General features: G+C 37.3%; 7 protein-coding genes and 1 long non-coding RNA gene across 15 annotated transcripts in view; 4 read left to right on the forward strand and 4 right to left on the reverse strand.

The window, feature by feature from the left end:
- Positions 1 to 2,452: 2,452 nt before the first annotated feature.
- LOC148995710 (galactose-specific lectin nattectin-like) lies at positions 2,453 to 12,835 on the forward strand. Of its 4 annotated transcripts, none has more exons than XM_089121676.1 (6): positions 2,453 to 2,596; positions 2,702 to 2,769; positions 2,957 to 3,084; positions 12,063 to 12,188; positions 12,301 to 12,409; positions 12,596 to 12,835. In XM_089121676.1, the coding sequence occupies exons 2-6, from the start codon at positions 2,709 to 2,711 to the stop codon at positions 12,691 to 12,693; spliced, it is 522 nt and encodes a 173-aa protein (XP_088977802.1). In that variant the 5' UTR covers positions 2,453 to 2,596; positions 2,702 to 2,708; the 3' UTR covers positions 12,694 to 12,835. The 4 variants fall into 4 exon arrangements, with proteins under 4 accessions (XP_088977802.1, XP_088977804.1, XP_088977801.1 ...); XM_089121678.1 differs by having other exon boundaries at positions 3,002 to 3,084; XM_089121675.1 differs by having other exon boundaries at positions 2,453 to 2,576.
- LOC120469224 (uncharacterized) lies at positions 4,344 to 9,729 on the reverse strand. The gene is made up of 2 exons (XM_089120545.1): positions 4,863 to 9,729; positions 4,344 to 4,432 (listed from the first exon to the last, which is right to left on the reverse strand). Exon 1 carries the CDS (start codon positions 9,727 to 9,729, stop codon positions 5,170 to 5,172), a length of 4,560 nt encoding a protein of 1,519 aa, XP_088976671.1. The 3' UTR covers positions 4,344 to 4,432; positions 4,863 to 5,169.
- A 2,295-nt stretch (positions 12,836 to 15,130) lies between the features above and the next one.
- On the reverse strand, positions 15,131 to 17,828 carry LOC120486624 (uncharacterized). Its single transcript, XM_089121722.1, has 4 exons — positions 17,620 to 17,828; positions 16,555 to 16,872; positions 15,896 to 16,183; positions 15,131 to 15,680 (listed from the first exon to the last, which is right to left on the reverse strand). The coding sequence occupies exons 1-4, from the start codon at positions 17,687 to 17,689 to the stop codon at positions 15,562 to 15,564; spliced, it is 795 nt and encodes a 264-aa protein (XP_088977848.1). The 5' UTR covers positions 17,690 to 17,828; the 3' UTR covers positions 15,131 to 15,561.
- An 8,202-nt stretch (positions 17,829 to 26,030) lies between these two features.
- LOC148995711 (ladderlectin-like) lies at positions 26,031 to 32,217 on the forward strand. Of its 5 annotated transcripts, none has more exons than XM_089121693.1 (5): positions 26,031 to 26,316; positions 26,544 to 26,648; positions 31,425 to 31,550; positions 31,705 to 31,816; positions 31,999 to 32,217. In XM_089121693.1, exons 1-5 carry the CDS (start codon positions 26,236 to 26,238, stop codon positions 32,064 to 32,066), a joined length of 492 nt encoding a protein of 163 aa, XP_088977819.1. In that variant the 5' UTR covers positions 26,031 to 26,235; the 3' UTR covers positions 32,067 to 32,217. The 5 variants fall into 5 exon arrangements, with proteins under 5 accessions (XP_088977819.1, XP_088977821.1, XP_088977823.1 ...); XM_089121695.1 differs by having other exon boundaries at positions 26,031 to 26,305; positions 26,551 to 26,648; XM_089121697.1 differs by having other exon boundaries at positions 26,031 to 26,301; positions 26,571 to 26,648.
- Positions 27,908 to 30,582, forward strand: LOC148995712 (uncharacterized). Its single transcript, XR_016147015.1, has 2 exons — positions 27,908 to 28,365; positions 29,714 to 30,582. It is a non-coding gene; the product is annotated as an uncharacterized LOC148995712 (long non-coding RNA).
- A 1,389-nt stretch (positions 32,218 to 33,606) lies between the features above and the next one.
- Positions 33,607 to 35,509, reverse strand: LOC148995713 (uncharacterized). The gene is made up of 4 exons (XM_089121557.1): positions 35,425 to 35,509; positions 34,760 to 35,077; positions 34,099 to 34,386; positions 33,607 to 33,886 (listed from the first exon to the last, which is right to left on the reverse strand). Exons 1-4 carry the CDS (start codon positions 35,492 to 35,494, stop codon positions 33,768 to 33,770), a joined length of 795 nt encoding a protein of 264 aa, XP_088977683.1. The 5' UTR covers positions 35,495 to 35,509; the 3' UTR covers positions 33,607 to 33,767.
- A 13,457-nt stretch (positions 35,510 to 48,966) lies between these two features.
- LOC120486759 (ladderlectin-like) lies at positions 48,967 to 51,161 on the forward strand. Its single transcript, XM_089121752.1, has 5 exons — positions 48,967 to 49,029; positions 49,202 to 49,320; positions 50,357 to 50,482; positions 50,639 to 50,750; positions 50,940 to 51,161. Exons 1-5 carry the CDS (start codon positions 48,969 to 48,971, stop codon positions 51,005 to 51,007), a joined length of 486 nt encoding a protein of 161 aa, XP_088977878.1. The 5' UTR covers positions 48,967 to 48,968; the 3' UTR covers positions 51,008 to 51,161.
- Positions 51,162 to 53,946: 2,785 nt separating this feature from the next.
- LOC148995714 (uncharacterized) overlaps positions 53,947 to 54,642 on the reverse strand; it is a 1,634-nt gene continuing 938 nt past the window's right edge. Inside the window, exons 3-4 of the mRNA XM_089121721.1 lie at positions 54,406 to 54,642; positions 53,947 to 54,195 (exon numbers count right to left, since the gene is read on the reverse strand). The exon at positions 54,406 to 54,642 is cut by the window's right edge and continues 51 nt beyond it. Of these exons, the coding sequence (XP_088977847.1) occupies positions 54,077 to 54,195; positions 54,406 to 54,642 (356 nt within the window). The 3' untranslated portion in view covers positions 53,947 to 54,076. The remainder of the gene's footprint in view (positions 54,196 to 54,405) is intronic.

Below are 54,642 nucleotides of genomic sequence, written 5' to 3' on the forward strand. Positions count from 1 at the left end.
GGCGCCAGCAACCCAAATCTGTGACCTGGAAGGTCATGACGTGCCTCATCGATGGAGATATGTTTCGTCTATCTGTATATGTGTGGAAATTTACTGTGTATCTATATCTTAGCCAATGAGAATCATTCAACGTGTAAGCAATGATGTAGATTAGACCTTGAAAATGGTATAACTGCTGTGATTGTTGTAACTGGAAGAGGGCGGCCTACGAACTCCTGAGTCTTGAAGCTGACTTCTGCTGATGAAATGGCAAACTATGTTTAGTAAAACTTTCTTTACTTTTTTATAATTCTGACTCCGGGTCTTCATTCTACATATCTGGTTCTGGGTCCTTTAACTGTTAACCCCTAACACTATGTTCTGATAAATTGGTAATTTTCACTGTCACTGTTGTGTACAAAGTATTGGAGTCTACGTGTTCGGGTACCTCATTATATTGTTTAGATATGTAGACTTACGTAGTCTAACAAAATCTACTGTTTTTTACTTACATATTTTAAAGAAACCATGCGCTTTAAAAGCATGGCTTGTTTCAGTGCTACGTTGTTTGAATAAAATATATAAACAAAGAGAGAGTCTTGCAAAGTAAACTTCAAATCTCAAATCAAGTAGAATTTACTCCACAAACTATAATTGGCCAAGTTAAATTCTTTGTTAATTTGACCTAACTTGGTTAATTTCATACATGTGAGAGTGCAAAAATTTGACAAAAAGAAGTAGATTTTTTTTCAGTGAAGAACTAGGCCTTGAACACTAGTACATTCGCACGTAAACTGGGACTCAAGACACACACATACATTTGAACACTTGAGCTCTCTTAATTGTTGCTATAAATCTAACTGACATGCCAGAAATGGTTTGATCTTTCTCCAGGACACCCGGATATTATGTGTATAAATATGGCCCACCTTCATTCAACAGAAATGATAATCTTATGGTGTAACACCAGCTCTCTTCACCAAATCTTCCTCTGATATTCTGAAGGTAAGGATTTAAAAACCAAAGTGAGTTCTTGATCTCTGTAAATGTTTGAGAGGCAAATGCAGTGACCATCGTTATTGTATTTTTTGTTTGTCAGTTATTTGACTTGTTTGGTTTACCGCCATTGGGTTAGCATTGGCTTTACTTTTGTAATCCTGTGGAAATAAACCCCTAAACGTTTGCAGTAGCCGTGTTCTTTTATCTTTTAGGGTCACATCTATCACTATAAGCTTAGGCTTTGAGAATGTTGAGAGAGCTTTCGAGATCTCCAGAGCTGCAAGACTTGTGAGAGTTGAAGCTATACCGTACCTTTTGTGTGTTGGGTTTGATTTGTTTTCCTTTTGCTATGATTTGATCTTAGTTCTGTCTGACATTTCAACATCGCTTGTCAGACAGAAATGGTATTAGTGTTGAAATTGTTTTATTCTTTTATGTTAATAAATGCACTGACAACCAGACTATGTCCTCCACTTATTGAGCCGGTCGTGACAATGTTGTCTTTGCGCTTGGCCCCGATCATGGCAAATGACCCATTTAACTTAAAAACTCTGTAATTTTCACTGTCACTGTTGTTCACAAAGTACACTGTAAAAAAATATTTTTTGGTTAAGTAAATACTAGTGAAAAAACATTTACTTGAAAAAGTTAGTTCAGGCAAGAATTAAAAAAACTAAGTAAATTCCATATCAGTACTTATTTCAAGCGAGTATAAATGAAAGTGTAATATCAACTCAATAAAATTAAGTAAAAATTACTCAACTTTTCTGATACTGATGTTCCCATCATGCACTGGACCTTGAATAATTAATGAGGTTAATTTTTCACTGGTTTCCAGCTGTATTTACACTGTTTTATCATTGATTTTGGTTTTCAGTATTAGTAAATTGCCATTTTGTGACATTTCGAGTAAATTTTTTGCTTAAAACGACACATTCAAACACAAAAACGATCCATCAAATGTTACCACCATTGTGTATTGTCTACCAAGCATTGAGGTGTTTACATTCACTTAAGGCTTAAAGTCTGACATGATGTATATATAAATTACTTAGATGATCTAAGTAAAGAACATACTATAAATGACTAATAAAATTCAAGATAATTGTTTTAGTGAAATGTAATACAAAGGCAAAGGAAATCGATATTAATCAACCTTTTACAAGCCGAGTTAAAATTACTTATTTTTTGTAAAGTTTACTTAATTCCACATTCCAAGTAAATTTAACTTAAAGATTTCTAATTAAAGCTACTGATAAATATGTTTAGGTTTTTACTTGGCAAATCTTTGTAAATTTACTAGCATTTTCTGAGTGAGATCGTTTAGCAAGGTTTTTTCAAGTAAATCCTACTCCAAATTGTTTTACAGTGTACTGGAGTCTACATTTGACCTCTCATTAATTGTTGACCTCTCTTATTTGTTGCTATAAATCTAACTAATATGCCAGAAATGGTTTGATCTTTCTCCAGGATACCCGGGTGTTATTGCCGGATACTATGTGTATAAATATGGCCCACCTTCATTCAACAGATATGATAATCTTATGGTGTAACACCGGCTCTGGTTCTTCACCAAATCTTCCTCTGAGACTCTGAAGGTAAGGATTTAAAAACCAAAGTGAGTTCTGCATTGATGTTGTTCCTGAAGTGTTTTTGTGTTTAAATGCATTGAGGATCTCAGTGTGCAGGCAGACATTTAACTTTTCCTGCTTATTCATTTCAGGTTCATCATGGCAATGCTAATAAGCTGTCTGCTTCTCTTCATGATCTTCTCCATGGGGAATACAGAAGGTAACCAACACATTTATTTGTAAAAACCCTTTCTATTTAAAAACATCTTGAAAATGTAGAATATTCCAGTGACTAATATTTGCATGATTAATGAGGGGTTTACCGTGTATATAAAGTACATTTTCAGCACATAATCATAAAAACATAAAATAAGCTGCATAAATAAAAAGTAAAACATTATTTGCAGTGAATGTTACAAGAAATGATAATAGACTGGGTGCAATTGATTTAGACAGATGCCCCGCCACATGGACGCAATATGGACTCCGATGCTATAAGTTCATTTCTCATCCGACTAACTGGATCACAGCACAGGTAATGTGTTACAAAACGATTTAGTCACACTTTAAATTAGGTGTCTTTAACTAACATCTATAATCTATGAACACAATAGATGTATTGTCAAGTAATTCATTTAAAAATGATTGTCTGGTGAAGTAAATACTACAGAATAAAACTCATGTAATTTAGTAATTAACATTTAGAAAAAATGTAAAGTAAATTATATATTATTCAAGCATGTAAATATCAAGAATATAAAATTAAGTAAAACCCACTCAACTTTTATAATCCTTGTTCCAATAATAAATAAGGTTGATTTTTCACTGTTTTCCACTGCTTTTGTTAGATTTAGTAATGATTTGTTTTCAAAATAACACAATCACTCAAAAACGATCTATTGAATGTTAAAGTCATTGTGTATTGTGTAGTTTTGACGTGTTCAGGTGCTATACTTTTATTATATAGATACAGTATGTAATCCATTCAATATCTATTGTATTATTTATTTAGATGTTTCTAAGCATACATTTTAAACGTGCGTTTTAATTCGGTGTTATATCGTCTTAAAAATTTAATTTGTGGTTAGTCAAGTAGATGTTACTTAATTACTTGTATTTAATATATGTGAAATTAAATAAGTTAAATATTATGAAGTAATGTTTAATTAATTACTTCAATGTCAAACAAATTTTAAGTGCAATAGTGAGTAGAGTTTACTTGATAATAACAGGTTAGTTGTACAGAGCAGTCTCAGAAAAAGTTACTTAAAATGTGTTAGTGCAAATTGTTACGAGGATTTTATCAAGACAAGCCATTGTTTTCAGTGATATTACACTGTAAAAAAATTATTTTCAAGATTTGTTACCACAACATATTTTCTTTTGTCAAATCAACTTTATAATCATTTATTTAGTTGAGATGACTTATTATTTTGAGTTTCTGATGGTTAAATTAATCTCCTTCATTGTATTAACTCACTTTTTCCAGTTCAATGAACTTAAAATTAAGGCAACCAGGTTACAACTTTAAGTTATACAAACAATATTTTTTTACAGTGCAGTAATCACAACATTTTTTCTTTTGTCATATCAACTTAAATAATTTATTTAGTTCAGATAACATATAATTTTGAGTTTCTGGTGATTAAATCATTCTCCTTCACCGTATTAACTCACTTTTTCCAGTTCAATCAACTTAAAATTAAGGCAACCAGGTTTGTATTGAAGGTGGACTGGTTCTTAGGTATACTTGGCCATCGCCATGGTGTGTCGGTAAGGACACGGAGACAGAAATCCATTTAAATTACTTTAATGTCCATCAAGTTCACTGGTTACATTGGATTGAGTGGTAACTTAGGTGCTTGCGTTTATATTTGTGTGGTCTAAACAAAGGAAAGAAGAAATAACTTGCGTAAATCACATGAGTCTAGAATAACATAACATATGTAAAGCACAAAGCACTATAATACAATAAACATAGATAGTGTGCATCATTATACTTATTAGATTCATGAACCTAGCTATACATGCCTCTGCATAGATCAATATACATTGAGTGTACATTTGACAGATTCATCATGCACATAATAATCTAACATTTCTATTGGGCCATATGCCACAATGGCCTGAACAGGTTAACATTACACTATTCAAAATAAATGTATTCGGTTTAGGCACTTCTGTTTCTACGAAAGTTCGATTGGGCAGAGCCGCGGGTCTTACGTGATTCATTTTATCATATAAACAACTCAGAGGCTAGTCTTGATCAGCAGCAACAACAGCGATATATATATAAGATAAATAAACACTTACTTCTAGTCATTAACGCACACGACTCAAGCAGGAATTAGGAAGGAAACAACACGCGAACCATCTCTTAATGATGAAGCAAAACGAAACTAAAAGTTCTGCACACGGTCACCTGACCAATGCTGTGGTTTGATTGGCTGCCCGTCAGCATGATCGGGGCATGACAACGTGATCGGAGCATGATCACTATGTCGCTTGTTGGTGTATTTGCTGAATGGATAATAAAGCCTTCCAGCAGATGGCGCCACTAACCTCCTCTTCTACAGCCGCCCCTACATTTGCTTGGCAAATGTACTTTCCATTTCCTTTGTTAGTCTGGTTTAGGGTCATCATCTGGGATAGCAGGTAGTGTGATGAGACGAGACACTGGTCGATGGTAGTGCTTGTTCTTTACCTTGATCTCCGCAGAACGGACCCGGCCATCCGATCCGGGATATGTGGTTATTACCTCGCCGACAGGCCACATAGCACGAGGAAGTTGGTGGTCTACTACCATAACGACAGTCCCAGGTGTGAGGTTGCTGCATTCACTCATCCATTTTTGACGTGTTTGCAGCGTGGGTAAGTAATTCTTGATAAAGCTTGTCCAAAACTGATCTGCCAATATTTGTGAGTGCCGCCATCTTCTCCGACTAAGAATTTCGGATTCTGGGTAAATCACCTGTGGTAACGAGGCATCTGGCCGCCCCATCAACAGGTAGTTCGGGGTCACCGGATCTGGATCCGCTACATCGGAAGAGACATACCCCAGTGGTTTTGCATTGAGTATACCCTCAACTTCAATAAGGAATGTTCGGAGGACTTCCTCTATAAGGATCTGAGATCCTACTACGGTATGTAGGGCAGTTTTAACTGAACGGATCTCGCGCTCCCACATACCTCCGAAATGTGGGGCGTTTGGGGGGTTATACCGGAACTGTATCCTTTGCTTCGCTAATTGGGTTTGGAGATGTGGGCTCATGGACTTGAAACTTGACTGTAGCTCTTTATCACCTCCTCGAAAATTAGTGCCTTGATCCGCTAGGATTTCGGAGGGAGTTCCACGTCGAGCAACCATGCGCCTAAGAGCCATCAAAAAGGAGTCTGTATCCATGTTACTAAGTAGATCTAAGTGGACACAGCGGGTGGTCATGCACTTAAAAATGATTCCCCACCTCTTTTCATTGCTCCTTCCTCGTTTTACCTGAAATGGGCCAAAACAATCTACCCCTGTAGAAAAGAAGGCCGGTTTCAGCAGGCGGACTCTGGCGGGAGGAAGTTCTGCCATCTTTGGAATATTAGGTTTGGCTCTCCATCTTTGGCATTCAACGCAGGAATGTTGATGGCGCTTTATTGCTTCTCTCCCTCTGAGGATCCAGTAATATCTTCGCATTTCTGCAAATACCCTTTCTGGACCGGGATGACAGAGTTTGGTGTCGAATTGCTTAATGAGGAGGCGAGTTATAGGATGTTTTGGGTCCAAGACTATGGGATGTACAGTATTGTAACTTAAGTGGGTAACTTGACGTAGTCGTCCTCCTACCCGGATGAGTGCAGTCGTTTCGTCTAACTCTGGTGACAATGTGAGCAAACGACTAGATGAAGGGATTGGCTTACCAGTTGTAAGAGCTTGATATTCTGTTGGGAAACTGTCTAATTGGGCTCTCCTTAATAGGTTTGTTTCGGCTTGCTGGTACTCCGATGTTCCTGGGTCACCTGTTTTTCCCGCCGCCTCATGCATGGATCTAGAGGTAGCTTCCAGGAGTTCCTCAAAGGTTGAGAACTGAGTCGCATCTGGCAGTGGTGTTACAGGATCGTCGCAGGTTGCAGTGAGGCCACAAAACTTTGCTTTACGAAGCTCAGAAGAGTCCTCATTCAGTCCAATGGCAGGACTTTCTGGCCATGATTCAGGTGGTTGGTAAAGGAAGTCTGGCCCCTTACACCATCGATTGGGTTGGGTTAGTTCAAGCAAGGTTCTGCCACGTGTAATGTCATCTGCAGCATTCCTTTCTGAATCCACATACCGCCAACAGTGACCTTCAGTAAGTTCCTGTATCTCCGTTACTCTGGTTCCTACAAAAACTTTGAATCTGCAGGACTCCGATTTCAGCCAGGTGAGTACTGTTGTTGAGTCACTCCACAAGAATGTGCTCCCGATTTCCAGTGAGAGCTCATTATGAAGTAGCTTGGCCAGCTGTGCTCCAGTAAGGGCGGCGCATAGTTCAAGCCTAGGTATGGATTGTTGCCTTTTTGGAGATACTCTGGATCTGGCATGGACGAATGCCAGCTCAACTTGACCTTGGTGTTCAGTACGGAGGTATGCTACTGACCCATAGGCTGCCTCAGAGGCGTCACAGAAGATGTGAAGTTCTCGTTCCACCTCTGGGACATCTAGTGTGGCTGACACATAACACCGGGGTATAATGATGAGTGGTAGGTGTTCCAGTTCTGCTTCCCATTTTTGCCAGGCCTGCAGCAGCTCAGAAGGAAGGAGGGGGTCATCCCATTCTCGTTCTTTCTCCCACAATTGTCTTACTAGAATTTTGGCTCTAGTTGTGAAAGGTATCATGTAACCCAAGGGGTCGTACTGGCTGGCGAGGACCCGGTATATGTTTCTCATCGTTACCTCATGGTAGGATAAAGGACGATGGCGGTAATGTAGGGTGTCTGGTACGCAATGCCAGTTTAATCCCAGGGTCATTTCTTGAGGGTCTGATTGACTGCGGGAAATCCACAACTCTGTGTTTTCTGATCTAGCCTCTTTGGGGAGATGGTTAATCACTGAGGCCTCATTGCTTGCCCATTGGCGGATTTCAAACCCACCTGAAGCCAGTAGGGACCTTAGTCCATCGATTATCTCACGGGCTTCAACTGAGGATGCGGTGCTCTGTAAACAGTTGTCAACATAAAAGCAGCGTTCAACTGATTGTCGTATTTTATCACCCTGCTGGCAATGGGTGAAAACGTGTCGCTGCACTGCAAATGTCGCACAACAGGGGCTACAGGTTGTTCCAAATGGAAGGACCTGCCACTCGTACACATCCGGTGGGATCCCAGGCTTTAGGTCCCGCCACAAGAACCTTAGAAGGGGTTTGTCTTTGGGGAGCAAGCGAATCTGGTGGAACATCCCCTTTATGTCTCCACTGATTGCTACTCGATGTTCTCTAAAGCGGATTAACACTCCAAGAAGAGAGGGGCCCAGTGTAGGTCCGGGTAATAACTGCTTGTTTAAATTGTCCCCATTGAAGGTGTACGAGCAGTTGAATACCACTCTATGTTTCCCATTGTGGGTCACAATATGGTGTGGCAGATACCATGATTCGGTTGACTGGGCTGCCTTTTGAGGTGGTATTTTAGTGGCGTAGCCAGCTTTCTCCAGTCTTTGGATCTCTTCTTGATACTTGTTAGCTAATGTCAGGTCCTTGGCTAACCGACGTTCAGTGTTACGGAGGTGGCCCATCACAGCATCCTTTGGAGCATGTAACAGAGGCATTGTTTTAACTCTCAAAAGTGGAGTGGCGTATCGTTCAATTCCATCTACTTCCACTCGCACTGTTTGTGTCTCCAGCATGTTCAGTGCTTCTTGGTCTTGTTGTGACCTGATCACCGTCTTTTCACTGCGATAAGGAAGGGTGTCCATCTGCCATAACCTTTCAACTTGATGAAACAATTCTGCAGAAGGTGAACAATTAGACGTGAACAGACACTGCGAGACTGGGAGTTGATCCTGAAGATGTTTGGAGGGGCCCTGCAAGGTCCAGCCGAGACGGGTTCTGACAGCGGCTGGGCCACCAGGTGGGCCCAATCGCACTGGCTCAATTGGGGTTATGAGCTCAGTATGATCTGAACCGATAAGCAGTAGGGGACAAGCTTTGACCAGAGGTGGTATTGGTATGCCTCTGAGGTGTCTGTACCTATCCTGCAGGGTATTCACGGGGTAGTTGTATTCTGCTAGCCCAAATTCATCTGCTGTAAAGGCCCCTTCAATGTTGAACTTTTCTCTTGGGTTATTCGGGGTGGATAAACTAAAGTTCACCGAAGTACCATGCAATGTCCTGATGTCTTGATGCACTGTCCGTAAATTCAATTGCTCTGGTCTACCCTTTAAGCCGAGGTGTTGTGCAGCTGTGGCGAGCAAAATGGTGCGCTCTGATCCATCATCAAGCACAGCAAATGTTTCTAAAGTTTTGTGCTGGTGATGGATGGTAACTTTCACTACTTTCAGAAACACTTTCCCGCCACATCGAGGTTGGTCCAAGAATAAAGTTTCTGTGGTGGAGTTGTACAGGCTATTGCTCTCACTGGTAACCTCATCCTTCCTTTGGTTAATGTTGTGGAGTATGGAGAGGTGTTTGGCTTGGCAAAGGTGGCAAGGCCTCTTCAGGTCACAATCTTTGGCCATGTGGGAGCGTGCACATTTCCAGCACCGTTTATTGTCTTTGATCCAGCCAACCATTTGCTCTTTGGTTAATGCTGTGAATGTGGTACATTGGCTAAGGTAATGTTCTGCACTACAGTACGGACAGATGGCTTTGGGCTTGGTGGGTACTTTGGGATGAACTGCCTTGGGTTTGGTTACTGTTTCTGTAACTTGTCTTTGTTCCCCGCCATGAAGTATGGTGGTATGTTTGTTTTGTCCCCGAATTACTACCCGTTGATCTCGTTTTGTGGTTCTTATCTCATCAGTTGGGTCAAATTCCATACAGTTAGCTTCTAGCTGCAGCCAATCTGCAAACTCGAGGAGGGAGAACTTAGACTTATCTGGATTTCTCTTAAGGTGATGCCTCCTGAATTGAGTTTGTTGTGAACGAGGAAGACGATTCAGAAGACGTTTCACATTTGACCCACTGTGCAGTTCTTCAATCCCGTCCTCCTTTAGGGCTTTGAGCATGCCGACTATTGCTTGAACTCTGAGGGAAAAGTCGTCGAATGCCTGCTCTCATCACCAGCACGGATAGGTGGCAGGCTCTCTAAAGTCTCTATTTCCTTCAGTACGAACTGGTAGGGACGACCATACCTTCTGTCAAGGGCTTGCAGGGCGTTAGTGTAAGGCGTGACTGACTCTGCATGTGCTAACACTAACCTGTGACCATTCGGCACCTTCACATGCTTAAGAAGGATTGAGTACTTATAATGCTCTGATAATTGTGGATGAAGCAGGTTGTCCAGAGCAATTCTAAGTTCCACGTACTGGGCTCGGTCTTCTTTAATGAAATCTGGGAAGGTTGGGCCTTCTACTGTTGGAACCCAGTATGATGATAAGGGATGGGGGGTGTAGGGTACAGCCTCAGCTCTAAGCTGAGATGTTGTAGCTGGGTACACAGTTTTTGGCATTGGCTCAGACTCTGAAGCAAACTGACTATGTACTGGAAAGGTCTCTGGGGCTGATACTTGATAAAATGGAAGCTGGGTTGTCCGACTCAGTCTCTGTTCAGGGTGAGGAGGCAATGGTTTCATCCAGGGCTCTTCTCTGTTGTACACTCGGGTTCTGGTTGGGTCTGACCGAGAACTGCAATATGGCGAGGCGTACTGGTGTGCCGAAAGGGTACTCTCTCTGCTCACAGGAGGTGGTGACTGGAAATGAGTGTCCCTGATTTGTGTTTTCCTCAATACTTGTGAAAGCTCCTCAAAGAAAGGGGTTTGGGGTTTGGCAGGCTGTGGCCAAGAATGACGGTTTGAGCAGACATCATCAGGGCTAACATCGGATTTCAACTGTCCCTTCTCCACTGATTTCAGGATCTGGGCTCTAGGTGTCTGATGTCGGGATGATGCTTGTGAGGAGTGAGTAGATGCTTGAGGAGTGCTGTGTAGCAGGACTTTCTCCAAGAGTTCTGTTTGACGCCTAGCTGTCTCGCTCTGTTGTCTGTTAATTTCCATTATTTGCAGCATAAAATCCTCAGAAGATCCAGCTATTCCAAATGGGTGGTGAGATGAGATGGGAGTTGAAGTCACCATTACCTTCTCTTTAGGTCTAACAGCCTGTCCTGACGGGTTCTCAGCATAGTCAACCACATAGTCATCTAGGTAGACAGGCCTCTGAATTGCTCTTTTTGGACGTCGGGATGAGGCAGGGGCAGACTTTGACATCGCCGACTCTGGGGTTGCCATGGTAATGACCCGGCTCCGGCTCGAAGGACCAATTTTGTATTGAAGGTGGACTGGTTCTTAGGTATACTTGGCCATCGCCATGGTGTGTCGGTAAGGACACGGAGACAGAAATCCATTTAAATTACTTTAATGTCCATCAAGTTCACTGGTTACATTGGATTGAGTGGTAACTTAGGTGCTTGCGTTTATATTTGTGTGGTCTAAACAAAGGAAAGAAGAAATAACTTGCGTAAATCACATGAGTCTAGAATAACATAACATATGTAAAGCACAAAGCACTATAATACAATAAACATAGATAGTGTGCATCATTATACTTATTAGATTCATGAACCTAGCTATACATGCCTCTGCATAGATCAATATACATTGAGTGTACATTTGACAGATTCATCATGCACATAATAATCTAACATTTCTATTGGGCCATATGCCACAATGGCCTGAACAGGTTAACATTACACTATTCAAAATAAATGTATTCGGTTTAGGCACTTCTGTTTCTACGAAAGTTCGATTGGGCAGAGCCGCGGGTCTTACGTGATTCATTTTATCATATAAACAACTCAGAGGCTAGTCTTGATCAGCAGCAACAACAGCGATATATATATAAGATAAATAAACACTTACTTCTAGTCATTAACGCACACGACTCAAGCAGGAATTAGGAAGGAAACAACACGCGAACCATCTCTTAATGATGAAGCAAAACGAAACTAAAAGTTCTGCACACGGTCACCTGACCAATGCTGTGGTTTGATTGGCTGCCCGTCAGCATGATCGGGGCATGACAACGTGATCGGAGCATGATCACTATGTCGCTTGTTGGTGTATTTGCTGAATGGATAATAAAGCCTTCCAGCAGATGGCGCCACTAACCTCCTCTTCTACAAGGTTACTTACTTTAAGTTACACCAACAATATTTTTTACACTGTATTTAAAGACACTATAAAGTGGGAATGCAATTTTTTTCTGCAATTAAATAGTACAGAAAACTGAGCAAACAATGTTACTGAGCAAAAGACCATGTTTGCAAATGTCTAAAATGTCGTCACTTTTGCTTTATGTTAAAAAAAAATGATTTTGTGTTGAAAATAAAAATTCTGTCTCTTTAGAGAAACTGTCAGAGTCTTGGTGCGAATCTCGCATCTGTGCATAATAAACTGGAAAATAAATTCCTGCTGAGTCTGTTGCCTTCTCCTTCCACACGTACTTGGATTGGTGCAAATGATGCTGTACAAGTAAGTTCAATTGTGTTTTTAAACTACTATTTCTGCTTTAAACAGTAAAGGCAAAGTTTCTAATGAAGTTTTCAAATAGTGCACTCTTTTATTCCCTCTCTTCACTCTTTAGGTAGGACACTGGTTGTGGAGTGATGGATCTGTGTTTTTGTATACCCACTGGTGCTCTGGAGAACCCAGCATTCAGCGTCCCGAGAACTGTTTGGAGATCAACTTTACCTGTAAGACTGCAGTCTGATTTTTTAAATACTTTTAGTTATAATTTACAATCCTACAATTTTACATCATAAAGTAACACGAAATGACTCAATTTAGATTTCACAAAGTGCTTCAAGTTAAATATTAAATTTTATTTTGATTCTAACAACACTATAATCATCAAAATAACTTGTTTCATTATTCCACAGCTGACCGTTGCTGGAACAATGAGCCCTGTTCACACTCATTATCCTATATCTGTGTTAAGGACCTGTCAGACTGTCTTGCTGATCCACAGTTACTTTGATTGAACTATCTTTCTTATATTATCTTTAAAAAAAATGTTATTCTGAAATCAAATCTCTTCTAAACTTTAATCTGTTTTCAATATCTTGTCTGAAACACTCCTCAAATTAATAAAAGCATTGAAAAAAGCTAATTGTCAATCAAATTCATGTATGTAAAAATATAAGTTTAATGTGTAGCAAAGGTTTGAATCTGGTTATTATGGTTATTAGAGGAACATGCAGGTTGGACACCCCTATATAGCATAGTGTATGTTGATGATAAAACAACTAGAACTGGAGTAATATATTTAGCCATTAATAATGTCGCTTCTATGAAGCACTAACCGGAAGTGACGATCGGCGAGGGAGTCTGTTCAAGTTCAGGCTCAGGTTACTGGATGCGAACGACGAAACCGAGTTCTCCGATGTTGACGAACATGCTTACGATGGCCCACGGGCATATAATTATGAGCCTCCTAGATTATGGGGCGCCGTTTGTGAAGCGGCTCACGCTGAAAATAACAACAACATTTTGTCACATTTAGCTCCAAACTATGTTTAAAGTCCCCGTGAAATCAAAATTGAACCTATTTACTTTGTTAGCGCATATTACTAGTCTTGTGGTGAACAATTAATCCGTGCAAGTAAATATATATTTAAAAAATGTTTTACCTTAGTAATCTTTAATCAAAATCTGAAAAGTTACTTCCGGTCTGGAACGTTTTCTTTTTCTGATGACGTAGGTTTCACAGTTTGGGTGGGGAAACGCTTAACCACTCCCCTCAAACCGTTAGTTTGCTATGAGCGAGAGATGGAGAGGAGGAGCGCTAGAGTAAAACCCTGCCCTCTGTTCAATATTCCGTTTCACTTGGAAATACGTCACAGCACTTGAGAAAAATCGTTTGCAACTTCCGGTTCACGGGGACTTTAAAAAACTGCCCAGATAGCAAACTGACATTGAATCAACGTGGAAATATGACATCGAAACAACGTTGATCTGACATTATTTTGCTCATCGAATTAACGTTGAACCAACGTCAGACGCGTCATTCTTTCAAAACTAACGGAAAATCAACTTGAAATCAACGCGTTGTTTCAACGTTATGAAAGCAAACCAATTTTTGATTTTCATTTAGCTTTGAAGAATGACGCGTCTGACGTTGGTTCAACGTTAATTCGATGAGCAAAATCAACGTCGTTTCAATGTCATGAGAGACGTTGTTTCCACGTTGATTCAATGTCAGTTTGCTGTCTGGGTGGTATGAATTTTTGACGGTCACTTTTTAGCACATTTACATCCATATTTGTCAACTTAGAGATATTTTAAATAGTTAAATCTAAATATTAAATCTAAATCTAAATGTTAAATATAAATACAAATATTAAATCTAAATGTAAATGTTAAATCTAAATATAAGTGTTAAATATAAATGCTAAATCTAAATATAAATGTTAAATCTAAATATAAATGTTTAACCTAAAACCTAAGTCATTTCGATCTATGACATAGAACACACAGTTATAACCTGCTTATGTTTTTTAAACTTTATTGTGTCTGAATGTGTTTTTTAAATCTTTATATAGGCTTCAAAATGTATAAATTTTGAATTAACTTGTAAAGATTATCTTGCTAGACAAAACGTGTTTTTTGCGATTTTCCAAAAGTCTATGGGGAAAATGCATTGCTTTTCGATCGAGGGAACCCATGCGCCGCTAGCTTCCGAGTTGTCCTACAAAGTGACGTCATCGCTTCGGCACTCTATTGTGCTTCACAAGTATGAGTAGACATTTCGTATGTGGTAACTCTTGGTTCCTAAACTACATAGAAACTATTAATAGATTACACACATTTGCACATCTGAAATCAACTGAGTAACAAATCAAAATGTATAGGCCTAACACCAAAGAGAAAATATAGGCTACATAACCAGAATTCAATGAAACATATCAACACAATCACTTTAACTAAACAAACCAGAAGAGGAACTTACATGTTCAACCACGCAACAATTCCACACAAAGCACGCATGAATGAATGAATGAATGGGAAGACGGTTACAAACAGGCTGAGACTGAAGCGAGATTAGCTAGCTAGTGACAACAGGTGATCTCATCAAGACTAAAACAAGTGGAAATATAGCTACAACATGCAACTTTTCCAACTTATGCTTCTGTATCTTAAACATAGGTTCATCAGCGACTTCATTACCTTTCTCTGCGTCGTGTACTGGAAGTGGAAGGCAAACAAAGCAGATGATGAAAAACTATAAACAAATGAAACTGTAACAGCAGCATTTGACCACTAGAGGGATGAGTACGCACCATGTAATTGTATTCTACTAAGCGCCACCTAGTGTCCTACTCAGGAAATTACATTTTTCCAGATTTACGGCAATTTACATTATGAAAAATATGAAACAGAATTCGGTTTAAAAATAAATTGGAGGATTATTCAGAAATGACTCTTTATTAATATTGTTGCATATATGGCAACTGACAGTCGTGAAGATACAAAACCTTTGCAAATGATTTGTTTCAAACCAGAATGTTGATGTCAGTATGCAAAACAGAACAAATGGTGTACACTAAAAAACGCTGGATTATTTTTAACCCAATATTTTTAAGTGAGTAAATTTTAATTAATTTCAATAAAACAAAATTCTGTCTTGGTTGTGCTACTGATACAAGACAACAAATTATTGTAAATTATTATTGTAAAATTGTAAGACAAAGTAATTGCTTAATGTATTCATGTCGATGTGCACTCTGGGAGTCAGCATAATACACAGTAGTAAACATCTCAATTGAAATTATTTAATTATTGAAAATAGTCATTCATAAGACATTTTTTTAGGGTCACCGCTGTTGATTCTTCACCTGATCTTCCATTAGTCTCCTCCTCTTGTGGATCTGATGTCATAAACCAGAAGAATGACAGTAGCCACGCCCACCACAGCAGAGAGGACCAATCGGATCACAGCTTCAATAGAACCACAGCTGTGAACTTCTAAACAAACAATGATAAATAGTGATTTTAGTGAGCAGACATTAGTCTGTTTCAGGAACTCCAAACTGCACAATCACATAAATATGGTAAAAACAGGGATGTTGAAAGCAAAAATAAAACTATGGGAGATGTATTTAGGGCATACAAAGTGTGATTCAACAGGAACTTTCAATTTATGAAAAATAAATAAATAAATATGATGAGTGGTGGTGTACCTGCACATGTGTGTCTGCAGAGTGTGTTGATGTCCAGATGTGTGGTCTGGTTGCTGATGGGATTGTTCAGCACACAGCTGTAGGTGTTTTTATCCTGATATTCCACCTCCAGAGGTAGAGAGAGACTGATGCTGAGATCACACACACTGATGCTGGACAATACACTCATTCCTGCGTACCAGGACAGAGTCACATCACACACACTCAACACTGATGATGAACACACCACTGAACATGATGATGAACATCGTGAAGAGTTACTGATGATGACAGGAACAGGCAGACGAGCTGAGAAATATTAGAATAAATCATTATCCCTACTAAGATCATCTACTATTATTATTTTACTTTCCTTAAAACTAAAACTGCATTATGTACTTATTATTTTTCCTTCCATCTCATATTTGTTTTATCCTACCATGTCCCTTCATGGGCTCTGTACCATCTAGTTGTGATTTCATGAATTATTATCACGATTATTTTTCTATTTGTATGTAATTTAAGAAACAGAAAAAAATACTATAGAAATACAGTCATTTAAAAAAAGAGAGAATTTGGCATAATCCTTCAAAATTATAGCTGAATTGTTAATTTTACACAGTTTGAGAACCATTTAAAATATAAACTAAAATTACTAAAAAAACGAAAGTTAAACTCACAATAGACAGTGAGCTTGAAACTCTTGCTCAGATTTCTGGTCATCAGTAGTGTATAAACTCCAGTGTGTTCAGTTGTGGTGTTTGTGATGGTCAGAGATCCAGTTTGATCGTCCAGCTTCAGTCTGTCTCTGAATCTCCCATCAGGAACATCTTCATATACAGTCATTCTGTCGGCCATTACATCGATTTTAGCAATTAAAGTGTTTTCATCACCAAACCTCCACAAAATCACATCTTCATCCATCATTTCAGTGAGATCAGAGTTTAGAGAGACTGAATCTCCCTCCGTCACCGACACTGACTTCACTGCAAACACTTCTGGAGAACACACAGATTTAACCATGAAAAACTCATTGCCTTTGTATTTAGAGATTCTGAATCATTTGTTTACTCCAGACAGATGACATTTTAGAAGAACATCTGCCTCAAGATCGTGAACTAGTTGTATCTTTGCTTTGAATATTTTACAGGGATATTCAGATAGGCTACGAAGAGTGTGTGTTTCTGATTGAATCTGTGTATAATTTGATGATCTGTGAAGAAAGACCTGAATTTAAAGTAATTAAAGTAAGTATCAGGAAATAACAAATGTAAATCCCTCATATGGGCTCTATGCACGGCGGTATTTCCGGTGAAGCCTTAGGGATGCTTGATAACTTCCGCCGATCATAGAGTCCAATGCAATACCGAGAATTTATATTGAATTTTATACTCCATGGTTATACTAATGAAACGTTAGTCACAAAAACAGATAAAACAGACACCCATCGTTGTGTTTATGCTTCTTTTTAAAATTATATTAAATAAACATAACTATATATAAAATTACATCTAAACGTATGTACGTTTCGTTTCAAAGACGGGAGGACAGTAAATATTGAAGACTCTGCCATAATCCCGTTTTCTCCGGTTTTCCTCCGCTTTAATCTACACAACCGGAAATGGACGAGCATCCTTGCGTCAAATGCGGAACTTATGCGTGCATAGCCTATAGCCCATTACCCTGTATGGAAAGCAAAGCACAAACTAAATCAGTAAAAAAAAAAAAAGATATAAATCACTCACCAAACCGTTGCCACAAACACACGCTGAACAAAACGCCGACATGAACCATTTTCATTGAGCACTGCAACATTATAATGAAAATATGACAGAAGTGTGATATAATAGTGTGTGTGTGGACCCTCCCCCATCAGGACAAGAGACCACACACACTAGATATTACTTTCTTAATATACAGCATTTATCAAGACTCACTTAATATAACTTTCTGTAACAGGCAGTTATTAAAATGATTATACGTTTACAGAATTCATCTTTTATTTTTTTGTGCAGTATTTCTTAGAATATAAAGGAAATAGGAAATAAACACTCTCTATACCCACAAACTGACACACACACACACACACACACACACACACACACACACACACACACACACACACACACACACACACACACACACACACACACATCAGTGTGCCTAACAATAACACACACAGGTTTTCCACTCATCGGGTCAATCTTCATCTCTTAAACGAGACCGCAGCAGTTTCACTTTGACACACACACACACACACACACACACACACACACACACACACACACACACACACACACACACACACACACACACACACACACACACTGAATCGTGTTCATTCTCTGAGCTAGAAAAAAACTGCTGTTTGTCTGTTTAAATAGCATAGGCTATAGTTTTTTTAAAAGTTTAATTTGATCTTGTAATTAGTTCTAGTCCGACACACTCAAGCTTGTTTGCACATCAGTTGTGAACATTTGTCTTTCTCACTGAAGCTGGATTTCCATGCTTTCTATAGCAAATACATATATGCAAGTAATGCATGAACTGAAAATGTGCATTTTGGGGGTGAATGAGTGTAAATTCATCATCACACAGATGAAGTTACTCAATTAATTTCTTCCTAATTCATTACAATAGTTTAAGTTTGTGCAGGGCTCATGTTATGGAGTTCCAAAGGTTGGGGGAGGAGCCTATTCCTTCAGTGCTGTCAAGTGTCAATCATCATTTGGAGCTCATATATCAGTATTATTGAGATATCCACTGCAGAACCAGCAGTTTCAGACCAGCAGACACAGGCTGTAGTATCCAGCTGCTACAATATATCCTGAAATAATATATCCCGAAATATCTCGACACAGGACAGACGTGAGGGGCGGAGCTTATAGTGTTGCCTATATTCATGTCATTTTTGTTTTATTTAATATTTAATTGATAGGTATACTAACATTTTTAAATAACAATACTTTTAAATGAAGCCACTTTCAGTTCATAAGATATCATGACATCGCGTGACGCATCATCAACACACTCCTTCTTCTTCTTCTGTTTGTGTGTGTGTTGTATGACGGATGGAGTTTAGCGCCCCCTACAGGACTACTACAGTCAGCATGAAGTTCAGTTCTTCTGGACGATCTTGTGTTTTTACAGACATGTCAGAATCAAAATGTTACGTAAGTAAATAAATAAATAATCATAGAATAAAGTGTTTGAAATATATGTATAATATTTTTTATTTTTATTAATCTGTTCTGTAAAGACTATAACAGTAAATGCTCTGCACTGTGATTTCAGTAAACATGATTGTTTTTTGTTTTTTGTTTTTTTTATCACGCAAAAAAAATGACAGAACAGTGTGTTTTTATATTAATCTGGTTGTGGATTTAAGTTGTTAAACAATGAATGTGATCTTATGATCTTATTATATAGGTGTCTTCAATAATGCTCAGTTATCACTAAATTAATCACTTAATTATCTCATTAACTTTAACACTCTTGAGTGTTAATTTAACACTCATATCTGCATCATATCTTTTATCTGAACGCAGGTGAAGGTGATTTACTACTAATCAAAGAACTGGCTTTACTTGATTTAGATAGGCATTACAATGGGCTCTATGCACGGCGTTATTTCCGGTGAAGGATTAAAGGGTTAGTTCACCCAAAAATGAAAATTAAGTCATTAACCCTTTCATGCATAGTGGTCACTACAGTGGACAGCTATTTAAAAAGCATTTTCTTGAATTTGCAAGGGTTTTGATGGGAAAGTTGCACATCAATCTCTTCGGTGGACCCTGGTGCATCATCCTATGCATTGCAACAAAGTTATAAGCCATTGAGTTTTGATTTTTTCCCCCCCCTCCAAACCAAGATGGCCAATGGCCAGTCAGACATGCCAAGGTGCTCCGGAATATCCACCCATTCCTTCTATCCTAGGAAACGCTTGTAGGTAAAAAAAATATTGCAGCATCAAGCAGTATCTAATGAGTCATATCACAGTAAAATTTTCCAAGTTTTGATTTTAGATTGGGAGAAAAATCTGATAAATCACCTGTCCACTATAGTGGACCTCATGCATCAATGGCTATATTTAAGCTACAATTTATACTTATACTGTGAATATTGTTTTTGAAAATACTTAATCTGCAGTAACTTTTTTTGACGGTAAATAAATGTAGTTGTATTATTAGAATGTAATTTTCATTGACGTCTAAAAAAGTTATGTAATTACATAATTTGTGACTTGTAATCCATTTTACTCATTTTCAATCTCATACTCATACTCACTCATTTCATCAAAAAGTAATCTAATTACATAATGCATTACTTCTTAGATCAAAAAATATCTGTTTACCTATGTTTCTTTACTCGTTACATCAAAAAGTAATCTGATTACACAATGCATGTTACTTGTAATGCATTACTTGTTAGATCAAAATTAATCTGATTATGTAATGCATGTTACTTGTAATGCATTGTTAGATCAAAAAGTAATTTGATTAAATAATGCATGTTACTTGTAGTACATTACTTGTTAGATCAAAAAGTAATCTGATTATATAATGCATGTTACTTGTAATGCGTTTCTTTATTCGTAACAACAAAATGTAATCTGATTACGTAATGCACAATACTTGTAATTAATTGTTAGATCAAAAAGTAATCTGAGTAGGTAATACATATTATTTGTAATACATTACTTTACTCGAAACATTAAAACAAATCTGATTATGTAATGCATGTTACCTCTAACACATTACTTTACTTGTAACATCAACTAAATAATCTGAATGCGTTATGCCTGGCCCAACACGGCTCATTTCAGATGAGATTTAAAAAAAAATGTATCACTGGGTTTTCTCAGAAGAGGGGCTATGCTAGAAATGTGTCCATCTCTAACATAATCAGAATTATCAGCTAATAAGGGTAAATTGACATACTCTGGCACACTGGAGGGAGCATCTGAGTGTTTCCACAATTGTACATTGACAGGCTGTAGACATTTCTGATGGAATCACATCATCATGTTCTGATATCCAAGATACACGAAGTGCAACTTGCAGGTCAATTGCCTTTGCAATATTTCGGATTTATATATATTTTTTCATATATTTTATAGTTTTCACATGATTTGATGTAATTGTATTGATTAGTTTGTTAAATACACATAATTTATCTGTTTGATTACTGTATTATGTTTAATACAGTATCTCTTCAGTTTAAACTATAAATGCATGCTGTCCACTCAAGTGGACATCTGAAAATCTCTTCGAAAAATTTGTTTAAAAAAAAAAATCAAATCAAATCTTGTTTTTCATGCCCTAAGGGCAATAAAAACACAAAGGAAAAAAATCCTGACTGAGGTTATCATAATTCATGCATGAAAGGGTCTCACCCCCATGCTGTACCAACCCCGTAAGACCTTCGTTCGTCTTCGTAACACAAATGAAGATATTTTTGATTAAATTTGAGAGCTGTAGGCTATAACTACCACATTGGCTCCTAAAGGACTGCCTCTTGACGGCCCAGAAAGTCAATGAAGAAAATGTTTAAATATCCCAAGTGACTACCGTGGCTCAACTATATGTTTATCAAGCGACGATAATACTTTTTGTGCGAAAAAACAAACAAAAATAATGATTTTGACTATTCCTTTTCTTCCTTGTAGGCCAGAAACGAGACTTCCTTAGATTTCCACGACGCATGCGCGTTTCTGGCATAAATTAAATTTATAGCAGTTAAAAAGAAGTTACTTAACCGGGCTTTTAACTTGAGACAGAGAAGTTCAAGGATTTAATTCATTATATTACTCTCCACATTAAGTGTGATAGGTAAAAATAAAGTGATATCAGTTCATAAAGTTATAATAACATTAGACCGTTTCCCGGGAGGTACACATAACGTTACTTACAAAAATAAGTAATCAATGAAATAAATTAATTCAGCAAATACATGTTGTACTAAAATGTAAATGTTTGACGATAAATATATTATTATTATTATTAGAATTTATTAGGATTAACCCCTTGAGATGCATCATCTCGTTTTCGAGGGGGTCCTTACAGTGAAACAATTAGAACTAACAAAAACATAACAAAATTACAATTTACAATACATCAAACAAGACACCAACAATACACAAAAAAGAAAGAAAAAAAAGAAAGAAAGAAAAAGAAAACAATGCATACATATACATACATATATGCACACACATACATATAAGCAATACACAACAACAATACACAAAGCTACAACACCAGTTTTAATAATAGCATGAGCAGTCTACTTTTAAATAAAGTAATAAAGATTGTTTAAACAACCGAAGTGAAGTAATGGATCCAATACCTGTAGGTAAATTATTCCAGTCTAATAGAGCTTTAAACATAAATGCTCTCTTACCAATTGTCCTTTTAACCCGAGGAACAAAAAAGTAAGTCTGGACGGAATGCCTAATTTGATAGTTTGAGGAAAAGAGTACAAAATATTGTTGTAAATAACTAGGATAATCAAAGTAAATACATTTAAATATAAATTAAAGCCAATGCATCTGCATATAACTGTTATTATTGCTGTATATAACAGCAAAAGAATAGCTTTACAGTAAACTGTTTTTTTTTTTTTTGCAGTAATAGCCTATCTTATATTAATGACCGTTAAAGCAAGACCTGTAAACAAACATAAAAACCCAGCCAATGACCAAAGTGGCAATTAGTTATAGGATAACGGACATAGCGCATCAATGATCATCATGTTTGTTGCATGATCCAGGGGATTAAAACGTCCAAAATATATTTCAGGCCTAGTGGAGTTGGTAACTAATAATAGTAGTAAAAGTGTAAAGTTGCATACAATGGAAATACTCACTAATGCAAGAAAAAACTACCTCAAAAAACTATTATCTGTGCTGTTGTCCAGGATATGGCGGCAGCGCTACTGAAGCGCCATCTAGTGGCTGTTACCAAAAAGCATCAGAGTTTCGCCTCTTTGGTGCATATAGCCCATATCGTGCGATATATTGAGAAGCAGCACGCATTGCATGATTGTTATCACCCACGCTGAGTCCGCCCAACTGCAAGTCGCCAGCATGACATGATTACCTATATTTTACCAAGTCCGGAAATGAAAGTAAGCAGGTTTGGTAAGTTGAGCTGCATACCTGCTTTGTCTGTGTGAGCTGTCATCTCTGCATGTTTGTGACTGCTGTGGATTCATCACAATCTTGGTCATCTCAAAGTAAAGTAAGATTATTTTATTATATTACTGTTAACAACAGTGATCTGAAAAGTGTTATCTGCGATTCTGCGTTCTCCGATGTCCTGTAGCGATCGTTCTCTGATTGGTAGCCTAATGTTAGTGATGGGCAGATCGAGGCAAATCTTTCATTAGGTGTTCAGGCACGAAGTGCTGAAAACCTATTGTATTTGCTAGAAAGAAAAAAAAAATCCCCTAAAACGCATCGTGCAGCCCAAACCGTAAGGGCTGGAGCTCTGAAACTTTGTCAGATGGTAGGGCCTCAAATTGTGGAGAAGCTAACAGAGTATGAGCCTGATTGGCCCATAGGTGGCGCTACAGCAACCAAAAGTACTAAATTGCTCATAACTCCAAGACCGTTTGACTTAGCTTCAATGTTTTTACACCACTGTAATCCCTGGCTCAAGACGGACAAGATGTATATCGGATTTGTATATCTCAAAGCTATCAGAGTACGAGGTGCATGCATAGGTGGATAGGTGGCGCTACAGCAACCAAAGTTCCTCCGCAAAGCTCCGTGAGGATCGGATTATAGGTGGCCAATGAGTGGTGTTGTACTGCCCACTGCTGTTTAAATTATTTTTTTTTCACAATACTCAACTATAATTCATAGTATAACTTTATCAATTCAATCTTTTAACATTTACAACCACATTTAGTAAAAATGACTATTATCCTGAAGTTGAAAATGAGTGTGTGAACTAAACTGTAGTAAATCATATTTTAACATGGTAAATTATGATAAATCATATTGGAACATGGTTAATTATGTAATATCAAGCTGAAATGTAGTATATCATGATAAATCATGCCTGCTACATACAACTTAATGTCTTTTGATGCTTTTGTGCTTAAATGCCTTAAAGACCTGAACACCGATAAATGCTGCTTGCAGCTTTAATTTAAAGTAAAATCTTTCTAATGCAATTATCTAATCAACTAATAAGATTATTAAGTGGCTATATGTTTTTTTAGTATTATAAATGGTCAGGGTTTGTTTTGTTTGTTCTATGAATGGCTCAGCTAGGGTTAGGGTTAGGGTTAGGCCAGTAAACAGGCCAGTAAGAGACTATTAACTACCATCACTCTAAAAAATGCTGGGTTGTTTCAACCCAATTTTGGGTAAAATATGGACAAACCCAAATGTTGGGTTAAAAATGTAATTAAAAAAATTAACCCAATGGCTGGGTATGTCCATATTTTACCCAAAATTGGGTTGAAACAACCCAGCATTTTTTAGAGTGATTAGTCATTTTATTTATACTAATAGTGATAATTATACTAAAACGCCTACATGTGTGTAAAACTGATCAGAGATCAGGTAAAACCCACAGACACTTGTTCATTGCTTCTGACTTACGATTCATGGGTTGAAAGAGATCAACATTGAAAATTCAAAGTGTTTCGAAACAGTTATGACGCATTAATGAAGCCTCGTTTAGTGATGGTGAAATTAAGCTTTGTGAAGCACTGAAGCTTTCCCCTCAAGTTTATTGTAATTTGGTTCATTACTCGAAGCTTTTCAAAACGGTGCACACTAACGACATCTTGTGGTCAAAAGGTGGAAAAGCTACCTTTCCCAATTTGTTTGTTTTTTTTGTTTTATGTAAGAATTCACTTTGTGCTATGAAAACAACAAAGCAATACAAATCATCTTTGCTAGTGTTGATCTTTCAACAATAACGAACAAATGAGTCTATGAATTAATTTATGAAATAATGAATACATAGGACAAATTAACTGCTTTGTTCAACAAATGCAGCCTTAAAAAAACTAAACTTTATAATTAAAATAAAAGAAAACTATTGTGGAAGTGATGGGTAGTGAAAATGCTTGTTAACTGGGGAGTAATTGAAGAAATTGAAGACTTTTATTAAGGAACAGGACTTGTTCAACAGCCTGAGCACTCAAAAAAATGTTGGCTTCTTTTAACTTCTTTTCAGGTTCCACCGGCTCCACATAACTCGGTTTCGTTAAACAAACATAATTTGTTCATGTAACTTCAACATCATGGAAGTCATTTAAAGCCATCCAATTAAACTCTGAGCTGAGTGTTAAATGAACACTGAAGCAGTGTTAAAGTTAATGAGATAATTAAGTGATTAATTTAGTGATGATTGAGCATTATTGAAGACACCTGATGATAACAATCAAAATCTCTGAAGGAGAAAGGAAAGGAAACTTAATTTCTCTAAGTAAATAAAATCAACCCTCACTGGTCTCGGTCTCGACTCGGACTCGACTCTCTATGGACTCGGTCTCGACTCTCTATGGACTCGGTCTTGACTCGGACTCGACTCTCTCTGGTCTCAGTCTAGACTCGGACTCGAGTGAGGTGGTCTCGACTACAACACTGATTATAAGTGTTTGATAAAAAATTTCACCACTAGGTGGTACTGTTTCGAAACTTCCCAGGCTCCTTCTGGGCTTCATACTGATGACCTATGCCGAGTTTCGTAACAATTCGTTCATGCATTCAGAAAATACAGCATTTTAGTACATAATTCAAAATGGCTGACAGACAAAATGGCCGTTATGGGTAAATTGGATATCAGTCGACTCGGCATGACGCCCTGAATCTAACAAGACAAATGTTATTATTTTTGGACAAACTGTTCAGAGGTTATAAAAAAAATAGCCATTTTCATATCTCCGGACCAGTAGGTGGCGCTGCGCCGAAACGCTGAAAGTTGCCTCAGGTCATACTTGTGATGACTTGTACCAAGTTTGATCTGAATCCGAAAAGGACACATCGCCAGCGATAATTAAAGAGATATGGCTCAGCTTGTCAGTTAACTACAGCTCTTTAAGTAAGAAGAAAGAACATATTAACATTTGACACCCGGATCTTATTGCCTGAAATTATGTGTATAAATATGACCCATCATAATTCAATAGATATGATAATGTTACTGTGTTACACCGGCTCTGGATCTTCACCAAATCTTCCTCTGAGACTCTGAAGGCAACGATTTAAAAACCAAAGTGAGTTCTGCATAGATGTTGTTCCTGAAGTGTTTTTGTGATTAAATGCATTGAGGATCTCAGTGTGCAGCATATGAGTGCATGCAGACATTTAACTTTTCCTGCTTATTTATTTCAGGTTCATCATGGCATTGCTGAAAAGTTGTCTGCTTCTCTTCATTATCTTCTCCATGGGGAATACAGAAGGTAACCAACACATTTATTTAGTAAAAACCCTTGCTATTCAAAAACCTCTTGGAAATGTAGAATATTCCATTGACTATTTGCATGATTAATAAGGGGCTTACAGTGTATGTGTACAGTAATATTTTCAGCAAATTATAGACAATTTATCATAATTTATCAGATCATAGTTTTATGTCATAATCACAAAAACATAAACTGAGCTGCATAAATAAAAATTAAAACATTATTTGCAGTGAATGTTAAACAGCTGGATGCAGTTGATTTATCCAGAAGATGCCCCGCTACATGGACACAATATGGACTCCGGTGCTTTAAGTTCATTTCTCGTCCGACTATCTGGGTCACAGCAGAGGTAACAACAAGCACTTTATATTAGGTGTCTTTAACTATATCTAAAATACATGTATGAACACAATAGATGCATTGTCAAATGATTCATTTAAAAATGATTCTCTGGTGAAGTAAATACAGAATAAAACTCATGTAATTTCTACAAGGAAAAGTTAGTTCAGTTAAGAAATAAAAATAAAAAATAAAGTCAATTATATATTAGTACTCAATTCAAGCATGTAAATATCAAGAATATAAAATTAAGTAAAACCTACTGAACTTTTATAATACTTGTTCCCATCATGCACTTTGGCATGAATAATAAATAAGGTCTTTTTTTTTTTTACTGTTTTCCAGCTGTATTTACTGTTATCATTGCTTTTGTTAGATTTAGTGACATCTAGATGTTTTCAAAATAACACAATCACTCAAAAATTATATACTGAATGTTAGTCATTGTGTATTGTGCACTGAAAAAAAAGTCTGTTGGATTTACATGATTTGATAGTGTACATCGGTCCCACATGAACCAATTAAGTTACACAAACATAATTTATTCATGTATCTTCAATTTCATGAAATTAAGTCATTTTAAGTTATCCAATTAAGTAGTCTCAAAGTGATTTTAAAAGGCTCCCTGATTGGCTGTTTCAGGTATTCAAATTCATATATTCATTTATCCAATTAAGATTGAATGTATTTGTCACACAGCTCAATATCTAGTCTATAGCCTGCAGTTAGCTACCAATAGTACTTGGTGGCATACTGAATGCTAAGGTATCATACACCATCAGCAAAAAGCAGTTGCTATGAACATAGTTGAATCGGTCCACAGACTCACCAAATCATCCACTCTTCTCCACAATGGTAACCAACTGTAATTTAAATGGTTCTAATAATTCCAAAGTAATTGAACATTAAACACAATTACACACTAACCTTTTCTTATTTTCTCAAAAAAATATAAAATAACACTTTATTTCAACATTTATTCTCTTGTAATTCAGACATATGCAAAGCATGCTGGGAATTAACATGCACCGCCCAATTTCAGTTAATGCAACACAAATCATTCATGTTATCCAACACAAACGGATTAAGTAAACTTAAATTGTACATATATTTAAGCAGATTGGAAACAATCAAATTAAGTTTGGACAAAACGTAAAGCTATTATGTTGCTTAAGCTAATTTTAATTAAGCGATTTGAACAAGCAGCAAAAATAATTTTTTCCAGTGTGTAGTATTGAGGTGTTCAGGTGCTATATTACTTTCAGATACACACTGTAAATGATTTCTGTTGTTTTCACAGGATTATACTGTTTTTCTCAACAGTTTCTTACTGTATAATCTATGTACAGTAAGTTACAGTAGATTTAGTTGTTTTCACAGTATTAAATTGTTTTTTCAACAGTTATGTACTGTGCACACAGTTGACAGTATGTTACTGTAGAATTTCAATGCATTCTGGGAAATTATCAGTTACTGTTAATCTAAATACAGTGCAAATTGACCGCGAAAAACACCACACACAGTTCCACGGAAAAATTGCTAGCCTACTAATGTTATTCTTACATTTAAAATAAAAATGTAGCACTGGTTGACCATTAACAGTCATAATTTATGACATAATTTATGTCAGTGGGGTGTGCATGAAAGCATATTTGACTTTGGAAGAGTTTCTCTGTCGTGTCAGTGGTGCTGCTGTCTTTTCTGCCGACCTGCAACTTCTTCATCTGGTAAGTAATAATTCTTATAATGTGAATACGGATTCTAGCTAATAACTTTAAAGTTTTTTAGAATAGCTGACCACGATTTCTACATTCAATTTAATCTATTCTAGACATTTTAATATAATATGTATATGATAGGCTACTCTTCAATGTAGCCATTTGGGGCATGTTACTGTAAATTCAAATACATTAGTACGAAATGACCGCGAAAAATAACCACAACCAGCTGCCATTTTATGAAGAACTCTTCAGTTCCCTTCTCTCTGTAAGAACGCGCAGTCCGTGCATCGCGTCGCTGTCGGCAACGTTTTCGCCATATCTGGTTAGTAATTCATATTTTTATGCAAACCATATGAGTTACGTACGTTAACAGATTAACGTTAGAAAGAACTGGCCGCGGAATGTTATAAGCCTAGCATAAGTCAGACGCGGATTTCTTTCATCTTGATAGCCTAACTTACTTGATTAAATATGTGATTTTATTAACATATATTTCATATGTAACCTCTTATAAGGTCAAAATGGTCTAATCATTTTGTTATTTACCACGTTAAGTCGGTGAAAGCGCCTGCACGTTCATTATTTTATAACTTATAGGGGTTAGGAATTGAAAATCGATATCCTGAAATCGGATATCCAAGGTTAGGATTCGGATTTATTGTTATAAAATTAAAGTGTCAATTCCTCTTATTGATTTTTTCACGCTTTTTTTTTCGTGTAAATCCTGACCTGGCGTTCTGCCATTTAACGTTAACGTTACCTCAGTGATAGCTGATGGACCACGGAAAGCGCCCAGGTGTATTTTTGTCCAAAATATTAAGTCATGTATCACACAAGCAAGATTTAACCTACGTTTTCACGTGATCGTAAATGAATTGATGTTGAGTTATGTTTCAGCTTGCGTTGCATTCAAAAGAAAAGAGTGGACGATAGAGATGAGTTATCTTTAGCCGTTCTTGGCATATTTATTTCAGCTGTTGACACTGACACATCAGTCTCTAATTAAGATTCTCTCAGTAATATGATCCTCTTAACTACGGTAAATCAACTTGGACAAACATAATAATAATACAAACGCATCCTCCATAGCCTATACTTTAGTGCCCTCTTGTGGCATAAACATATGCACAACACTGAACAGTATAGCATTGCATTATATTACACAGCATACAACTGAGGACATAATGAACATACTTTAACAATTGATTTTAAACAACAGTCCAACAAACAAGATTTTAGTATTAAGTGAATTACACTTTAGACATAATTTTGTCTGTTTTTGCTGTTTAGCCAAAACAACAACAACAAAAACGTACTGTATTTTAACTGTCTTGTCTGTTCTCCTTTTCCACAGGTGTGAGCTGTGCATGTTAAGAAGACCCCTATCCATCTTGACGACCGATGAATTGTAAATCTAATCTAATTTAATTATTCTATTTATCTAACTACTACTACTATACCTTGGTCCAGCACTGACCCACTGAGAACATTTTAAACAGATTATTATCCATCTGTAAATTTTGTCTATCTGCAAGTTGTTAAGAATTGTTGTGTGAAAATAAACGTTGTTGTACAGTTTAAGGTTTAATTGCATAAAAGCTTGGATAGAAAACTTCCTATTGCAAAAGTTAGAACATAAGTCTACATATAAATGATTATTAATACCATAATGCAAGTTTTTCATGGCACATGTGCATGATGAGGTTGTTTTGTGTTTAGTTTTTTTTTTTTTTAAGGACACTGGATAACTTGTCATTTTGTAATACTCATCTGGATTGGTGGTTTACTTGTCAAAGCTTTTATAGTTTATAAGTTTATATGTGTCTCGCAGCCCTGCAAATCTGGTCCCTTAGATAGAAAGCAGCCAAAAACCCTTTAAAATCAGCAACTGACCAGTTAGACAGTCTATCTCAAACCAATAGACAATCTTAGACTAGTTTAAGCTGTTTTACCCCAGCAGGGAGTGGGTGGATGAGTTGTTATGAACTATCTTTCTAATAGATTGATCAGATAGCACCCCTTTAATCTTTTCTATTTTACCTGATATTTTTTTTGCATGTATTTATGCATAATTGTTCATGATTGTCATGCATGATTTTTATTGTATTATATTACATTTTTATTATTAATGTATTTAATTGTATTAATGTATTTAAATGTATATTATAAATGCGCTAATGTGTTTGAAAATACACAATAAACCTTGTGCAGTTAAAGCTTCAATTGTTCTTTTTTCTATTTCCCATTAACAGTTAAAATAATATTTCTACGGATTTTCTACAGGTTACACAGTAGCACTATAAAATAAATACAATAACATTTCATACTACACAGTATTATTAAAAATTAACAGTGTAATTCTGTACTTTAATATGGTAAGAAATTACAGTAAAATAATGTTATTTAATTTACAGTATGCTTAACAGTACTGTTGTTAGTGTTACGGTAATTTTACTGTTAAATTAAATACAGCAAGTACTGGATAATTGTTGCCAGTAAGTTACTGTTAATTTGACAAGAAATTTTTTACAGTGCATGTAATCTATTCAATATCCATTGTATTATTCATTTAGATGTTTCTAAGCATACACTTTAAACGAGTGTTTTAATTCAGTGTTAAATCGTCTTAAAAGTTAATTTTGTTAAAGTTAAGTTAGTCAAGATGTTACTTAATTCTATATGTGAAGTAATATTTAATTAATTACTTCTATGTCAATTAAACGTCAAACAAATTTTAAGTCCAATAGTGAGTAGATTTTACTTGATTATAACAGGTTAGTTGTACAGAGCATTAAAAGTTACTTAAAATGTGTTATGAGGATTTTATCAAGTAAATCCTGCAAGTCATTGTTTTCAGTGAGATTATTTAAAGACGCTTACTATAAAGTGGGAATGGTTTTTATAGTAAAACTTTCTTTTCTGCAATTAAATAGTACAGAAAACTGGTACTGAGCAAAGTATCTATCAGTAGACTATGTTTGCAAAGGTCTAAAATATCGTCACTTTTGCTTTATGTAAAAAAAAAAAAGATTTTGTATTGACAATAAAAAACTCTGTCTCTTTAGAGAAACTGTCAAAGTCTTGGTGCGAATCTCGCATCTGTGCATAATAAACTGGAAAATGATTTCCTACTGAGTCTGTTGCCTACTCCTTCCAAACGTGCTTGGATTGGTGCAAATGATGCTGTACAAGTAAGTTTAATAGCGTTTTTAAACTACAATTTCTGCTATAAACAGTAAAGGCAAAGTTTCTAATGAAGATGTTTTTACTTCAAATCTGAACTAAAGCTTCTTCCTGAAGTCTGCCAACAGTAGCGCACTCTTATTCCCTCTCTTCTCTCTTTAGAATGGACACTGGTTCTGGAGTGATGGATCTGTGTTTTTGTATTCCCAATGGTGCTCTGGAGAACCCAACCATGCTAATGGTGTCGAGAACTGTTTGGAGATCAACTATTCCTGTAAGACTGCAGTCTGTTTTTTTTAATACTTTCAGTTATAATTTACAATCCTACAATTTTACATCATACAGTAGCATAACATGACTCAATTTAGATTTCACAAAGTGCTTTAAGTAAAATATTCAATTTTTGATTCGAACAACATTATAATGATCAGAATAACTTATTTCATTATTCCACAGCTGACCGTTGCTGGAACGATCTGTCCTGTTCAACCTCAATATTCTCTATCTGTGTTAAGGACCTGTGAGACAGTCATCCTGCTCCTCAGTTACTTTGATTGAACTGCATCTTTCCGACATTATCTTTTAAAAAATGTTATTCTGAAATCAAATCTCTTCTAAATTTTAATCTCTTTTCAATATCTTCTCTGAAACACTCCTCAAATTAATAAAAGCAATGAAAAAAGAGTAGCAAAGAGAATCTGGTTATTATAGCATTAAAGAGCAACATGCAGGTTGGACACCGCTATATAGCATAGTGTATGTTGATGATAAAACAACTAGATTTTCTTAACTGGAGTAATATATATTTAGCCATTAACGATATTTTGAGAAAAATTGTGATAAAAATAACTCCCGCGTCTATGAAGCACTAACCGGAAGTGACGATCGCCGAGGGAGTCTGTTCAAGTTCCAGCTCAGGTTATGGATGCGAATGAAGAAACCGAGTTCTCCGATGTTGACAAACATGCCTATGATGGCCCACGGGCATATAATTATGAGCCTCCTAGACGAGATAAAAGTCAGGGGGAGATCGGGGGAGGACCAATGGGCAGAGGAGAGAAGTAACGTTAGAGTTATTGTGCTTCACAAGTAGGAGACATTTCGTATGTGGTAACTCTTGGTTCCTAAACCCATAAACAACATAGAAACTATTAATAGATCTCACACATTTGCACATCTGAAATCAACTGAGTAACAAATCAAAATGTATAACAACAAAGAGAAAATATGAATTCAATGAAACATATCAACACAATCACTTTAACTAAACAAACCAGAAGAGGAACTTACATGTTCAACCACGCAACAATCCCACACACGCATGAAGAATGAATGGGAAGACGGTTACAAACAGGCTGAGACTGAAGCGTGATTAGCTAGTGACAACAGGTGATCTCATCAAGACTAAATCAAGTGGAAATATTTTATCAAGTGGAAATATGCAACACGCAACTTTTCCAACTTATGCTTCTGTATCTTAAACATAGATTCATCAGCGACTTCATTACCTTCCTCTGCGTCGTGTACTGGAAGTGGAAGGCAAACAAAGCAGATGATGAAAAACTATAAACAAATGAAACTGTAACAGCAGCATTTGACCACTAGAGGGATGAGTACGCACCATGTAATTGTATACTACCAAGCGCCACCTAGTGTCCTACTCAGGAAATTACATTTTTCCAGATTTACGGCAATTTACATTATGAAAAATATGAAACAGAATTCGGTTTAAAAATAAATTGGATGATTATTCAGAAATGACTCTTTATTAATATTGTTGTATATATGGCAACTGACAGTCGTGAAGATACAAAACCTTTGCAAATGATTTGTTTCAAACCAGAATGTTGATGTCAGTATGCAAAACACAACAAATGATATACACTAAAAAACTGATTATTTTTAACCCAATATTTTTAAGTTAGTACATTTTAATTAATTTCAATAAAACTAAATTCTGTCTTGGTTGTGCTACTGACACAAGACAACAAATACAATTGTAAAAAAAAATAATTGAAAAAAGCAAAAAAAAAATAAATAAATAAATATTGTAAAATTGCAAACCAAAGTAATTTCTTAATGTATTCATGTCGATGTGCACTCTGGGAGTCAGCATAATACACAGTAGTAAACATCTCAATTGAAATTATTTAATTATTGAAAATAGTCATTCATAAGAAACTTTTTTAAGGGTCACCGCTGTTGATTCTTCAACTGATCTTCCATTAGTCTCCTCCTCTTGTGGATCTGATGTCATAAACCAGAAGAATGACAGTAGCCACGCCCACCACAGCAGAGAGGACCAATCGGATCACAGCTTCAATAGAACCACAGCTGTGAACTTCTAAACAAACAATGATAAATAGTGATTTTAGTGAGCAGACATTATGTTTCAGGAACTCCAAACTGCACAATCACATAAATATGGTAAAAACAGCAATGTTGAAAGCAAAAATAAAACTATGGGAGATGTATTTAGGGCATACAAAGTGTGATTCAACAGGAACTTTCAATTTATGAAAAATAAATAAATATATATGATGAGTGGTGGTGTACCTGCACATGTGTGTCTGCAGAGTGTGTTGATGTCCAGATGTGTGGTCTGGTTGCTGATGGGATTGTTCAGCACACAGCTGTAGGTGTTTTTATCCTGATATTCCACCTCCAGAGGTAGAGAGAGACTGATGCTGAGATCACACACACTGATGCTGGACAATACACTCATTCCTGCGTACCAGGACAGAGTCGCATCACACACACTCAACACTGATGATGAACACACCACTGAACATGAAGATGATGATGAAGAACAGTCTCTGATGATGACAGGAACAGGCAGACGAGCTGAGAAATATTAGAATAAATCATTATCCCTACTAAGATCATCTAATAATATTATTTTACTTTCCTTAAAACTAAAACTGCATTATGTACTTATTATTTTTCCTTCCATCTCATATTTGTTTTCTTCTACCATGTCCTTTCAGGGGCTCTGTACCATCTAGTGGTGATTTCATGAATTATTATCACGATTATTTTTCTATTTGTATGTAATTTAAGAAACAGAAAAAAATACTATAGAAATACAGTCATTTAAAAAAAAAGAGAGAATTTGGCATAATCCTTCAAAATTATAGCTGAATTGTTAATTTTACACAGTTTGAGAACCATTTAAAATATAAACTAAAATTACTAAAAAAACGAAAGTTAAACTCACAATAGACAGTGAGCTTGAAACTCTTGCTCAGATTTCTGGTCATCAGTAGTGTATAAACTCCAGTGTGTTCAGTTGTGGTGTTTGTGATGGTCAGAGATCCAGTTTGATCGTCCAGCTTCAGTCTGTCTCTGAATCTCCCATCAGGAACATCTTCATATACAGTCATTCTGTCGGCCATTACATCGATTTTAGCAATTAAAGTGTTTTCATCTCCAAACCTCCACAGAATCAGATCTTCATCCATCATTTCAGTGAGATCAGAGTTTAGAGAGACTGAATCTCCCTCCGTCACCGACACTGACTTCACTGCAAACACTCCTGGAGAACACACAGATTTAACCGTAAAACTCATTGCATTTGTATTTAGAGATTCTGAATCATTTGTTTACTCCAGACAGATGACATTTTAGAAGAACATCTGCCTCGAGATAGTAAACTATAGTTGTATCTTTGCTTTGAATATTTTACAGGGATATTCAGATATGAAGAGTGTGTGTTTCTGATTGAATCTGTGTATAATTTGATGATCTGTGAAGAAAGATCACCTGAATTTAAAGTAATTAAAGTAAGTATCTGGAAATAACAAATGCTAATCCATCATATCACCCTGTATGGAAAGCAAAGCACAAACTAAATCAGTAAAAACAATGATATAAATCACTCACCAAACCGTTGCCACAAACACACGCTGAACAAAACGCCGACATGAACCATTTTCACTGAGCACTGTAACATTATAATGAAAATATGACAGAAGTGTGATATAATAGTGTGTTTTGGACCCTCCCCCATCAGGACAAGAGACCACACACACTAGATATTACTTTCTTAATATACAGCATTTATCAAGACTCACTTAATATAACATTCTGTAACAGGCAGTTATTAAAATGATTATACGTTTACTGAATTTATCTTTTATTTTTTTGTGCAGTATTTCTTAGAATATAAAGGAAATAGGAAATAAAGACTCTCTTTACCCACAAACAACTGACACACACACACACACACACGCACACACACACGACACACACACAGGTTTTCCACTCATCGGGTCTGTAGTGGCGATCGTATCACAAAATAAAGCCACTTGAGGGAATATGAAGTCATCTCCAACTCGTTTGAGTGCAATGAATCAGGTCTGCCATGGCATGCGGTTAACACTTTATTTTATTAATAAAATTACTTAAAATCACATTACTGCTTGCATTTCTGATGTAAGTTGAGCTCGTATATGCAAAACAGTAAACACCATGCTAACAACAGGACATGACAAACTCCATCAAACCAATCCACACATGCACGCAAGCACGGTTGAAAAACTGTGTGGCTTCCCCATGTCCTAATTCCCTAACGCCATTCACCTGTGACTCCTTCTTATAGTCTCAGCAATACTGTGATTCCCTGCCTATGCCCCCTGGTGTCCAAGTGTAAGAGCGTCACCCCTATATGACTATTACTAACAAAACACACACGTCAAAATTGGCTACAACACACCGGCCCCTAATTGTTATTCTATAATAACATAACAATTAAACACCATACAAACAATTGGAGCCAATAAAACGTCCTTCATGCACATGTGTGCTTTCAGTTCATAATGTCCATATATACAATACATACATAAGTCCAATACATCAGTCTTTATCCAGCTTCCCGCAGAAGACAAATCTTTGTGACTGGTCTCTCCAGAATGTTGTATTTGGTCTGGATTTTAACAGACCGCACAAGTCCTTGTGAGTCAGGAAATGTCTGCAGTACCTTCCCTAACAACCAGGATCCGCGAGGAGCAGTAGAGTCTGCTACAATGACTATGTCTCCAATGATGAAGCTTCTCTTGTCCTTGGACCACCGTTGTCGTTCCTGTAACAGAGGTAAGTACTCCCGGATCCATCTGTGCCAGAAGAGATCCGATAAAAACTGAACTTGCCTCCACCGTCGTTTCGTGTACAAGTCACTCTTCTCGAAAAGCCCAGGTGGAAGTGCAGGTTTGCCTTTCAACAGAAGGATATGATTTGGGGTCAAGGGTTCCAGATCGTTCGGATCATCTGATACTCTGGTGATGGGACGGTCATTTAATATGGCTTCCACCTCACATAGAAAGGTTTGTAACCCCTCATCATCCACACTTTGCTGATGAAGGACTGAGTTCAGCACCTGTCTGACCATGCGAATGATTCGTTCCCATGTTCCGCCATGATGTGATGCAGCAGGAGTGTTGAAGCTCCATTTCACTCCTGACTGAAGTAATGCCTTTTGAATTTTTTGGTGATTGACAACAGCCAGAGCCTCTCTCAGCTCACGTTCGGTTCCTACGAAGTTAGTCCCATTGTCTGATCTGATGTGCGATACCTGGCCTCTTCTGGATATAAATCTGCGCAGTGCATTAATGCAAGAACTGGTATCTAAGGAATATGCCATTTCCAAATGCACTGCCCTGCTGGCCATACAGGTGAAGATAACACCATAACGTTTTATGAAGCTGCGGCCTCTCTTCACTTCGAAAGGCCCGAAGTAATCAACACCCACATTTGTGAATGGTGGGAGGTCAGGTTGAAGTCTGTCTTTCGGCAAATCTGCCATCTTTTGTTCACCCAGCTTTCCTCTAAAACGTCTACAAATGACGCAGGATGAGAGAATCTTTCTAGCAGCAGCATTTGCGCTGGTGATCCAATACCGCTGACGAAGTCTAGAAAGCAGGTGATTTCTTCCACAATGTCCTAACTGCTCATGAATGTGGCGAAGAATGAGAGTGGAGATATGTTGGTCTTTAGCCAAAATGACTGGATGTTTCATGCCCTCAGGCATTGCTGCTTTACTGAGCCTTCCACCCACTCTCAAGAGCCCGTTTTCGAACATTGGATCAAGTTTATAAATATGGCTGCTTTTCTTTACTCCAGATGTTCCCCCTTTCAAAACCGCTATTTCATCATTAAACTTGTCCAGTTGGCAGTATTGAATGATAGCACTTTCAGCAGTGTCGAGATCTTCGGGGGACATGGTTTGACCAGTCAGTGTGGTTCTGAATCTTTGCATCTCCTTTTCCACTTTGCTCTTTAGTTGACTTATGTCGAGTCCAATGCAAGACACAGAAGCTTGTATTTCTTTTCTCTTCCGACTCAACAGCAGCAACATCTTTTTCACTTGTAGAAAGCAAGCAACTGTGGTTTTTAACCTTTTCCATGAAGAGAAATAAGTTATCAACTGGTTTGTTGCATTCTGTGTATCTGTGTTTGTTACATTTAGGACATCTTTAATGACTACAGCATTTACAGTAGCCTCTCCTTTGACCTCTGGGTCATCACTGCTGATGGAAACAGAATCTACAATGTTAACAGGCCATTCCCCTTCATTCTTAAGAAGGAAATCTGGGCCGTTGATCCATCTGCTGCTTGTGAGAAGGTACTCAATTTTCACCCCACGTGAAGCCTCATCAGCAGGATTCTGCTTTGTATCAACGTACCTCCATTGTGAGACAGCAGTGGATTCTCTTATTGTGGAGATCCTATTGGCCACAAAGGTGTGAAAACGCTTTGTTTCATTCCTAATGTACTTTAGCACAGTTGTGCTGTCACTCCAAAAGGTTGAATTTTCCAACTCTAGCTGCAGTTCTGTTTTCAACATCCGATCAACTCGAACTGCAAGCACAGCAGCGGTTAGTTCCATCCTTGGGATTGTCACTTTCTTTAATGGAGCAACTCTTGCTTTTCCTAGAATGAATGCAAGATGAATCTTCTTCTTGTCATTCTGCAGCCTCAGGTATGATACTGTACCATAACCATCCTCGCTGGCATCAGAGAAATGATGTAGTTGAGCATTTGTGAGCTGTCCAAAATCTTTGGGCTTGATGCATCTTGGTACGCTAAATGTGCTAAGCTTTCTTAGATCTTCTAGCCACCTCACCCATTGTAGTTGGTAGTTTGGGGAAATGGGATCATCCCAACCACAGCTCAACCTACAAAGATTTTGCAGCATCAACTTGGCAGGTAAGGTAAAGGGAGCTAAAAACCCAATGGGATCGTAAACTGAGCTTATTACAGACAAGATACCTCGTCTTGTCAGTGGTCTTTCCTGAACTGCCATTTTGAACCTGAAGGTGTCAGTTTCTGCACACCATTGCAGCCCAAGTGTTCTCTCGACAGGAAGATTATCTCTGTCAAGATCCAATTGTTTCACTTCCTTAGCTCTTTTTTCCACATCAATAGATTCCAACACTGACCTGCTGTTGCTAATCCATTTCACCAACTGAAAACCCCCCAACTGGCATACAGTTGTCAGGTGTCTCACCAGGGCCATAGCCTCTGCTTCTGAAGGTAGGGACTTCAAGCAGTCATCCACATAGAAATTGTGCTTGATTGTGTCCGTCACATGTACTGGAAACTTTGCCCTGTTGTCCTCAGCAGTTTTTCTTAGGGCGAAAGTAGCACAGCTGGGCGATGATATTGCACCGAATAGATGAACAGTCATTCTATATTCAGTGAGATGTTGTGTTAGTTCACCAGTTGGCCACCACAGGAAGCGAAGAAAATCTACATCCTGTTTTGTCACTTTAACTTGATGATACATCGCCTGGATATCAGCCATCACTGCTACAACTTCTTGACGAAACCTTGTCAGAACTCCAAGCAATGAATTCGTCAAATCAGGTCCCTGAAGTAGCTGACTATTGAGCGACATCCCCTTGAAGCTTGCACCGCAGTCAAATACTACCCTCAAGGTTCCCTTTTTTGGATGGTACACGCCATGATGCGGGATATACCAGACTTTACCTTCTTTTCCTTTCAGCTGATTTTCTGGCACCTTTTCTGCATATCCCTTATTTATGACATCACTGAGAAAGTGAGTATATTCTTCTTTAAAGGTAGCATTTTTCTTAAATTTCCTTTTCAAACAGAGAGCTCTTTGTTCAGCTACCTGACGGTTGTTAAGCATGGTAACATTTTCTTCCCTGAAAGGTAATCTCACGCAGTAATGACCGTTGCAGAGTTCAGCTGAACTGTTCATGATTTCCATAAACTTGAGATCTTCTCTGGACATTTCTGGCTTTTCCTCTGTTGATTTCTCATTAAAGTCATGGTTGTATTGCTTCACCAACAATTCCTCTATGTTAGCAATAGATATTCGGTTGACTGTAATGACAGGATCGCTGCTCCCAGTTTCGTTGCCTCCTCTCAGTGGTCCATTGATAACCCACCCCAATAGGGTTCTGACAGCATAGGGTCCTCCATCCTTGCTGTTTACCACTTCCCATGGTTCCATTACTCTTGAAACGTTGGTTCCAATCAACAGCTCCACGTCAGCATTGATGACAGGAATTTCCACTGACTGTAAATGTGGCCAAGCACTTAACTCTTCTTGTCGTGGAATGTTGTCATGAGTCACAGGCATCTCATATTGAGTAAATACATCAGGTAATTCAAAGAAAGTGTTACTATTGAGTGCAGATACCTCCAGTCCTGAGATAACATAACTATCGACAAACCTTTCTTGGCTCATGGTTTTCAACAGGATCTTGGCATTCTTTCCTCTCACTTTTAGTTCCCTCATGAGTCGCTCAGAGCAGAAAGTGGCTGTACTGCCGGGATCTAAAAATGCATACGTTTTTAATATCTTACTGCCTTTTACAGCCTTGATTTGTACAGGCACAATTGGCAAAACACAGTCTTGAGCCCCGGCCCCTATATGGCCACAAGTCTTAGGAGAAACTGCATAACTCTTTTCTTGGTGTGTGTTCTCTGATTTAATTTCCTTTTCCTTTGAATGGATGTGGAGGCAGGTAGGATGTTTCAGGTTACACAACTTGCAAGACAGACGTCTATGACAATCTTTGCTCATATGTCCAACAGTCAAACACCCAAAACAAACACCTTTCACCTTCAGAAAGTCAATTTTCTCTCGGTGCAGCTTCTTCTCCATTCTGGGGCCCAACTCCAATCTGTGACCCTCCTCACACAGCAGACACGACACCTTAGTTGATTTATCAGTTACATTGTTCTCTTTTTGCACTTGACATGTGTTTCCAGTATTGACAGCTTCCACTGAAGTGGCAAAACTGCTTCCCCTTCCCTTGAAGCGAACCTGTGAGACTTTATGTCCAACGTTATATTTTGGTGGCAAGATGGATGCGTCCTGAATGTTTCCAAAGAGTGGATCAGAGGCAATGGATACTTGCCTCTCCACAAAACTGACAATGTCACTGAAACCTGCTTGACGACAGTGCTTCTCCTGCAACTCATAAGCAGTGTTTCTCCACCTTTCCCTCAGTTTATACGGGAGCTTCATGACTATAGCACGCATATTGGATGGCATATTCATCTCTGTCATATAACTAATGTCCTCCATTGCGTTACAACAAACCCGTAGAAACAAAACAAAGGCTTGCAAGCCCTTGATATCTTCTGCTTTCAATGGTGACCATCCCAGAGCTTTCTCCATATAAGCTGTGGCTATACTTTGTTCATTTCCAAAACGTTGCTGAAGAAGTGTCTTAGCTCTTTGATACCCCCTTTCAGGTGGCATGTGTTGACAGCTCTTGACCAGCTCCTTAGGTTGTCCTTTGGTGTACTGCTCTAAAAAGTACAAACAATCTATACTGCTAGCAGTCTTTCTTTCCACTCCATTTTCAAAAGCTCTTATGAATGTGCTATACTCAAGAGGGTCTCCATCAAAGGTTGGTATATCCCTTGGGGGTAATGATAGTGAAGACTGCTGCTGCACTAGTAAGGCAGTTATGTCGTTTTGCCTCTGCATAATAGTAAGAAGATTTTGACTTTCTTGTTCCACATTGTTTTGCACTAAAACATCTCGCTGTATTGACTCCTGTGTGGAAAACATAGCCGTTTCCTGGGTGTGATATGTGGTGTTATTAGTTTGCTGAGATTTTGGAAGCATGCTTGTTTTGTAATGCAAAGCATGCTCTTTTGTTCCATCTTGATGTAAACTGGTGTCCTTACGTCGTGCCCCCATTGACACCATGGCTTTGCTGCTGGCTTTTGGTAGATGATTGAACTGATAGCTTGAATCCCTAGGACATGTCTCCATTGACAAGGTGGTTTTGCTGACTCCTTTTGGTGGTTCATTGAACTGATGGCTTGAACTTTGTGGAACAAATTCCATAGCAGAGGATCTGAGAGAGGACTTGTATTTTGACCCTTTCAGATATGAATTCATTCCATCAGAATGTGCACTGGAGCTTTGCACATCAGAACCGTTGTTCTTAAGCACCTTAACCTTTGCTGTATGAGCAGCAATTTGACTCTGCAATTCAAGCATCTCCTTCTTTTGTCTAATTTGTTCCTCCTGTACCTCCAGTTCATGCTTTTCTTTTAAGGTAGCTGCCATAGCAAGAAGAGCGGCCCTTTCAGCCTCTGCTTTGAGGTATGCAGAGGAGGTTGATGACTTTAAAGACCTATGGCTGGAGCATGAATCTGATCTGCACCTTTTACCACCAACATTAGAAACACTGTCATTTGGACCAATATCATCAGTGATCACAGTCATATGTTGCGCGATATTGTCACCATCATCATCCCCATTATCATCATCATTGCATTGCTCCTTATTGTCAAGCAACCACTCTTTAATCCTTTTAATTATTTCTGTATTGCTGTTCATTTGGGATTCAAACCATTTAGTTTGTTTTGACATTTCCTCCTTTGGTAGCAATGATTTCAATGATTCATGCAACTCTGTTGTTTCCACAACCATTTTTGGAAAAGTATCATATATGATCTGCACCTCGGACACCTTTTCTTTTGAAAGCATCAGTTGCTCAACTTCCTTTCTTAGTTTGTAAAGTTTCTTTATCCTAAGGTTCCTTTCCTTTTGATGTGATAATATTTTTTCTTCTAAAGCTTTAACCGTGAGTTTAACTGGTCTTTTACCAAGTTCATTCTCCATTTCACCTTGATTGACAGGTGCATTCAAATCCACGTTACTCATTTTGATAATGATTTAGACAAGCTGCCAAAATGTTTATTTTTGAATTGAAGCAGGATTTCCCTATATCCTGATTGTGAGAAGTCCTTTCTTCCACACAGCTTATGACAATTCAAAAACAGTCCTACCGTTACTCTGCCGTGTTGTTTGTTTGACCCACTTTCGTTTATCAGCGTCCAATTTCTCCTGTTGGCGTTCGCTGATTGGAATCACCTGGAGAGCTGTACAGCATCCGTCGGATCCATCCATTAAAGCGTAGTTTTTCAACTTTTGTGTAGTGGCGATCGTATCACAAAATAAAGCCACTTGAGGGAATATGAAGTCATCTCCAACTCGTTTGAGTGCAATGAATCAGGTCTGCCATGGCATGCGGTTAACACTTTATTTTATTAATAAAATTACTTAAAATCACATTACTGCTTGCATTTCTGATGTAAGTTGAGCTCGTATATGCAAAACAGTAAACACCATGCTAACAACAGGACATGACAAACTCCATCAAACCAATCCACACATGCACGCAAGCACGGTTGAAAAACTGTGTGGCTTCCCCATGTCCTAATTCCCTAACGCCATTCACCTGTGACTCCTTCTTATAGTCTCAGCAATACTGTGATTCCCTGCCTATGCCCCCTGGTGTCCAAGTGTAAGAGCGTCACCCCTATATGACTATTACTAACAAAACACACACGTCAAAATTGGCTACAACAGGGTCAATCTTCATCTCTTAAACGAGACCGCAGCAGTTTCACTTTGACACACACACACACACACACACACACACACACACACACACACACACACACTGAGTCACACTGAATCATGTTCTGAGCTAGAAAAAAAACTGCTGTGGTTTGTCTGTTTAAATAGCAAAGGCTATAGTTTTTTTAAAAGTTTAATTTGACCTTGTAATTAGTTCTAGTCCGACACACTCAAGCTTGTTTGCACATCAGTTGTGAACATTTGTCTGTCTCACTGAAGCTGGATTTACATAGCCTGGTTCAACCAGACTCTAGTTCATTTCATTTGCACATAGAGTCTGGAACCGCTCCATTGACAAACGTTTCCTTCCTTGTAGGCGGGTTCACTATTAAAGTTCAAATCTATTGGATCTGCCCAAAGTCACTCACGATCTGCCATAGCCAATCGCTAACGGGGTGTCGTGAGTGACGTATGTCACGCCCCGAAATGGCTGGAAACAAGTCCGAATGATCAGAGGATTATGTTTACAATAGGATTTCAGTCAACGAGAGCTGCAGGTTTTGTTCATCTAGGAACAATTATTAATTCGAAATGTATATTTGACACGAAGGACAGTGATATATTCATTCAACGGTGGAAGCTGTGTCTAATCATTACAAATACGCCGCTGTGGTCGTTTCTGATCTGCCGCAAATGCTGTAGCAGCTACAGTGAATGATCAGTCTGTCTCTATCTGCAGATGTGTAATAAACAACAATTTTTCATATTACGTCTTATTGTTTCTTAATTACCTTAATTATAGTCTTCAAAGTATGTGTTTGTACATTTTTATATGGCATTTATTTTTTTAGTAAAACAAATCAACCATTGCCATCTAAAACTGACAATCAAATATCTTCAAAGTATGGTTTTTCACATTTTTATTTATGACAATTATTTTTTTTTAAATCACAACCAATTTGTATGATTTACAACATGTAAAACTGACACACCAACCTCCTGCACGAGTGCACAAAGGGGCTCAAAATGTTCTATTCATCACAAGAATCAGTAAATTTACAGTTGGGAATCTGAGCGACTGACATGACTCCTGAGCGGATCTTCAACAATAGTTTAGCTTTAGCAGTCAGGACTCGGGGCTTCCGAACACCAGGCTAAACCGTCCGTCCAAAATGTCACGGTCATCGTGCACGAGCTGCCCAGCACAAACATCCAAACTTTCTGCCTCAGTTGTGCAACAAGAGGTGAGACGATAACAATCCGGCTTTAAATTCTGTATATTCGGCAGTTTCTTTTCCAACAACGGACCGAATAGCTTTTCTCACGTCTTTCTCCGCTGCCATTACTGAACTGAAACGCTTACATCAACGTCATCGTTCTCAGCCACTCCCTCTATTCGCTGATTGGTCCTACAAAAAATTTATTTCTGGAAACCTAAGGATATGGAGCGATCCCAGACATAGTACTGAAGTAAAATGAAATTGAGCGGAAGTGCGTAGGAGGGCGCAGCCAGGCTAATGCAAAGCATGCTGGGAACTGAACCCACTGCCCAGGTTCAGTTAATGGAACACAAATCAATCATGTAATAAAACACAAACGGATTAAGTAAACTTAAGTTGTTCATAGATTTAAGCAGATTGAACACAATCAAATTAAGTTCGGGCAAAATGGCAGTCGGCTCGCACTATACTGCCACCCTCTGGATGTACACACTTTTTTACTTACCATAAATGGTTTGTGTTTAGACAACACATTAGGATTTTGTACTGTTAAGTTGAGACACAATAATAGACCTTAATAGAAAAAAAAACATTTAAAGTCAAAAAACACAATTATTATAAGTAAACTATATGTAAGTAAAGTGCACAAAGTTATTTATTTGTTTTGAGTGAAGAACAAGAAGAAGTTGAAGAACAGGATTATCCTAAGTGTCTTTCATAATACCTATGACTGTAATGAATTTGCAACCATATTACCAATCGCACAGAGATGAATCCAAACATGAAAAGGAAAAAAAATAGATTCACAAGATACATATCTACGTATAGACATTATCAGTGAACTTTAAGTGACTTGAATCAGGGGTAAAGGAAGGTAGGAGGGAGAGGGGGGGGGGGGGGTGCAGGGATAAAGAAGGAGAAACATTTAGACAGGACAATGTCCTGTGCTCTTTCTTTGAGATCTTCTGTCCAGTGTGCGTTAAATAGCTTTATTGCAGGATGAGTTTTATCTCAGTTTTGTCTTAGCAGGAAAATCAATTCTTAAGAACAGAGTCTTCAAGAGAACAGAAGTCATAAACCCATTCCTCTCATCCACCATCTGAACAAACTGTTTACATTGGGCAAACCCAAAGTCGGAGCCAGAGCCATTTGAACTTTAGTGTTTGCAAATGCCTCCTCGGCTTCACTTGTCCAAACAAGTCGGTCGCACGACCTCAACTCTTTCCCCGTTGTCAGGGCTCGTTAGGGCTGTCAAGAATTGCACAATTAGGAACAAATGTACGACAATAAGCACAACATGCCCAAAAATGTCCATAATTGCTGCCTTGTGGATTAAATTACTTTATCGTGCTCCCGATGCAGTAGTCCTAAGCAATCATCTGCATTCTTGGTCATTTAACTTGCGCCGCGGAACTCAACAGGGTTGTCCGATAAGCCCACTACTATTTTCTCTAGCTATTGAACCTTTAGCAAACGCCCTACGCCAGAGTCAGCAGATCACTGGAATTACCCGTGATGAGACCGTTACTCTATAAGCAGACGATCTAATGTTGTTTACATCAAATCCTCAAACTTCTTTACCCGCAGCTCTATCTTTGCTCGAGAATTTTGGTCGGTTTTCTGGTTATAGGCTTAATCTGCCCGCGGGTGATTTTTTTTTTTTTTTTTTTTTTTTACAATTAACGAGGTAGTTACGCAACTGCAGTATCCCAACATAAAACTGAAACTAATAAGTTCACTTATCTTGGGGTCTGTATCACTCGCCATCATAAGCATCTTTTTAACATAATTCTGGCCTACTTCTTGAATAGATGAAGAAAGATCTTTCTAAATGGTCCCCAGATGTAAGATTTCTCACATTGGGCGCTTTAATTCCGTTAAAATGTTGGTGCTTCCTAAATTTCTTTATCTCTTTCAGTGTTTACCTTTATTAATTCAAAATAAAGAAGTGTGAAGTCCACACACTGAAAGGTACTGCTCCAAGAATTTATTAAAAAGCAACGTTTCGACCCTCAGGTCTTCATCAGGCACCTACTGGTCCAGAAATATGAAAAATGGCTATTTTTTTTTATATAACCTCTGAAAAGTTTGTCCAAAAATCATAAAAGTGGTCTCGATGGATTCAGGGCGTCATGCCGAGTTGACTGACCGATTTAGCCGTTGGCCATTTTGAATTTTGTATCAAAATGCTGCATTTTCTGAACGCATTGGGATTGTTATGGGTCATCAGTATGATGCCTAATTGAGCCTGACCAGTTTTGAACCAGCGCCATCTAATGGTAAAATAAATTGTTCAAATGCGTCTAACTCTAGGTGTGGTTGACTGATGACTCGAGTCATGTCCTTGGGTTCCTGAATCCTTGCCGAGTCCAACGTTTTGACTTACGGTTTGTGTAGCGTTGTGATTTAGCGTCAATATTGTCAATATCTTCGAAACCGTTAAGACAGATTGAGAAGGAACCACCATCAGAAGTTCGGAAACATAGGTCGATGGAAATATACTAATGCCCAAATGTCAAAATATTAACAGTGTCTTGAAAATGCAAAAAAAAAAGTCATGTGTGGGTATTTTTGTGTGTGTTTATACATATAAAATGTATATACTCTGAGGACACATGAAAAAAAAATGGTGGGATTTCGCCTTTTTTTTGGCGCTATAATCGAAAAAAAACGTGAAATTGCTATTTTATTCAATACAGTTTTAATAAAATGCTTTACTTTGCGAATGCATTGGTGTAACATTACGAAACTCATTATGTGTCAACAACAGCATGCCCTAAAGGTACTTAAAAGAACTTGAGACAGCACCAACTTTTGGTCAAAAGTTATAATTAAATCGACAAAAATGCATTTGCCTATTGCAATGACACTGGTCTTACTAGATTTCTTGGGTTGTGCCGAAAACATAGATACCAATTTTTCCATAGTCAGCCAAACTCCCTGTCCACCATCTTGATTTTCATTCAATACCTACTTTTTCAAACTCCTCCTAGACCGTTTGTCCAATTTTCACCAAAATCAAATCATATCATCTCCAGACCGTGCTGACTAAATGTTATGGATTTCATGTCACTAGGCAAAACTGTTTTTGAATACTGCAGCAGCAAATTAATTCTGTAACTGCGCCACATATTGGTTGAAAGTGATTATCCGTTCGATCATCTTATAAGTTACTGTATATGATTTTTTCAGCCATTTGCCCAAAATACTCTTAAAATGTCTCTAATTGCTCCGTGCAGTTGGTCTGGCAGTCCCAACTATATGTTGGCACGTCTTGGCCCCTATAATAGCAAATGACCCATTTACTTAAAGCAACACGATGGAACTTTTCCACTGCGGTCGCCCTACAGGTCGGAAGCGGAATTGTCCATTACGGCTGTCATAAATAATTTAGCCTACTTCAGTTCAGCCTACCGTCTTTAGCCTACCCGAAACCCGAAGTTACACCGTAAAAGCGCAAGTAAAAGCGAAACAGACCACATAAGGCTATGGCAGACGTGTCATTCAACCTATTTTTAAGTCGATGTACCATTACAAGGTTCTTGAAAATATATTATAAAGGTTGAAAAGTTACTTAGTGTTGCTAATGGGTAATTTTCACTGTCACTGTTGTGTACAAAGTATTGGAGTCTACGTGTTCGGGTACCTCATTATATTGTTTAGATATGTAGACTTACGTAGTCTAACAAAATGTGTTTTTTACTTGCATGTTTTAAAGAAACCATGCGCTTTAAAAGCATGGCTTGTTTCAGTGCTACATTGTTTGAATAAAATATACAAACAAAGAGAGAGTCTTGCAAACTTGAAATCAAGTAGAATTTACTCCACAAACTGTAATTGGCCAAGTTAAATTCTTTGTTAATTTGACCTAACTTAGTTAATTCCATACATGTGACGGTGCAAAAATTTGCAGAACAAAAATTAAGTCGATTTTTTTTTTCCAGTGAATAACTACGCCTTGAACACTAGTACATTCGCAAATAAACTGGAACTCAAGACACACACATACATTTGAACTCTTGACCTCTCTTAATTGTTCCTATTAAACTAAAGCTAATATGCCAGAAATGGTAAAGTTTGATCTTTGCCCAGGACACCCGGATGTAATTGGCGGATATTATATGTATAAATATGACCCATCGTCATTCAACAGATATGATAATGTTACTGTGTTTCATCGGCTCTGGCTCTTCACCAAATCTTTCTGAGACTCTGAAGGTAAGGATTTAAAAGCCAAAGTGAGTTCTGCATTGATGTTGTTCCTGAAGTGTTTTTGTGTTTACATGCATTGGGGATCTCAGTGTGCAGGCAGACATTTAACTTTTCCTGCTTATTCATTTCAGTTCATCATGGCAATACTGAAAAGCTGTCTGCTTCTCTTCATTATCTTCTCCATGGGGAATACAGAAGGTAACCAACACATTTATTTGTAAAAACCCTTGCTATTTATATTCCATTGACTAGTATTTGCATGATTTATAAGTGGTTTACCATGCATGTGAACAGTAAGTACATATTTCAGCACATAATCACAAAAACATACAATAAGCTGCATAAATAAAAATTAAAACGTTATTTACAGAGAATGTTAAAGGACTGGATGCAGTTGGTTTATCCAGAAGATGCCCCACTACATGGACACAATATGGACTCCGGTGCTTTAAGTTCATCTCTTATCCGACTAACTGGATCACAGCAGAGGTGATGTGTTACAACAAGATGATTGTCACTTTATATTAGGTGTCTTTAACTATATCTAAAATACATGTATGCACAATAGATGCATTGTCAAATGATTCGTTTAAAAATGATTCTCTGGTGAAGTAAATACTACACAATAAAACTCATGTAATTTCTAAAAGGAAAAGTTAGTTCAGACAAGAATTTTTAAAAAAAAATATTAAAAAATAATGTAAATTATATATTAGTACTCAATTCAAGCATGTAAATATCTAGAATATAAAATTAAGTAAAACCTACTGAACTTTTATAATACTTGTTCCCATCAAGCACTTTGGCATGACTAATAAATAAGGATGATTTTTCACTGTTTTCCAGCTGTATTTACAATGTTTTGTCATTGCTTTTGTTAGATTTAGTAATCTAGATTCATTTTCAAAAGAACACAATTACTCAAAAACGATCTATCGAATGTTAGTCAATGTGTATTGTGTAGTATTGAGGTGTTCAGGTGCTATATTACTTTTAGATGCATGTAATCTATTCAATAGCCATTGTATTATTAATTTAGATGTTTCTACGCATACACTTTAAAAGACTGTTTTAATTCAGTGTTATATCGTCTTAAAAAGTTAATTTTGTTCAAGTTAAGTTAGTCAATGTTACTTAATTCTATATGTGAAGTAATATTTAATTAATTACTTCAATGTCAAACTAATTTTAAGTGCAATAGTGAGTAGAGTTTACTTGATAATAACAGGTTAGTTGTACAGAGCAGTCTCAGTAAAAGTTACTTAAAATGTGTTAGTGCAAATTGTTACGAGGATTTTATCAAGATAAGTCATTGTTTTCAGTGATATCATTTAAAGACGCTTACTATGCGTGGGAATGTTTTTATAGTAAAACTTTCTTTTCTGCAATTAAATAGTACAGAAAACTGGTACTGAGCAAATAATCAATCCGTAGACTTTGTTTGCAAATGTCTAAAATGTCGTCACTTTTGCTTTAAAAAAAAAAAAAGATTTTGTATTGACAATAAAAAAATCTGTCTCTTTAGAGAAACTGTCAGAGTCTTGGAGCGAATCTCGCATCTGTGCGTAATAAACTGGAGAATGGTTTCCTGCTGAGTCTGTTGCCTTCTCCTTCCACACGTACTTGGATTGGTGCAAATGATGCTGTACAAGTAAGTTCAATTGTGTTTTTAAACTACAATTTCTGCTTTAAACAGTAAAGGCAAAGTTTCTAATGAAGATGTTTTTACTTCAAATCTGAACTAAAGCTTCTTCCTGAAGTCTGCCAACAGTAGTGCACTCTTTTATTCCCTCTCTTCTCTCTTTAGAATGGACACTGGTTGTGGAGTGATGGATCTGTGTTTTTGTATACCCACTGGTGCGCTAAAGAACCTAGCAATTACAAGGGTGTCGAGAACTGTTTGGAGATCAACTATTCCTGTAAGACTGCAGTCTGATTTTTAATACTTTCAGTTATAATTTACAATCCTACAATTTTACATTATACAGTAACATGAAATGACTCAATTTAGATTTCACAAAGTGCTTTAAGTTAAATATTCAATTTTATTTTAATCCTAACAACAATATAATGATCAGAATAACTTATTTCATTATTCCCCCTTACAGCTAACCGTTGCTGGAACGATGTGCCCTGTTCACACTCATTATCCTATATCTGTGTTAAGGACCTGTGAGACCGTCATGCTGATCCACAGTTACTTTGATTGAACTACATCTTTTCTGATATTATCTTTAAAAAAAATGTTATTCTGAAATCAAATCTCTTCTAAACTTTAATCTCTTTTCGATATCTTCTCTGAAACACTCCTCAAATTAATAAAAGCATTGAAAAAGTAAATTGTGCATTGTCAATCAAATTCATGTATGTAAAAATATAAGTTTATTGTGTAGCAAAGGTTTGAATCTGGTTATTAGATTGGCATTAAAGAGCAACATGCAGGCTGGACACCCCTATATAACATAGTGTATGTTGATGATAAAACAACTCGATTTTCTTAGCTGGAGTAATATATATTTAGCCATTAATGATAATTTGAGAAATATTGTGATAATATAACTCCCGCGTCTATGAAGCACTAACCGGAAGTGACGATCGGCGAGGGAGTCTGTTCAAGTTCCAGCTCAGGTTGGATGCGAATGAAGAAACCGAGTTCTCCGATGTTGACAAACATGCCTATGATGGCCCACGGGCATATAATTATGAGCCTCCTAGACGAGATAGAAGTCAGGGGGAGATCGGGGGAGGACCAATGGGCAGAGGAGAAAAGTAACGTTAGAATTATTGTGATTCACAAGTAGGAGACATTTCGTATGTGGTAACTCTTGGTTCCTAAACCCATAAACAACATAGAAACTATTAATAGATTACACACATATGCACATCTGAAATCAACTGAGTAACAAATCAAAATGGATAACACCAAAGAGAAAATATACATAACCAGAATTCAATGAAACATATCAACACAATCACTTTAACTAAACAAAGCAGAAGAGGAACTTACATGTTCAATCACGCAACAATTCCACACAGAGCACGCATGAAGAATGAATGGGAAAACGGTTACAAACAGGCTGAGACTGAAGCGAGATTAGCTAGCTAGTGACAACAGGTGATCTCATCAAGACTCAATCAAGTGGAAATATTTTATCAAGTGGAAATATGCAACATGCAACTTTTCCAACTTATGCTTCTGTATCTTAAACATAGGTTCATCAGCGACTTCATTACCTTTCTCTGCGTCGTGTACTGGAAGTGGAAGGCAAACAAAGCAGATGATGAAAAACTATAAACAAATGAAACTGTAACAGCAGCATTTGACCACTAGAGGGATGAGTACGCACCATGTAATTGTATACTACCAAGCGCCACCTAGTGTCCTACTCAGGAAATTACATTTTGAAAAATATGAAACAGAATTCGGCTTAAAAATAAATTGGATGATTATTCAGAAATGACTCTTTATTAATATTGTTGTATATATGGCAACTGACAGTCGTGAAGATACAAAACCTTTGCAAATGATTTGTTTCAAACCAGAATGTTGATGTCAGTATGCAAAAAAGAACAAATGGTACACTAAAAAATGTTGGATTATTTTTAAGTGAGTAAATTTTAATTAATTTAAATTAAAAAAAAATTCTGTCTTGGTTGTGCTATTGACACAAGACAACAAATACAATTGTAAAAAAATAAATAAATAAAAAAGCAAAAAAAAAAATATTGTAAAATAGTAAGACAAAGTAATTGCTTAATGTATTCATGTTGATGTGTACGGTGGCCGAGAGAGCTCACCGCGCTGCAACCTGATGAAAGACGAATGCAAATTCAAAAAAACGTGTGCAACTATAAAAACGCATTCAAATACAAAAATACATCCGCAAATTAAGAAAAACATCTTCATCAGTTCCACAACACACCTGTGCTCCAAGTACTCACAACACAACCAAATACAGAAACGCGCTGCAAACGTTCACAACACCACCAAATACAGAAACGCGCTGCAAATAACACGGTCCACAACGGAAATGTTTCCGGGGAACCAAATAAGTGACGGACCCGACTGGGACTTGCTTATTGCTCGTGAGCTTCCCTATGCCCTACTCCCTTCAAAGGGCAGACGGCAAAGCTCTTCAAGTGGGAATTTGGCGTGAGCATGACACCTAGTGTGTCATTTATGTAGCCATTTGGCACTTGATGAAGGGGGCAACAACAGACAACGTAACGCAGCACTTTGTTATAATGATTAACATAACGGTTGCAAATAAATTATTCATTTTTTATTTTTACTTTATAAAAATCTGTTAAAATATCCGTTTTATATATCTGTATGTCAGTGCCATACATTACCTAACATTTTTAGGAAACTCTTATAAAAATTTAAACATAAAATGAAACTATTTGTATAGTGTAACTGATGTATAGATTAATATCTTGCCTTCATGTTCTTCTAGATCTTTTTTTTATTTAATTTAGTTTAGTTTTCAGATCATTGTTCTTTTCTCATTTGTATTGTGATGACATTGAACATATAACACATGTTGTATATTGTACACAAGTTGTATGTCATAATAATTTGAATCTCGGTGTTTTGCGGGGAAAAAGTCAAAAGAAATTAAATAAAGTAGAATTTTGAGTAAGCAAGGACTCCAAGGAGTATAGACGAACTAAAAAAAATATAATATTATTTATATATACAATATTACTTTAATAGTATAGTTTATTTGTATAGTTTGTTTATAAAATAAAAAAATATATATATGCTTTGACTTCTTGTCAATAAAGGTTTTTTTGCTCTACTAGTCGGGTTCTAGTCGGGTCCGTCACTTATTTGGTTCCCAAGAAACATTTCCGTTGTGGACCGTGTTATTTGCAGCGCGTTTCTGTATTTGGTTGTGTTGTGAACGTTTGCAGCGCGTTTCTGTATTTGGTTGTGTTGTGAGTAGGCCTACTTGGAGCACAGGTGTGTTGTGGAACTGATGAAGATGTTTTTCTTAATTTGCGGATGTATTTTTGTATTTGAATGCGTTTTTATAGTTGCACACGTCTTTTTGAATTTGCATTGGTCTTCATCAGGTTGCAGCGCGGTGAGCTCTCTCGGCCACCGTAGATGTGCACTCTGGGAGTCAGCATAATACACAGTAGTAAACATCTCAATTGAAATTATTTAATTATTGAAAATAGTCATTCATAAGAAACTTTTTTAAGGGTCACAGCTGTTGATTCTTCAACTGATCTTCCATTAGTCTCCTCCTCTTGTGGATCTGATGTCATAAACCAGAAGAATGACAGTAGCCACGCCCACCACAGCAGAGAGGACCAATCGGATCACAGCTTCAATAGAACCACAGCTGTGAACTTCTAAACAAACAATGATAAATAGTGATTTTAGTGAGCAGACATTATGTTTCAGGAACTCCAAACTGCACAATCACATAAATATGGTAAAAACAGGGATGTTGAAAGCAAAAATAAAACTATGGGAGATGTATAGGGCATACAAAGTGTGATTCAACAGGAACTTTCAATTTATGAAAAATAAATAAATAAATCTGATGAGTGGTGGTGTACCTGCACATGTGTGTCTGCAGAGTGTGTTGATGTCCAGATGTGTGGTCTGGTTGCTGATGGGATTGTTCAGCACACAGCTGTAGGTGTTTTTATCCTGATATTCCACCTCCAGAGGTAGAGAGAGACTGATGCTGAGATCACACACACTGATGCTGGACAATACACTCATTCCTGCGTACCAGGACAGAGTCGCATCACACACACTCAACACTGATGATGAACACACCACTGAACATG

The sequence above is a fragment of the Pimephales promelas genome, chromosome 2 (genome assembly GCF_988280905.1).
Source record: "Pimephales promelas chromosome 2, fPimPro1.hap1.1, whole genome shotgun sequence".
Classification (NCBI taxonomy): Eukaryota; Metazoa; Chordata; class Actinopteri; order Cypriniformes; family Leuciscidae; genus Pimephales; species Pimephales promelas.

What these genes read in the sequence shown, in the direction of transcription:
- LOC148995710 (XM_089121676.1), top strand. Translation starts at nt 2,709, where the DNA reads ATGGCAATGCTAATAAGCTGTCTGCTTCTCTTCATGATCTTCTCCATG. An exon ending in GTGCAAATGATGCTGTACAA is followed by an intron (nt 12,189 to 12,300) that starts GTAAGTTCAATT and finishes TTCACTCTTTAG; the next exon opens with GTAGGACACTGGTTGTGGAG. An exon ending in TTTGGAGATCAACTTTACCT is followed by an intron (nt 12,410 to 12,595) that starts GTAAGACTGCAG and finishes ATTATTCCACAG; the next exon opens with CTGACCGTTGCTGGAACAAT.
- LOC120486759 (XM_089121752.1), top strand. Translation starts at nt 48,969, where the DNA reads ATGGCAATACTGAAAAGCTGTCTGCTTCTCTTCATTATCTTCTCCATG. An exon ending in CTCCATGGGGAATACAGAAG is followed by an intron (nt 49,030 to 49,201) that starts GTAACCAACACA and finishes CGTTATTTACAG; the next exon opens with AGAATGTTAAAGGACTGGAT. An exon ending in TTTGGAGATCAACTATTCCT is followed by an intron (nt 50,751 to 50,939) that starts GTAAGACTGCAG and finishes TCCCCCTTACAG; the next exon opens with CTAACCGTTGCTGGAACGAT.
- LOC148995711 (XM_089121693.1), top strand. Translation starts at nt 26,236, where the DNA reads ATGGCATTGCTGAAAAGTTGTCTGCTTCTCTTCATTATCTTCTCCATG. An exon ending in GTAACCAACACATTTATTTA is followed by an intron (nt 26,317 to 26,543) that starts GTAAAAACCCTT and finishes AATGTTAAACAG; the next exon opens with CTGGATGCAGTTGATTTATC. An exon ending in TTTGGAGATCAACTATTCCT is followed by an intron (nt 31,817 to 31,998) that starts GTAAGACTGCAG and finishes ATTATTCCACAG; the next exon opens with CTGACCGTTGCTGGAACGAT.
- LOC120469224 (XM_089120545.1), bottom strand. Translation starts at nt 9,729, where the DNA reads ATGCTCAAAGCCCTAAAGGAGGACGGGATTGAAGAACTGCACAGTGGG.
- LOC120486624 (XM_089121722.1), bottom strand. Translation starts at nt 17,689, where the DNA reads ATGTTGCAGTGCTCAATGAAAATGGTTCATGTCGGCGTTTTGTTCAGC. An exon ending in GTGTTTGTGGCAACGGTTTG is followed by an intron (nt 16,873 to 17,619) that starts GTGAGTGATTTA and finishes TGTGTTCTCCAG; the next exon opens with AAGTGTTTGCAGTGAAGTCA. An exon ending in TTTCAAGCTCACTGTCTATT is followed by an intron (nt 16,184 to 16,554) that starts GTGAGTTTAACT and finishes AATATTTCTCAG; the next exon opens with CTCGTCTGCCTGTTCCTGTC.
- LOC148995713 (XM_089121557.1), bottom strand. Translation starts at nt 35,494, where the DNA reads ATGTTACAGTGCTCAGTGAAAATGGTTCATGTCGGCGTTTTGTTCAGC. An exon ending in GTGTTTGTGGCAACGGTTTG is followed by an intron (nt 35,078 to 35,424) that starts GTGAGTGATTTA and finishes TGTGTTCTCCAG; the next exon opens with GAGTGTTTGCAGTGAAGTCA. An exon ending in TTTCAAGCTCACTGTCTATT is followed by an intron (nt 34,387 to 34,759) that starts GTGAGTTTAACT and finishes AATATTTCTCAG; the next exon opens with CTCGTCTGCCTGTTCCTGTC.